This window comes from Gobius niger (genome assembly GCF_951799975.1).
Source record: "Gobius niger genome assembly, chromosome: 3".
NCBI classification, from domain to species: Eukaryota; Metazoa; Chordata; class Actinopteri; order Gobiiformes; family Gobiidae; genus Gobius; species Gobius niger.
In genome coordinates this window covers 8643713-8715801 of record NC_136854.1, presented here as the reverse complement: position 1 = coordinate 8715801, position 72089 = coordinate 8643713, and the positions used below count along the sequence as shown (strand labels likewise).

The 72089-nt window shown below is 45.1% G+C and overlaps 3 protein-coding genes across 4 annotated transcripts; all 3 read left to right on the top strand.

The window, feature by feature from the left end:
• Nucleotides 1-27617: 27617 nt before the first annotated feature.
• Nucleotides 27618-35564, top strand: LOC306960461 (voltage-dependent T-type calcium channel subunit alpha-1I-like; the record flags this gene model as incomplete). Its single annotated transcript, XM_079552891.1, has 6 exons — nucleotides 27618-27625; nucleotides 28760-28904; nucleotides 28973-30722; nucleotides 30762-30907; nucleotides 35144-35421; nucleotides 35534-35564. The coding sequence occupies 6 exons, from the start codon at nucleotides 27618-27620 to the stop codon at nucleotides 35562-35564; spliced, it is 2358 nt and encodes a 785-aa protein (XP_079409017.1).
• Nucleotides 35565-46024: 10460 nt separating this feature from the next.
• On the top strand, nucleotides 46025-65376 carry parn (poly(A)-specific ribonuclease (deadenylation nuclease)). 2 transcript variants are annotated; one of them, XM_079552629.1, is made up of 26 exons: nucleotides 46025-46146; nucleotides 47067-47144; nucleotides 48492-48571; nucleotides 48966-49033; nucleotides 49113-49194; nucleotides 49280-49340; nucleotides 50040-50202; nucleotides 52351-52413; nucleotides 52498-52536; nucleotides 52614-52656; nucleotides 52840-52920; nucleotides 54638-54694; nucleotides 54773-54850; nucleotides 55345-55388; nucleotides 55464-55506; nucleotides 56624-56699; nucleotides 56778-56888; nucleotides 57517-57586; nucleotides 57873-57928; nucleotides 58295-58381; nucleotides 58620-58694; nucleotides 58948-59122; nucleotides 60971-61086; nucleotides 63749-63806; nucleotides 63933-64081; nucleotides 64625-65376. In XM_079552629.1, exons 1-26 carry the CDS (start codon nucleotides 46128-46130, stop codon nucleotides 64666-64668), a joined length of 2016 nt encoding a protein of 671 aa, XP_079408755.1. In that variant the 5' UTR covers nucleotides 46025-46127; the 3' UTR covers nucleotides 64669-65376. The 2 variants fall into 2 exon arrangements, with proteins under 2 accessions (XP_079408755.1, XP_079408754.1); XM_079552628.1 differs by having other exon boundaries at nucleotides 64622-65375.
• A 607-nt stretch (nucleotides 65377-65983) lies between these two features.
• On the top strand, nucleotides 65984-70496 carry LOC306961011 (uncharacterized protein; the record flags this gene model as incomplete). The annotated part of the gene is made up of 3 exons (XM_079553620.1): nucleotides 65984-66230; nucleotides 68516-69609; nucleotides 70000-70496. Exons 1-3 carry the CDS (start codon nucleotides 66181-66183, stop codon nucleotides 70494-70496), a joined length of 1641 nt encoding a protein of 546 aa, XP_079409746.1. The 5' UTR covers nucleotides 65984-66180.
• Between the last annotated feature and the right edge of the window lie 1593 nt (nucleotides 70497-72089).

Here is a 72089-nt window from a genome sequence, read left to right as displayed (position 1 = left end):
CCTGTGACTTTTTTACAAGAGGCATTAAGCAAATGTGGGAAACAGAGCTCATTTTCGTCTACTGTCTCCATGTCGGCACATGTTTGCACCACACAGAGACGAGTCCTCTTTCTCAATCCTCCCTCTGTCTGTCCTTTTATACACGTCTCCCTGCTCATCTCCCCTCCCACCTGGCTCTGAGCTGAGGAGGAGACAGAGTTCAACATTATAGACTATGGTTGTATGAGAAAAAAGATCAATAAAACAAATGTATGAAAATCAAAGAGATCGTGTATAAGATGTGCACGTATGCTACGAACATACGTAAGTAATACTAATTAAAGCCGCAAGCGGCATCGAACGGCGCTGTAACCCTCACTACATTTTATTGCCCTGATGTGTGTGTTCACTATATTTCACTACATGTTATAAACTACGTGATTTAACATTAAGCGTGACAAATATATGATCTATCTAATATGTGTCAGAAAACATCAAAACTACATTTTAGAGTCTCCATGTGAATAATACCTCTACCTGCAAGGGGTGCTAACACGCCTAAAATCTTCATGCTGTTTTCATGTGCTCCTTGCACCTAGGTACACTGCGCTGTGATTTCAATAGACCCTTCCCTCCCATATTTATTTTTTTGACTGGGCACCGATTGGGAAGAACATAAACTTGCGCCTATGATCCATAGTGCATTAAAAGTGTGAGTGTAAGGTGGAGACGTTGCAGAGATGATGCCTCGGGGAGGGCAAGGGTACTTCAACCTCAAGGATATGTTTTTTTGTCTTAATTTAAATGTGAACAGTTATTTCTGCTCTGGCTCATGTTTTTAATGCTTCTGCAAATTTTTTGTGCTCTGGTGCAAGTCCAGATGGATGCCAGAAAACAGCAGAAGAAGAACGTTTTATTGTGCGCTGCCACCTAGTGGCGAACTAGAGATTGCACTTTAAGGCCTATTCATACTCCACAAGACTTTTTCTTGAGGCAAAAAGAACGAGAACAAAGTACGTCTGGGCTCTGACATTTCATACTCCACAAGACGTGTTGCTGCCGAACTGACACGCCCCCTTTTTCCACAGCCAAAACAAACAAGGAATGACCGAAATAAAATGAGCCATTTGCGTTCAAACTATTATAAAATGTATCAGTCACGGTATTGCAAACATTTTCAAGATTGACTTTAGTGCACGTCCCACGCTGGAAAACGTTAGCGTTAACATTAAAAGCTTACCTCCGTGTCACTCTGTAAATCCTGTTGTTTGACGTGTGTGTAGCTCAGTACGGGTTTTGTCCATCCAAGAACCTTGATTGAACATGTTGGTTGACGTTTCCCGGTGTTTGATGAAGGGTCTATGGTGTACAAGCCTGGTATCCCTCCGTCCACGAGCCTGACCACTTTTTTATCGCTCGCCTCTTTCACGCAGGTGGCGCCAGGCTCTTCTGTTTCCTCTTCGTCCTTGCCCGAAACGTCCATGTGTTTCTCCCCAAGACTTTCTTGCCATTTGTGTGTCCTTGTCTTGGCCTTCAGCGAAGTATTTCACTGCCGTGAGCGGTGCCTCAAAACTATCCATGTTGTCTCCCGTTGTCCGCACCGGTGTTAGGACACGTAAACATTGGATTCTCGCTTCCCGCTTCCGCAGAAATAACGCCGCCCACTAAAAATCCAGCCAATCACAGCCAGAGTTCTCGCAGCTCAGCCGAACAAAGTTCTGCTAGGTGGAAGTGTCAGCAAGAGCTGCTGAACAGGAGCTGTGAGTCTCGCAGCTCTTGTGGAGTATGAATAGGCCACTCAAGATATAGGTGGTTGCAATAGAGGTAATTTCAGGACTTTATCCCGGCAAGAATTGGACACAGACTATTGACCCCTTTTTTCCTATTTTTTCCTCAATTCTTTGCCTACTTTTCCCTCGTTTCTTTGTATCTTGTTGACCATATGTTCAAACTATTTTTTTTTGCCTTTTTTTTGGATAGGAGGCAGGTTTACCATGGGGAACGAGCCTACTGCAGAAAGGAGAGAGGTCATGTCAGGTCATTTTTCCCCTCCATTTTCTCGATTCTTTTTGACATTTCCGCCAATTTTGCCTCAATTCTTATACTGTAAAGGGGTGGAACACAGTAGGTGCCCAGTCCAAAAAAAATCTGTCAGGTTTGATCTTGCAGTGTCATGGTTGAGAGTCCAGTGCTCTACCTATGGAGCTAAACAAGCTGAGTAAAATAGCACTGCTATTTGGTTGTATTTATTGCATCATTTTGTAATTGGGGAATATTCCCCTGGGTGTCCAAAGATTTGAGAGGGAGCTCCAGCCCCACAGCACCCTTGATGAATGAAACAATATTTTGGTCAGACCCATGTAGTCGGTGGAACACAGAGACAGACAGAAACAGCCAATCAGAACTTCCTGTGATTGTACAGTCCAAAAAAGCTGAATTTAGAGACAAAAACATCTAAATTAAAGCTTCTTTCTGTGACAGAGGGGTAGTATTAAGGCATAGGAGTCTAAATGTGTGGCTTATGTGAATGAAAGTGAAAATGCATGTTTTTGAGGAGAAACTCTGACAGAGACCAGCGTGCTGCAAGGCATAGAACTCTAGCTATTTTCACAGTGGATGGGTTGGCCACTTACAAGCCATTTACAAGCCATTTAAAGCCATTTTTGGCAATAATGGACACTATTAGGTCCAGCTCGGGAATGTGCACGAGCGCTGAATTGGGTCCGTTCCAATCCAACAAAGCCTGTGAAAGATATGAGGTTTTGAAATTTGTAGAAAATGGCCTCTGACTTGTGGGCTTGTCATGGCCACGCCCAATATTTCAAAAATGTAAATGATGATTTTGAAAGTCACATGGGTCTGGGACCTTTCGGACAAAACTTGAGCCTTTATATTGAATACTCGGGGATCGGGTCAGAAGTTCAGGAGGTACAATTTTGAAGGTTTGAGGTTTGGGCCAAGATGGTTGACTTCCTGTAGTGTTTAGGTCGGGGTCATAATATGATTTTTTACATGCCCTGAAGTTGTCTATGTCCCTGGCCAGTGTCACCTTCCATCCATCCATTTTCTTCCACTTGCCGGGTCGTGGGGGCAGCTGTTGGAGCTTTCCCAAATCACATTGCACCAGCCCCTTATGGCTCCTCCTGCAGGTGGTGGGTCCACGGAAGGACGGCCTCACGATTCAACCCGGGCCTGTTGGTCTCTCATAAGGGGCTTGTGAACCGCTCTTTGTCTGACCTGTCACCTAGGACCTGCTTGCCATGGGAGACCCTACCAGGGGCACAACGCCCCCGACGACAGAGCCCCCAGGATCATTCGGGTGCTCAAACCCCTCCACCACGTTAAGGTGGCGGTTCCAAGAAGGGCCAGTGTCACCTTGGTACGATAAAAAAAATTGCAACCGGCCACCATTGACGCCATGTAAACTGCCTATTTGAGGGGGCACCACTGAGCCATCGTTCATAATTTTCTTTTGCGGACCCCACCCAAAATTAGAGCTTGCAAGGTACTAACCCCTGGTTTCTGACCCCTGTGACTTGCATATCGGTGCACGTTTGCTACGTGAATTCTTGTGAATTCTTGTGTTTTCTGTCTTCGGTATTGATTTTAATTAGTCCCTCGCGGACACTGCGTGTCCATTGCTTAGGCCTAATAATAATACATTGATTGATTGCCTTTATTGTCCCCAGTGGGGAAATTTTCTTGGGCTCATTGCTTGCAGCCGCTACACATATAGGTGAAACTTGGAAAATTCAAATATTGTTAAAAAGTGCATTAATTTCTGTTATTGAGCTTATATTGTGAAACTAATATATGATAGATTCATTACATGCAAAGTGAGATATGTATAGCCTTTATTTGTTATCATTTTGATTATTATGGCTCAGCTTCTAAAAACCCCAAATTAAAAATCTCTGAAAATTGACTGTAAGCCCATCCATCCATCCATCCATTTTCTTCCGCTTTATCTGGGGCCGGGTCGCGGGGGCAGCAGTCTCAGCAGAGATGCCCAAACTTCCCGATCCACACACACCTCCTCCAGCTGTTCTGGGGGGACCCCGAGGCGACACCAGGCCAGCTCGGAGACATAGTCCCACCACCATGTCCTGGGTCTTCCACGAGGCCTTGTCCCACTAGGACATGCCCGGAACACCTTCCGCGGGAGGCGACCAGGAGGCATCCGGAACAGATGCCCGAGCCACCTCAGCTGGCTCCTTTCGACGTGAAGGAGCAGCGACTCTACTCCGAGCTCCTCCCGGGTAACTGAGCTCCTCACCCGATCTCGAAGGGTGCCCAGCCACCCTGCGAAGGAAACTCATTTCGGCCGCTTGTATTCGTGATCTTGTCCTTTCGGTCATGACCCAAGTCTCATGACCGTAGGTGAGGGTGGGAACGTAGATCGATCGGTAAATCGAGAGCTTTGCCCTCCGACTCAGCTCCCTCTTCACCACGACAGACCGATACAGCGACCGCATCACTGCTGACGCCGCACCGATCCGTCTGTCGATCTCACGCTCCATCCGTCCCTCACTCGTGAACAAGATCCCGAGATACTTGAACTCCTCCACGTGAGGTAAGGACTCCCCACCGACCTGTAGAGGGGAAGCCACCTTTTTCCGGTGGAGAACCATGGCCTCGGATTTGGAGGTGCTGATCCCCATCCCGCGCCGCTACACACTGTACTGACTGTAAGCCATAATCATCAAAATTATAACAAATAAAAGTTTGACATACAGTATGTCACTTTGCATGTAGTGAGTCTATATCACATATATTAAGTTTAATTACAAATAAAATGAACTTTTGAACGATATTCTAGTTTTCCGAATTTCATCTGTACAACCATTCATATAAAATTCAAAACAATATAACGGTCTCAAAACATGCACAACCCAACCGCCAAGCCAATTACAGTATGACAGTATGAATGAAACAGAGCAGAGGAGAAGATCAAATCTTACATCTGCCCCTGCAAAAATATATAAAAGTACCTCGGAATCCCTCAAGCGAATGGCTACCTCGAAGAGGTGACAAGGAAAGCGTCTACGGCCAAATACCTCCAACGAGTAAGGCAGGTCCTATAAGAAGCAGTGCAATGGCAAGAACAAGTCCCCGGCAATAAACAGCTACGCCCTGCCAGTAATCAGATACCCTGCAGGAATAATAAGCTGGCCAAAGGATGAGATACAGATCACAGATATTAAGACACGAAAGCTCCCAACCATGTACGGAGGGTTCCACCCCAAATCCAGCACTCTGAGACTGTAGTCTAGCCGGAAGGAAGGAGGCCAAGCATGAGAACCTCTATCCAGGATGAAACATTCAAGATCCATACATCCAAATACATCAAGGACAAGGCTCCAACAGATGACGTGCTCAGTGAATGGTCTCAGACAATGGGGAACAGAAGATGAGGTGCTGGAGGTCCCGTCATGGGAGGACAAGCCCCTACATGGGATGTACCACCAAAACATAACTGAAGAAATCCTACCAATGGCTAGACAGAGCCGGACAAAGGACAGCTCAGAGGCTCATCATGGCTGCACAGAAGCAGGCCTTGAGCACCAGAGCAATAGAGGCCCAGATCTATCACACCAGACCCCAGGTGTAGACCGTGCAAAGAGGCCAATGAGACAATCCAGCACATAACTGCAGGGTGTAAGATGCTGCAGGGAAAGCTTACATGGAGCGCCAAAACCAAGTGGCTGATATAGTGTACAGGAACATCTGTGCAAAGTATGGGCTGGAAACCCCAAGGTCAAAGTGGGAAACAACTCCAAAGGTGGTAGAGAATGACCGAGCCAAGATCCTGTGGGACTTCCCACAAAATAACAGATCATCTTACATTTAAGAGAAAACGATATTAAATAATGTCAGATTGATATATTATAACATTTGTGAATTTCTGTAATGTAATGACCAGCCAATATACCGTTATCACTTTATCGGCTGTTATTACATTTTTGGCCTTTACTACATTATCAGCCACTAAATTGTTATTACGTTATTGGCCGTTATTATGTCATAAGAAAGTAAATTGTTATTATGTTATTGGTCATTATTACGTTTTTGCCCGTTAATGCCCGTTATTACGTTATTGGCTGATATTCTATCCCAACTATTGTTCTGGCTAATGCAAGTTCACTGGAGAATAAGATGAATGAATTATGTTTGTCTGCTACCCTCTTCTCAGAAGACGGTGAAAGACAGCTGTGTTTTTGTATTCATTGACACTTGGCTCAACTGTAATATACAGGACAATGGAATCCAGCTTTGATTAAAGTGATCTGCGAGGGAGAAAAGACGCACAGCGGTGGACTCTGTGTCTACACCAATGACACACATTGACTTTCCAACAAGAGAAGACAACATCCTGGATCTGGTTTACACCACCAAAAAAGGAGCATACAAGGCACTCCCCCATCTCGGTGCCTCAGACCACAACTGTTCTGTTACTGCCAGCATACAGGCCACTGGTTAGAGTCACTAACCAGTTTGGAAACAGATTCAAATATGGCGTAAAGACTCCTCAAAGAAACTCAGGGACTGCTCTCACACAATGGATTGAAAAATGTTCAAGCAGGCTGACACTCAAAACAATATCACGGATCTCCAGGAGCATCCAAGTGCACTGATGATGTTACAGACAGAAGTTGTCTCAGAGGTGCAGATGTTGAGGAAAATCTTAATAAATAAAAAAACAGCATCACACACTCACGTAGCCGATCACCTTCTCTCGAGGAGGGAGCACTATTGGATTCACCATTTACAGACTTTGACTCCTCATGGACTAAATATTGACTTTGATCTGAAATGCTTCTTGTAATACTGTAGACTTTATGTTTTATGTATTACAGACCTTTATATATATATATATAAAGTATTTTTGTTGAAACTAGCTGCTCTACACTTGGTGTAGCCTCCAGATTGATGGACACCACCCACTCTTTGGAGAAGATCTAAGTCACCTCGTCTGGTCCAATCCACAAGCACTGTGGTTAAAAAAATTAAAAAAGAAAGATCTGAAGAAGGCAATACCGAAACGTTTTCCTTGATTAATAAAAAATTGGACATCGGCTACCTCAGTATGCAATGTTTTTGTATTTATGTCACAGACTCTAAGATCATCAATATCATGTCTAACCAGAAACCTTGGATTACAGGGTCCAGGATGCTGCTGGTAACAAGCAGAAACTGCTCACAGCTCGGGCCAACCTGTCCCGCTGCATTCAAAAAGCCAAGAAGCAGTACTCCAAAAAGCTAACGGATCACTTCAGAGACAGACACTCGGAGTCTGTGGGAGGGGATAAAGACCATCACAGACTATAAACCTCCTCCACAAACCTGTGACAGTGACACCTCTCTGTTGAACGCAGGACTTTATTCTGCTGAGCTAGTGGTATGAGCAAAATATCTCCATATTCCACAGGCTGGTGGTCAGAAACACCTGGCTGGAGGATTAACCTATTGCACATGTTTTTACCACTAACCTACGAAGACTGTGAGGCACAAGCGCTAACTGCTGCAACGCAGCATGCAGTGCCTTCTCACGTTCATTTAATGGAATGTACGATTTTACTTTGGTCCCAACATGCCTCAAAGCAACGACCATCATGCCGGTGCCGAAGAAGTCACCACCCTCCTGCTTTACCGACTACTGCCCAGTAGCACTCACTCCAATTCTTATGAAGTGCTTCGAGCGGCTCGTCATGGTCCACATCAAGTCTGTTCTCCCTCCCACACTGGACCCATACCAGTTTGCTTATCGGTCTAATCGCTCAACTGAAGATGCCATTTCCACTGCACTTCATACAGCCCTCACTCACCTTCAAACAAAGGACTCCTACGATAGAATGGAGGGACTATAGAGAGCAACCTGACCAGCTCCATCACTGTGTGTTTTTTCTACAGAGGGACTAAAGAGAGCATCCTGACCAGCTCCATCACTGTGTGGTTCTTCTACAGAGGGACTATAGAGAGCATCCTGACCAGCTCCATCACTGTGTGGTTCTTCTACAGAGGGACTATAGAGAGCATCCTGACCAGCTCCATCACTGTGTGGTTCTTCTACATAGGGACTATAGAGAGCATCCTGACCAGCTCCGTCACTGTGTGGTTCTTCTACAGAGGGACTATAGAGAGCATCCTGACCAGCTCCGTCACTGTGTGGTTCTTCTACAGAGGGACTATAGAGAGCATCCTGACCAGCTCCATCACTGTGTGGTTCTTCTACAGAGGGACTATAGAGATCATCCTGACCAGCTCCATCACTGTGTGGCACAGCGCCACCACTGCCGAAGGAGCCTCCAGCGCATCGTGAGACCAGCGGAGAAGGTCTGTGGAGCCCCTCTCCCCTCCATTAAGGACATGTACTCCACCCGTCTCACCCGCAAAGGGGACCCTACACACCCATCACACAGTCAGTAAATCGCTTATGTTATTGGCCGTTATTACAGTTCCTAAAACATAATTTTTGTGCAACCGCAGTGGTATAAGATGCACACTGACACTCTATAGCTGTTTCCATGATTTGAATAAAACATAATATGAAACATAATGATATATCGTGGCTTTGACATTTTTCAGTGATAATTCAAATTGGAATAAAAGTTGATAGCATGAGTGCATACTCTTTGAACTTGTTTGACCTGGATCCCCCAGCGGACACCGTTTACACCTTTAATTAGCCCCTGGCTCGGTGCAGCTCGGGGTGGAGCTGTGTGTGGCACAGAGGCTTCAGAGCAATCAGAGCTATGGAAAAGCAACAGGCAATAACCCACCGGGATTTTCAACATGTCTACACAACAACATGGCAAACGTGCCAACAACCAGAGGAAATATACTTCTGAAGAATTAGAAACATACTTGCAATAATAGTAAAATAATAATAATAATTAAAGCTGCAAGCGGCATCCAAGGCCCCATCCAGGCCGTGCCTCCATTGCCACGCCTCCAATGCCGCGACTTTGTAACCCTACCAAGGGTGCTATCGTGGCCACTACAATACACTACATAAACTTTTTCACCTGACTTTTGGGCAAAGTTTGGTTAGTTTTCGACTATTTTCAGGGGCTCAAATTCCTGTTTAAAGAGCAGATGAAAGAAGATGAAAAACAATATTGTCGCTTTCGCGACAACAACATGTTATACATTTTTGGAAAGCTTTCAACGACGTTGAGATCCACCATCCACCTCTGTATGACAGTTGACCCCCCCCCATTCATTTTCATACAATAACAACTATAAAGGGCCCACTTCATACGATGAGTTTACGGGTTGACTGGGGGACAGCGCTTCGTGCCGTTTTTGTGCGCTCCGCTCACCTAGGTGCAGTGCACTTCACGCACTGTGTTGCTATTACAATAGGCCCTTGCGACGGTAGGCCGCTCGGGCCTAATAATAATAATATGAAGCTAAATATTCAGTGTCTTAACTCAAATTTAACTTAAACTTAACTTGAATATATAAGAGAACTGTTGAGTGATAGAAGTTATTTGATTTTGCCACTTAGTTTATAATGAAAATAACCCTGTTTAACGGCGGTCCTAAACCTTTTGGAGCAGCAACCCCCATAAATAAATAAATAGATAAATATCATGAAAAGAACAAAGCGTAGCTCCTAATACGTTAGTATGGATGCCGGGCCTATTCTTACTCATTTGTTTGAAGTCTGTTTGAGTTTATTCACCGTCTCCGCCTCTGGTTTCCGCGGTGCCACAGGCTTCATGCTGATTGGTAGATTCAGCACTGGGAGTCTGTTTGTGATTGGCAGGTTCAGTTCCGTCAGCTTCGCTGTGATTGGTGGATTTGGGGGCGGAGTCTTGGCTGTGGATTGAAGCTCACAAAAGAGCACTTGGATGCTTGGATGAAACCAAAGTTGAATTGTTTGGGCAGAACACACAACGTCATTTGTGGAGGTAAAATGGAACAGCACACCAACATCAAAACCCTCCGGAGTTGCATGCGGCCCTTCAGCCTCCATGTCGTGGCTCTTTGTCCCACTGGCGAAGCCACGAGTATATCTACAAGCAGAATCGATTCTGATGAGTTATCCATCAGAACCGCGTGTCTGCTTCATTAACGAAGTTTCTTATTGATGCCACTTTGCGCCGCAGTCTCTTTATATTAGAAACGTACAGGCAGATACACGCCCCACTTTCACTTCATCACAAACTCAAGTCTGCGTTCTGTGTTTTAGGATCCGCCTTACACGTTGTATTTAATCCATCTGAATCTGTCCTCTTTAAATAGGCTTATCTGAGCAGCTGCATACTTTTTTAAGAACCAAAACAAAGTGCACGTGCTGAAACATTCTACGGACTCGCTCGTATCATTCAGAAACTCCGCTGCTGAGGGCCTGACGAGGATATTCTTCCACCCTCGTTCATAAAAACAGAGGAAGGGAGAGAAAGGCCATGGTTAACTGTTACAGCTGGATTAGTTTGAGAGAAACTAGTTTCTCTGAAATAGCTTTAAATCCTAAATGTACAATAGCTTTTCTTAAACGCTTTGTATGAGGAAGTTTATGTCAAAATATGCAAATTTAAGATCGCTCCTGTTTAAATAAAAACATAAGAAGCATGAACATATTATAATGTATAGCCTATTTTTGAATTAATTGGAATCGAAATCAATGGCACTGATATCGATATAAACGTATCAATTCAGATCCCTACAACTAAGTTTTACATAAAAACAAACAATTAATAATTTGAATCAATAATGTAAATTAATATGTTTTTTTTTGTATTGGCCTGGAGCAGGGTGTAGGTCTGTTTGGGGGTCTGGGTTTAGGTGTGTTTTATTCACCTTATTCCGCCCCGCCCACTTTTGCCACTTTTTGCCTTGTCTCGGCACTTCCGTTGTCCTGACACTTCCGGTCGAGCGTGAAGCCCATTGATTCAGTGGAGAACAAGGAGAAAATGTTCTCCGCTCAAATCGGATGTTTAGTGGATTGATTTGTGTAAAATGTCCAATGTTCATTTGCACCGACATGTCAACACTGCACCGTTTCTCTGCACGGCCTGAAAACGGCTTTGTTTCCGTGTAGTAACTGATTTGATCTGGAATTCTCCAGCCCCATGTTAACTGATAGGGGGAGAAAAGGGGCGGGCATAATTCATGGCGGAGCCCACGCAAAGTCTGTGAACAAAAACACCTGACAACTACCCCCACCATGGACAACCACCCCCAACTCACAAACCCTCCAACACCCCCAGCACCTCCCCACACACCTCCCCCAACGTATAAGCTCCTCCCCCATGAGCCTCAGAACAGAGAAACAGCCTCACTGTGATATTAGGTTTTTCCCATAGAAATGCATTGGAAATGCATATTTTGCCCGAAATTCAGTTTGAGCTAGCCTGGCTAACACCAGACTAAAATCACTAGTGATATTTAGTCTGGGGACCACCAATTCATTTTCTCGTAGGAGAGGTGTGGTTTACGATCGTCCATACTCGTTTATTGGGCGATACGAAAAAAAAAAAAAAGTCTCATGCGTCTGCACGTAGCCATGGCCAATCGTATCATCGTATGAGATGACGTCTGACGTACCCGCTGTAAACTTTTGAGCTAAATTATTTAGAACAAGGTATAAAGCTTGATCAAAAAATACCATCGTGTCTGCTGCTGTCATGTTGGATCCGTAAATAAACTTTTTTTTTATTATCCGTAAATAAACTACAAGCTTCCATATATCGAATAGCGCGTCATCGTCTTGCCGTCCCTCCTCGCTCTGTGATTGGTTCCCAAATCCACCGGAAAATTTGGGCCATGGTCCCCAGGCTGTTGTGCAGTTAGCCAGGTTAAGTTTGAGCTGTAAAAATCACAAATGTTCAGTCCCGAAACCCACTTAGCGGGTTACATATCAATTGCAGCTTATCAAAAACACAAAAAATAGTGGACTTTGCTGGAAAGATTTCCTGACAGAACTAACACTGCCAAGCGCAGTTTGTTTTTAATCCACTAGGTGGAGTAGGTGCACCAGTTTATTTCAATGCTGCTCTTCAGTATAGTAATGTGCTACATTGCTCATTAACTGCGTTTCCATCACTGGACTAAAATTCGCATTTCGAAGTTGCGCATAATTTACGAGTGATGGAAACACCAAATTTCGCATTTAAACTCTTAATTCGCATTAAAAGTTTATCCGCTCGCTTGAGGTGTTTTTTGATTTGTGCGCATAACTGTTGATGCGTATTTTGCGAGATGGAAACGCAGTTTGTCGAACAAATGTCATGAAGCAAATAAACAGACGCTGGTGTTAGCGTCGTTTCCATGGTAACATGGCTGCTAAGAAGGACAGGTTTGTGTGGACGGAGGATGAGATCAAAACCTTCCTTAAAATCATCCACGAAAAAAACATCACATCTATTCTGGATGGTAAACAGCAGCGTAATGCTAAGGTGTACCAGGAAATCCGCGAAATGATGGCTGAAAAGGGCTATGACAAGCCGTGGACCATTTTGAGGAACAAATGGAAAAGCTTGAAGCAACGTTACACGGAGGTGAAACGGCTGCTCGCCCGTAGCGGCTTTCATGGCAAAAAAATGATTACCTTCAAATATTTCAACGAGATGGATGAGATTCTAGGCCACCGACCAATTGTGACCTCACTCACATCCGTGATCAATAGCTCTGGTAAGCTTTATGTCTATACAGTAAAATGTTAAACATCCCTACCTTTTTGGTTAGAATTCCGATTATGTAGCAAATTAGCAATGTAAACTGCTTTTGTCTGTTTATGTGTCGTTTAAACTAAATTATAGATATCAAATTATTATGAAATTGTGGCTGCATGATGAGCTAAATTAACGCTAGCCATTTACGCATGGGGCTCGCTGCGTATTTACGCGTGACAAAAGGACACGGGGTGTCCCGATATAGATTAATTGCTCTATTTGTAGCTAAAACCATAAATAGGGCAATTCTCCAGGGAGGATAGGTGAGACACTCACTTCCTCCCATTGTCCAACTTAAAGGTTTGCCTGATAATCGAGTTTTTCGGAGTCCATCTCCAAGCTCCGTTTGCGCATCAGCATACCCGGGGATCAGCGCCCAGACAGAAATAATTAATTAATTTAATTTGTTGAACTTGTTAGATCTATTTTTCCATTTTATTACGTTAGCTACTTACTAAGATATTTTTTACTTCACTAATCGAATCCATGTTTGTGCGTTCAGATATAAATGAAGAAGAAGACATGCCAGACTCAGAAAGTGCCGAATCAGAAGGTATCTTGTTTAGCCTTTAGCGTATTAAAAAAAAAAAAAAAAAAGAAACATGCCGATTAATAATATTTGTTTGAACAGAATTGGATGTTTCAGCGGCTGGAGGCGATCCTCCAGTCGAGTCCCCAACACCAGTATCAAGTGGTACTACACAGAGTTTCTGGTCCCGCTCCTCAAACTCCAGGCGTGGTGGAGAGATCCAGCCGTTATTTGAGGCGATTCTAAGGCAGCAGCAGGAGCAGGCAGAAAAGGACAAAGAAAACATTGATAATATCGCCTCTGTCCTGGGAAAAGCAATAGAGTGTTTTTCGAGCGCTGTGCAACCGCTGCAGAAAGGCAGGCCCGTGCGATGGAGACCATGGCTAATCAGCCAGCAAACAGGGTACCTGATCATTTTTGGCCCTCTCCCTCCACACCCCAACCACCTCACCGCTTCAACCCATAATCAAACAGCAATGTTTTCCCCCCATCGTATTTTAATTTATAAGAAAGTGCATACAAAATCCATTGTCCAACAATCTATTTACTTTATTAATGATAAAGCTAAATATTGTGTAATTATAATTGTTTAAAATAACAAATGTGTGCAGTGTTAATCATTATAATTATAATTAAAGCCGCGCGCGGCGATAAAGGCCCTCGCCCCTGGCGCACTCCCCCCTTGCGACCACCCCGCTTGCTCTCGTCCCTTGCGACCACCCCGTTCGCTCTCGTCTCTTGCGACCACCCCGCTCGCTCTCGTCCCTTGCGACTACCTCCGCTCGCTCTCGTCTCTTGCGACCAACCCGCTCGCTCTCGTCCCTTGCGACTACCTCCGCTCGCTCTCGTCTCTTGCGACCACCCCGCTCGCTCTCGTCCCTTGCGACTACCTCCGCTCGCTCTCGTCCCTTGCGACCACCCCGCTCGCTCTCGTCCCTTGCGACTACCTCCGCTCGCTCTCGTCCCTTGCGACCACCCCGCTCGCTCTCGTCCCTTGCGACCACCCCGCTCGCTCTCGTCTCTTGCGACCACCCCGCTCGCTCTCGTCCCTTGCGACTACCTCCGCTCGCTCTCGTCACTTGCGACCACCCCGCTCGCTCTCGTCCCTTGCGACCACCCCGCTCGCTCTCGTCTCTTGCGACCACCCCGCTCGCTCTCGTCCCTTGCGACCACCCCGCTCGCTCTCGTCTCTTGCGACCACCCTGCTCGCTCTCGTCCCTTGCGACTACCTCCGCTCGCTCTCGTCCCTTGCGACTACCTCCGCTCGCTCTCGTCCCTTGCGACCACCCCGCTCGCTCTCGTCCCTTGCGACCATCCCGCTCGCTCTAGTCTTTTGCGACCACCCCGCTCGCTCTCGTCCCTTGCGACTACCTCCGCTCGCTCTCGTCTCTTGCGACCAACCCGCTCGCTCTCGTCCCTTGCGACTACCTCCGCTCGCTCTCGTCCCTTGCGACCACCTCCGCTCACTCTCGTCCCTTGCGACCACCCCGCCCGCTCTCGTCCCTTGCGACCACCCCGCTCGCTCTCGTCCCTTGCGACTACCTCCGCTCGCTCTCGTCTCTTGCGACCACCCCGCTCGCTCTCGTCCCTTGCGACTACCTCCGCTCGCTCTCGTCCCTTGCGACCACCCCGCTCGCTCTCGTCCCTTGCGACTACCTCCGCTCGCTCTCGTCCCTTGCGACCACCCCGCTCGCTCTCGTCCCTTGCGACCACCCCGCTCGCTCTCGTCTCTTGCGACCACCCCGCTCGCTCTCGTCCCTTGCGACTACCTCCGCTCGCTCTCGTCACTTGCGACCACCCCGCTCGCTCTCGTCCCTTGCGACCACCCCGCTCGCTCTCGTCTCTTGCGACCACCCCGCTCGCTCTCGTCCCTTGCGACCACCCCGCTCGCTCTCGTCTCTTGCGACCACCCTGCTCGCTCTCGTCCCTTGCGACTACCTCCGCTCGCTCTCGTCCCTTGCGACTACCTCCGCTCGCTCTCGTCCCTTGCGACCACCCCGCTCGCTCTCGTCCCTTGCGACCATCCCGCTCGCTCTCGTCCTTTGCGACCACCCCGCTCGCTCTCGTCCCTTGCGACCCCCTCCGCTCGCTCTCATGCCTTACGACCACCTCTGTTTGCTTTGGTCCCTTGCGACCACTCCTCATCACACTGGGTCCTTGCGAGCCCCCCTGACCACTCTACGCCCTTGCGAGCCCCATGATCGAACTCGCTCATTTTGACCGCCCCTGATCGCTCTCGTCCCTTGTGACCACCTCTGCTCGCTCTGGTCCCTTTTAACCACAATGCTTGATCTTGTCCCTTGGGACCACCTCCACTTGCTTTGTCACTTGCAACCACACTCTCTCCCTCTTCCCCAAACCTGTGCCTCACACCCAACCTGGTGTCTCTCTTGCTTGTTTGTTTGTTTGTTTGTTTGTTTGTTTGTTTATTTATCTATCAGGACAGTGTACAATTACATAATGCTCTAGAGCAAAGATGACCGTACCAGACTGTAGCTTCACAAGCTAATTTCATAACATAACTAGAACATTTTGCAATTGCTATGCAATTGTGATTGATTGCGGAATCGTAGGCTACTAATGCAGAAATTGCAAAAATTGCAAAACATTGTGAAAAAAATCATAATTGCATAATAGTGCTTTTATTATGAAAATCTCCATTTAGTTGCATTATACTGCTTTATATGCGAAAATCCCTATTAAGTTGCATTACTGTGCATTATATGCGAAAGTCCCTTTAAGTTGCAGTACAGTTTATTATATGCGAAAGTCCCTATTAAGTTGCATTACAGTTTATTATATGCGAAAGTCCCTTTAAGTTGCATTACAGTGCTTTATATGCGAAAGTCCCTTTAAGTTGCATTATAGTGCATTATATGCGAAAGTCCCTTTAAGTTGCATTACAGTGCATTATATGCGAAAGTCCCTTTAAGTTGCATTACAGTGCATTATATGCGAAAGTCCCTTTAAGTTGCATTACAGTGCTTTATATGCGAACGTCCCTTTAAGTTGCATTACAGTTTATTATATGCGAAAGTCCCTTTAAATTGCATTACAGCGCATTATCTGCGAAGGTCCCTATGAAGTTGCATTATAGTGCTATTGTGAAAATCCCTATGTAGTGGCATAATTGTGTTGTAATTGCAAAAAAAACTATTTTTTTGCAGAAACTGTAAAAACTGTTGAAATTGCAGAAACTCTTGAAACTGTATAAACTGTTAAAATCACTGCCAGACTTCAATGTATCAGAAATTCTATTAAAATGCCAGCAAGAAAAGAGAAAACATTAGAAAAGTGTCACAGCCTTATTTGAACTGGCAACCTCCTACACCAAAGACAAGCACACTATCACTGAGCTGTAGCTCCATGGTAATTGTACCCTGATGTGGACTAATTTTTGTCTAAATTATCGAGCAGAAGTTAGTTCCCAGCATACCACTGGAGGAGAGAGGTAATTTCCCCGTTTTTTTAGTGAGTGTGGGACCATAGGCAATGATTCATGTACTTCCCGGAAGGTGCTGACAATGTGTGCAGTGGCCCATGGAAAAGGTGAAGGCAATGTGAAAGTGTCAAGGTTGTGTTTGGACTGGCAACCTCCTTCACTTGAGACGACCATGCTATCACTGAGCTGAATTCCATGCAAACATGGGCCTGATGACTGTTTGGGTTTTCTAAATTCACAGGCTGAAATTTGATGCCAGCAACACACTGGAGGGGTCATTTCCCTGTTTTTAATGAGTGTGGAACCATTGGCGACGAGACATGTTCTTCCCAGAAAGTGCTGAGTCCAAAAGAAAAAAATATTAAAAAGAGTCAAAGTTGGGATTTGATCCAGCAACCTCCTGTACACTAATCCAGCACTCTACCAATGGAGCTACTAAGGCTAGAAAAATTCAGCGGATGTGAAAACAATGTCATTAAAGACCCCGCACTTGTGTATTTGCAGGAAACGGATTAACAGTTTAGAAAATAATATATCCTATCATTTTGTAATTAGGGTAAATTCCTGGCTGCCCAAAGAATCGTTGAGAGGGTGCTCCAGCCCTGCAGCACCCTCAATATTGAAGCAATATTTTGGTAAGACCCATATAGTACGAGGAACACACAGAGAGACGGACAGGAAACAGTCAAATGGAACTTCCTGTGATAGTACAGTTGAGAAAAACGTGAATTTGGAGGCAAAAACGTCCAAATTAAAGCTTCTGTCCGTGACAAAGGGGTAGTATAAGTATATATGAGTCCAAAAGTGTAGTTTTTGTGAAGAAAGGGGGAAATTTGGAAAACTGGCGAATTTCAGGAGAAACCTCTGACAGAGGCCAGCATGCTGCCAGGCTAAGACCTCTGGCGATTTTCACGGAGGATGGGCGGGCCTTGTCATGACCACGCCCAATAATGTAAAAAAAATTGAATTGATGATTTTGAAAGCCACATGGGTTTGGGACATGTTGGCCAAAATTGGAGGCGTTCCATTGAAAACTCGGGGATCAGGGGCCAGAAGTTTGAGGTACGATTTTGAAGGTTTGAGGTTCGGGCCAAGATGGCCGACTTCCTGTAGCATTTAGGGCGGGGTCATAATATGATTTTTGACATGTCCTGACGTGGTCTATGTCCCTGGCTAATGTCACTTTTGCACGATGATTTTTTTTGTGACCACTCCTCCATTGGGTCAATGTAAACCACCTGTTTGAGGGGGCGCCACAGAGTCAACTTTTATTATTTGCTCTCGCGAACCCCACCCAAAATTAGAGCTTGCGGAGCACTACGTTTTGACCCCTGTTACTTGCGAATCGGTTCACGTTTGCTACGTGAATTCTTGCGTTTTCGTCCCCCGTTAACGGTTTTAATTAGTCCCTCGCGGGACACTGCGTGTCCGTTGCTCGGGCCTAATTATACAAAAAATTAAGCAAGATAGAGGCATGTTGTAATAGACTTTTTTGATTGGTTTGACAAGGAGAATCAGGATATAACCTTTGTTTTCATTTTCGTGAAAGTGTAATTTTGCAGGTATAGGTAGGGGGCGCTATTTTTGTGAAAATTGTCCAATTATCAAGGGTAATCAGTACGAGCCATAGAGGGGCTTATGTGATCCAGTTATGACTGCGATTGGAACTTGCATGCCCTTGTCAGGTGTCATCAAAGAGGCGGACGGGGAAAAAAAGCATGTTTTTTTGCAGAGCGGTAGAGACAAACCGTAACAGATATCCAAACAAAAGAGCTTGATTCTTGTAGCTCTACGCCTCTAGATTGCACTCACCAAGTTGGATGTCATTTGGTCCAAAACCCTGGGAGTGACTTGACAAAATATCTGGTGAAGAATTTCGGGTTACAATTTTCAATCCAATAGGGCGGGGTCATAATATGATTTTTGACATGTCCTGACGTGGTCTATGTCCCTGGCCAATGTCACTTTTGTACGATGATTTTTTTTGCGACCACTCCTCCATTGGGTCAATGTAAACTGCCTGTTTGAGGGGGCGCCACAGAGTCAACTTTTATTATTTTCTCTCGCGAACCCCACCCAAAATTAGAGCTTGCGGAGCACTACGTTTTGACCCGTTACTTGCGAATCGGTTCACGTTTGCTACGTGAATTCTTGCGTTTTCGGCCCCCGTTAACAGTTTTAATTAGTCCCTCGCGGGACACTGCCTGTCCGTTGCTCGGGCCTAATTATAATTGAATAAAGACGTTTAAATGAAAAAGGGCTCATTCTTATATTCCACGTAAAAAATGTTACAATGTAATTCTGTATCAACTGCTACAACTACTAAATATAAAAAACAGGAGGACTACAAGCTGGCGGACACATAGCGGACAAGAGCAGCCCTGATTTCATGTGCTCCGACATTGGGCGGCTCATGGTGGTGCTGATCAGCCTGAGGTTGAACATCAGGAGCATCTTGGTAGGCTGGTGGACGTGGCTGTTTTTCTTTCTCACACATATTGTGCAAGACGCAGCAAGCGGCTACCACAGTTGGCATGAAAGAGTGGTGCACATCAGAACGTTTTGCCAGTATGCGCCACCTCGCCTTAAGGTGCCCAAATGCGTGTTCTACCCTAACCCTTATGGCACTGAGGTGCGCGTTAAAAGCCTCTTCCACTCGGGTAAGGTTCGGGCCAGAGAAACCTTTCATGAGCCAGGGTAGCAACGGGTAGGCTGGGTCTCCAGCAACAACAAGGGGCACCTGGACACCATTCACATCCATGTTGTCCTGGGGATGTCGCTCTGGAAATCTGTTGAAAAATTAGTCCTATTGTCAAATTTATTGTAGGCTATAGCTTTTAATGCAGCTGGCGCTACAGCTATAAATTAATAACATAATGATTTTATTTTTTAACTTTAACGAAATATGACGTTTGCAACGATTTCATCATTTTAAAACAAGCCTACCTGTACATATTTGAAGTTATGAACACAGCTGCATCGTGCGCACTGCCAGGAGTTCCAGCACAAATGTCCCTTATTTGATACGTATCATCCACCAGCGCCTGGAGGACAATAGATGGCCATCCTTTACGGTTTACGTAGTCTCTGTATCCATTTGAGGGGGGCAGAACTGGGATGTGGGTCCCATCAATTGAGCCATACACTTGTGGGACAACGTGCGCCTGTGCGTTTCGGTGCGCAATTTCTCTTGCCTCCGCAACATCTGGCAGCTTGATGAAATTTGTAAGCATTGTTTGCTGTATGGCCTTGCAAACAGCGTAGACACAACGATGGACGGTGGTCTTGCTGACACCAAAAGTCTCACCGATGATCCGGTATTCTGCGCAGGAGGCCAACTTGTACAACGCGATGGCAGTACGTTTCCTCGTTGGGACAGGAGGGCGTTTGGTTTGTACCGGACCCACGTATGGCCCAATGATGTCGCACAGCATGTTAAATGTCGGCTCCATCATCCGAAAGTGTTGCAGCCACAGGTTTGGAGTAAAATTTCTCGCCACGACAACTTCGAAAAACTGTCGTTGCCTCTCCCTTTCCCAAGTATACGGCGACAATCGGCGCCTCAGCAGGTGCGCAATCATCGCTTGCATCAAAATATTTCTCTGGCGTCTCCTCCTTGCAGCGTTCACTTTGGCCAAGGCAAGCTGCGCTGAAAGTAGGTTTACTATTTGTCCCAGGACAATTGCCGTGCATTGTGGCCCGGTCTCCATCTTTGGCTCTGGTTGCTACAGTTACAACAGTGCCGTTATTCGCTAGAACAGCTTGATGGAAACACGTAAAATTTGCATCTGTTACACGCTTTGCTTTAGCGCATTTTGAAAAGATTCACATTTTGTTTGATGGAAACGCAGTTTGTGTTGATGAATAGTCTGCAATAAACCACAAATGTGTGAAGCCCGGCTCAGTGTGTGATCATCGTAAAGGCTGCTTCAAGTAGTTGCCTGTTTTATTGACGTTATTTGTGCTTATACCATGGTCTGGGTGAATACTCGATTCTGATTGGCTGGTGGGGGCTAACAAGCGTGCATTATTTTGGTATAACCGCACACGTAGTCCGGTAGTTAAATCACTGGGATATCACTCCGCTGCAGGCATCGCCATAGCAACGCATGACACAACTGAATCAGATAAACGCTTAATTAGTGACTGACAGGAACGTATGAGATGGATTTTGTTTGATAAATAGGAAGTAGAGGAGAGTGAGCAGCTAGGTTAGCTACTGTTAATAAAATATGAGCTTTCCATTTCTATTGAAAACGGTTAAGGCACTATTCATGATTTTCAGGCGTACATAAAATGATCCTGCATTTAAGCATATTTGTCTGGATTAGTAAAGTCAAACATAAAAGTTTCAGTTCGTGGGGCCCAGGTGTGAGCGACTCCACCGCAGCTGTTTCCATAAACAGTTGAGTTCGTTGAGCTAGCTCGCTAGCTTCAGGTTAAACAGCGTAAAAGTGAAATAACTCCTGCCCACGAGGGCCGCATATTGGCGTTTACTTCCACGGAAAAGTGCCGGGTTAGTCCTGTCGTGTTGTGATTCTGTGCTGATGTTGTGTCGTTGAGCCTGACTGAGATCCTCGTAATATCTGCGGAGAATGACTCGCTCTGAGACGAGCCTTCAGTCAGGATCAGCTCATTTCTTTGAAATGTCTCGTTTTTAAGTCGTGTTGTTAAGTCATATTAGCTTTGTTTTCTCATTCATTCCCAGGGTTCAGTGGTTCGCCTTCACTGTATTACTGTCCCATGTTCAATAAATATTGGTCATGTGGTGTTAAAAAGTACAGAAATACTGTTTTAAATTAGGAAACAAATGTTGTATTTGATATATACATTGCTCACAAAAACTTAGGGCACACTCAAAAAACACAATGTAACTCCAAGTCAGTCAAATTTCTGGGATATCAGACTGTCCAGTTAGGAAGCCACACTTATTGTGAATCAGTTTCACTTGGTGTTGTGGAAAATAAACAGGCAACAGTTGGAAATGAGAGGCAATTAGCAAGATCACTCCAAAAGAGGAATGGTTTTGCAGGTGGTGACCACAGACCATTTCCCTGTCTTCATCCTTTGTACCGTATTTTTGGAACACTTTTGCATTTGTCCAGTGTTCTCACCACTAGAGGTATCATGAGGAGGCATCTACAACCCACAGAAGTCGCTCAGGGAGTGATGCTCATCCAAAATGGTCTCCCAGCGCAGTGTCCAGAGCATGGAGGAGATACCAGGAGACAGGCCAGTACACCAGGAGACCGGGGGGGGGCCGACCGAGGTCAATAACCCAGCAGCAGGACCGCTATCGGAGAAACAGGAGAAGCACTGCCCGAGCCCTACAAAATGACCTCCAGAGGGCCCCAAATGTGCATGTTGGTCCTCAAACGGTCAGAAACCGACTCCATGAGGGTGGTATGAGGGCCCGACGTCCACAAGTTGGGCCGGTGCTTACTGCCCAACACCGTGCAGCACGATTGGCATTTGCCCGAGAACACAGCGATTGGCAGATTGGCCAATGGTGCCTGTGCTCTTCACGGATGAGAGCAGGATCACCCTGAGCACATGTGACAGACGTGACAGAGTCTGGAGACACCCTGGAGAACGTTCTGCTGCTGCAACATCATCCAACATGACCGGTTTGGTGGTGGGTCAGTGATGGTCTGGGGAGGCATTTCACTGGAGGGCCACACAGCCCTCCATGTGCTAGCCAGAGGTTCCCTGACTGGCATTGGGTACCGGGATGAGATCCTCAGACCTATTGTAAGACCATATGCTGGTGTTGTGGGCCCTGGGTTCCTTCTGATGCCTGATAATGCCAGGCCACATGTGGCAAGAGTGTGTCAGCAGTTCCTGCATGATGAAGGTATTGATGTTATGGACTGGCCTGCCCGTTCCCCAGACTTAAATCCAATAGAGCACATCTGGGACATCATGTCTCGGTCCATCCATCAATGCCACGTCGCACCACAGACTGTCCAGGAGCTGACTGATGCTCTAATCCAGGTCTGGGAGGAGATCCCTCAGGAGGACATCCGTGGTCTCATCAGGAGTATGCCCAGGCGTTGTAGGGAGTGCATTCAGGCACGTGGATGCCACACACACTACTGAGGATGATACAGACTCGTTTTGAGGAATTTCTACAGAATTTGGATCAACCAGTGACCTGATTTGTCTGATTTTGACTATAATTTTGGATCCAGACCTCCAGGGGCTGAGAATTTGATTTCCATTTATCATTCTTATGTTATTTTGTTCTCAACACATTGCCCTACACTATGAATAAAGATTTTCATCCGCAAAATCGAATTGATTGACATCTAGGATGTGTTTTTTGAGTGTGCCCTAAGTTTTTGTGAGCAGTGTATATTCGTGAATGATTTGAAGTGTTTGACAGAAGAAAATCCATGAATAAATGGAGCTTATGTAGAAGTTAGAGCAAGCCCAAAAGATTGAACCCGACCCAGGCCCACGGGCATGTAGCCCACGGGCATGTAGCTCAACCCGAATTGTCGGCCCGAGCACAGTGTGTGAGAGCAGCGTTGCGCACACAGTGACAGGAACCAAACTGCCTATTACACCAATGTAAATGAAACACTGTCCTGAGAGAAAGAGTGTATAGCGTTGTTCTCTGTGTTGCGCCAGTATCAAAGCGCTCATCTACCCATGCTTCTGAACAGTGTGCGAAATACCCGTCAATATTCGGGGGTCCCATCACCAAATTGTTCCGCTCTGTTATTTTCACTGTAGAGTTGGTCCAATCCACTCAGTCGTTCCTGACCCATGGCACTCCTAGGTCTTTATCAATTTCGGCTTTGAAATGACCGCTCTGCCGTGGCTATAGTGACTGATAACAGGGGCAAAATAAGGTCGTTTCCCGGCCAAAATGGGACACTTGACAGCTATGACAGGGCATCAGTTGCATCGTTCAGAACTCATGGATAGCCTGGAAAAGTTCACTGGTTTCACGCAGAAAAACAAATCTCTGCATTAGCTGATTGATGATAATGTCTGGTTTGGCACCGCGATGAAGTTGGATATTCCAGCTCACATATACCGCCGGCAAGAGTGCAGAGTGTGGTTGTGTCTGCGCCTTTGCTCTAGTCTACCACGTTTGCCTTCGCCTTCAAGATCGGGCCCCAGGGGTCAGATGGGTTAATTAGGGGGGTCGGACATCAAACATATAACACAGAATCTAGAAAAAAAATGAGCTATAAAACTTAAAACTATAAGGCTATAGGCATGCATAAAAATATTAAATAAATAAGATACATAATAAAAGGTTAAATATGGTAATACGTCACCAACAATTGACATAGAACAACAGCAGGATTGTATTACAGATGTGTAGGTGTATAAGTGACAAGGTGATATAAAGTCATAAAGTGATTGCAGTGGATCTCAGTGTGGACACGCCACACAGTGCAACAGGGCAGATTACATCCATAAGTCTGTGGGTCTTGTTTTTTGTTCATGAGTCTGACGGCGGAGGGGAAAAAAACTGTTCAAGTGGCGGGATCTTTGTGGACTGTAGCCTCTTGCCTGAGGGCAGAGGGGTGAATAGTCCTTGTCCAGGTTGAGAAGGGTTAGCTGTGATCTGACCACACACCTCCGGGTCCTGGAGGTGAACAGGTCCTGGTGAGATGGGAGTTCACAGCCAATCACCTTCTCAGCAGCAGCACAATGCACTGCAGTCGGTGCTTGTCCCGGTCTGTAGCGCCGGGGAACCACACAGTGATGGAGGAGGTGAGGATGGACTTGATGATGGCCGTGTAGAACTGCACCAGCATCTTGGTCGGCAGCTTAAGTTTCCTCAGCTGCTGCAGGAAGAACATCTTCTGCTGGGCCTTCTTGATGAGGGAGCTGATGGTTGGCTCCCATTTGAGGTCTTGGGTGATGGTAGTGCCCAGGAAACAGAAGGAGTCCCCAATGGAGATGGGGGTGGGAGAGTCTGTCAGGGCGAGGGGGGACGGTGGGGCTGTGTCTTTCCTGAAGTCCACGATCATCTCCACTGTCTTCTGGGCGTTCGGCTCCAGGTTGTTGAGGCTGCACCAGGACGCCAGCCGGTCCACCTCTCTCCTGTAGGCGGACTCATCACTGTCCGAGATGAGCCTGATGAGGGTGGTGTTGCCCGCCATCTTGATCAGTGTATCGGACTGGTGACTGTAGGTGCAGCAGTTTGTGTACAGGGGGCGGTGATGTCCTTGAGGTGTGGCAGGACCACTCAAAAGACTTCATGACCACAGACGTCAGCGGCACCGGCCTGTAGTCATTATGTCCTGTGATCTGTGGTTTCTTAGAAACAGGCTCTGAAATCGTTCAGAGCCCGGGCCGCCTTGGGTTTGTTGTTGGTGATGTTTCGGAGACCACGCCAAACTGTTGCAGAGTCGTTGGAACTGAACTGCTGCTGGAGACGGTTTGAGTACACAGATTTAGATTTCCCCACTTCCCTGCTAACTATACTTTGCCTCTCTGTAGTGGGTCCTGTCCCTACTCTTCCACACGCCGGTCTTCTCCTTGCTCAGCTGTCGGAGTTTAGGTGTGAACCAAGGCTTGTTATTATTGTAACAGACCCTGGTGCGTGTTGGAATGATGCGCTCCTCATTGAACTGAATGTATGAGGCCACAGTGTATAACCATCCAGGTTGTTGGTACCAGCCTCTAGTGCAGGGGTCGGCAACCTTTAACACCGAAAGAGCCATTTGATCCGGTTTCCACGGAAAAGAAAACACTGGGAGCCGCAAATACTTTTTGACATCTAATGCTGGGTTTACACATAACGACGACAAGTCACGAATGCCACGAATCCACATTTGTGGCCGAGGATCACGAATGTGAGTGATTCGGGGTAGAGGTTTCACACGCCGCCACGAACTGTTGCGACCTGTTACTGCGTGTTACGATTAATGGCATGAATTATTACGCACAGTCACGAATATGCGTCCCGCACTGCTGCGCGCTGTTGCGTGCTGTTGCGAGCTGCTGCGTGCTGGTGCTGCGGGTTATTGGGAATTGACGCATTCTGTCAAAAATCTGTCAAGAATTGGGCGAATGTGGATAAGATCACCTGCCGCGCACACCGGGTTGGAGGCGAAGCAGGGACGTCTCGCTCCGCCGTGCTCTCCCTGACTCGTTGGGCTCTCGCCAAATCGGGTTAAACAAAAAGCAAATAGGCCAGCTCAGGCCTGTCCATATACTGAAGAATAGCAATAGTTTTTTCAGTCTATGGGACAGTCACACCAGTTCAACCCCACTCCTGTCAATGTGTAACACGGGCAAACGCAGACTGAATCTATCAGGACAAACACATCAACAAACGCACGTGCTTCATGTCAGATAAGTCCGTGCAATAGCCCACAATTTGGGCTGACTTTACTCCACAGAATAAACATAAAAACACTACACTCTCTGTGCACTCTATCATCTGGGGATCCTTCGTAGAACTTGCTGCTCTTAAACCTCTCATGATTCTCACTCGTCTGGTCAGTCATCAGCTCCAGTTGGAAATAACTTTATAATCCACAAAAACAGGCCTGTCTTCACCTGCCCCGCGCCCACCGCCGCTTGCTTTACGTGTCTAAGGTTGTAAATAAGCCTTAACTTATTCATGGTGTAGCTGCTGTAGCCATGCGCTGTTGTTTTGGTCAGTGGAGGCAGCGTGGGAGATGCATTCAGGGACAGCGCGAAAGGCGCACTTCTTACTGTCCCTTTTTTTCCCCACAAACGCATGGAAAATCTGGACAAATTTATAACAGTGGGGTTCTCCAGCGGTGTGGCAATAGGGTCGGCAGGGACTGGCTCCCAAACATCAGGAGGAACGACCGCAGGAGGAGGAAAAGACAGCGTTTTGGCGGGTATACCGGCTTTCGCGAGTATGACGTTTATTTTGAGCGACGAAAAACAATAAAATATATTTATTCTAACATGTCAAGATCACAATAATCTTCCAATTTAGAACTAAAATATTAAAGAACTAACACAAATAAAACACACCTCAATTAAATACTTTTTTTTTTTTTTGTAATTTATTTCCTAAGCCACTCAGAGCCGCAGTATAAGGATGAAAGAGCCGCATGCGGCTCCGGAGCCGCGGGTTGCCGACCCCTGCTCTAGTGCCTCCCAGTCTGTTCTCTCCAAACACAAGCTCAGCTCCTCCACAGCCTCAGTGGTGTATTTCTTTATTGTGCTCACTACAGGTTCAGCGAGTTTCTGTCATATTCTGCTTATTTAGTCATTGTTTACCTCCTGATTCACTCCCTGCTCCTGAATTGTGCCTGCTCCTGTTCATGTTTTCCTGCCTGCCCTGTTTCCTGCTCTCCACAGCTGCTCCCCATGTCCTCGTCAATTCGGGGAAGAGTATATGTATATACTCCCTCAGTTCAGTCAGTCTCTTGCTAGATTGTGACCTGTCAAGAGAGACACACAAGCTTTTCCTGTCTTCTAAATAAAGAAGTCCTGTTTGGGAGAATTTAAGTTACCCGTCTTTGTTTTGGTTTGGTGCCTGTTAGTTAGTCTGTTAAAGATATTTTCAGTTTAACCTTACTCCATACTGCGTTGCATTTGAGTTCTAGCATATCTGTGATAGTTTCAGTCTGTCTGTATGAGGGGATTAAAACCCTTGTGTGGCTTTCGGTTAATTTTGTGATCCGAAAGCCACTGAAGATTTTTGTTGAAAGAAGCAGAAAAAATATATGAATGTATGGTTATTTTAAGGCTCTTTTTAGGAGTGTACATTTTTTTTTTAATTAGAGTCTTGAAAGAAAATTGAAGGATCAGGTTTTTAAGTGAATCATCACGTGATCTGAAAGTCCGGGTGGAGCGCGGGGGACAGCGTGGTGTAACAGTGATCCAGTGCGTTCTCCTCTCTGGTAGGAGACGTGCAAAGTGACATTATGTCAAGCCTTTGTTTAATTCTGATGATGATAATGCAGCAAAAAACAATACAAAAGTGACAAAACGTGAGGAAAAGCATTATTTATTCATTACAAACTTGGCGATGGTAAGGTAACTAGAACAGCTGGCCTGGTGTACAATCATGTTAACTTAGGTGTCTGTGTAATATGACACTATACTACAGTACAGTTACCTAGTCTTCACTTATAACTTTTGAGTAATTCAAGGTGTCTGACTGCTTCATGAGCTCGACCAGGTTTGGATGGTGCTTGGTGACTTCCTGACCATGACAAGGGCAGCAGAAAACTACTGTGGCACTCAAGATTATTTCTTCCATTTTTGGAAGGGTTGCACTGCAGGCGAGCAGTCCAAATATATGCATTGCAAATTTGAAATGTATGGGTGTGCTGCAAGTAATATTTTGACATTTTAGGAATGTACTGACAGGTATCTATCCAGTCCCCTATGATAATTACATTTTCTTACAAAGATCCTTGGCATTTTTCATAATATGGTTTAAACACCGATGGATAATGGGAAAATCAAATATTTTGTCAAAATACTGTCCGGTCACAACTCTATAGTGCAGCATTAGCAGATTTCCCAGAGAAAATCGACAAAAAGTTAAAGAAATGGACTGGGGCAGTACCAAGGAACCATCACAAAGAACCATCACAGGTCTCTTGGTTACTTTCTTTCTGAAGCAGCTCATAGCATCTGTGAAAAACGCTTGCAAAACATATGTTACAGATGCTGTGGTGTGGTCACATGTCAGGTAAGTTGCGACGGGCAAAGGTGACGCCCCCTTTGACGGGTTTCTCATTATCATCTCTTAAACCTTTCTCTTTGGATCAGGCTCCCAGTTGCATCGAGATAAGTTATGTTGACTTTGCACCTTTGGGTGAAGACAGACAATGTTTGTTTTGACCACATTATGAGCCCTTTTGGATATAGGAGGACTTTCTGGAGGACATCACTTTCATCGCCTTTTTGGTTTACTATCAGCTTCTGAATAATGAGTTCATTTGGATGTGGTTGACTTTTTTTCCTTTCAGTACTTGAAATATTTTTCAGCACTTTCGGTCCAGGGGCTTCATCCCAGTATCCAGATTGAAATAACTCTTCTGAAATATTAAAAAATATTCTTTTGTGAATTTAACATCAGACTTCAGGGTGACCTCACTGCACACTGTCACAGTAACTCCAACAGTATCTCTAAATGTGTAGTATCCTGTACATGTGAAGATGGGTGTATCTCGTCAGCATTGTGGTCCAAGGCTACAAACTCAAGGAGTCGGTACTCGCTAACGCCGGCACTGACGAGGCACCGGCAGACAACCGGGGCAGGGCAGCAAAGCGTCTTGGTTCCAAAGAGTTGAACTCGCCTGGTGTAAACGATATGAAGACTGGTCTTTTTTCTTGTTCTCCCCAAACAATAAGTTTCGTCGCTTTTGTCAGCGTGTCATTTCCCACGTGTGGTTCGAGCGCTGCATCCTGTTCTTCCTGGCTGTGACCTGCATGTCCATCGCTGCCGAGAGGCCCAACCTCAAGCCCCTGAGCGTTGAGCGATTCTTATTGGATTGGTCAGGTTACCTGTTTTCCTGTGTCTTCTTGGTGGAGATGATTTTGAAGATGGTGTCCCACGGGGTTCTGTTGGGCAGCAGCTCGTACTGCCGATCCCCCTGGAACATCATGGACGGGGTGCTGGTGGTCCTGTTTGTCGCGCACACCGCCGCCGAGATCGCCAGCTCCGAGGAAAACGACCTGGAGGAAATCCTCAAACCTCTGCGGCTGCTACGCACACTCTGCCCGCTCAGGCTGCTCCAGCGTGTTCCCCGGCTGAAGGAGGCAGTGGATGGCGTGATTTCCTCGATGAAGCCCATTTTCAGCGTCTTCGTCATCAGCCTGGCCTTCTTCGTCTTCTATGGCCTCCTGGGGGTGCAGTTGTTTAAAGGCAAGTTTTACAACTGTCTGGACGACCATCTGCAGGACATCCGCGGCGTCTGCAACAAAACAGAGTGCCTGGCCTCCAACCACCGCTGGGACCGGAGGAGGTTCAACTTCGACAATCTGCTACAGGCACTGATGACCCTGTTCGTGATGTACGGCCAAGACGGCTGGGTGAACATCATGCTCGACGGCATTGACGCGGTGGCAGAAGACACGGAGCCTATCACTAACTACGCCCAGTGGCGCCTGCTCTACTTCCTGTCCTTCATGATGGTGAGCTTCCTGCTGCTGGACATGTTCATCAGCATCCTGGTGGAGAAGCATGCCGAGGTGCAGAGGAGGCAGACGCTGAGCACCCAGAAGAGGAAGAGGTCGCGGGCTCCAGAGCCTATGAAGGTCCCGTACTATGCACACAACTCCCCTCTGCGCCGCGCCTTGCACACTCTCTGCTCCAACCCAAAGCTGGACTACTGTATGATGATCATAATCGTCCTCAGCGTCATGTTGATGGGGCTGGAGCACTACCGCATGCCCATGTACGTGGAGATGATCATCGAGGTCACCTTCTACGTGGCCACTGCCCTGTTGGTGTTGGAGGTCACCCTGAAGATGGTGGCGTTCAGGCTCAGGCGTTACCTCCAGAGCAGGTGGAACATCCTTGACACCGTGGTCATGCTGGTGTCCGTCGTCAGTATCTTAGTCTCCAAGCTGGACACGGTGCACTCTTTCCCCATAAACCCTAGCATTCTTAGGGTGTCCCGCGTGCTCAGGCTAGCGCAGGTGTTGAAAACCTCAAAGATCCGTGTGCTGGTGAAGACCATAGTCAAGACGCTGTTACATGTTGGGAATCTGTGCCTGCTCTTCACCTTCTTCTTCTACATCTACTCTGTGTTGGGCGTGGAGCTGTTTGGAGACCTCGAATGTTCGAAGCAGTTCCCCTGCCAGGGCCTCCACAGACACTCCGACTTCAAGAACTTTGGGATCGCGCTCCTCACACTCTACAAAGTGACCACCGGCGACAACTGGAACGGGATTCTCAAGGACGCCCTGAGGAAGTGTCATCCGGACGACGAGGACTCTGCCGGGTACCTGTTCTGGGCGGCTCCGCTGGTTTTCATCACCTTTGTCATCATGGTCCAGTTCCTGCTGGTCAACCTGGTCGTGTCCTCCATCATACAGGCCCTGGGTGACAGCGAGCAGAAGAAGGCAACGGACCTTGAACCAACAACAGTCCAACCATCAGAGTCCGAAGCACTAGGTGTGGCAGCAGTCGATATACCAGAGTCCGAACCACTAGACGTTCCAACAATCACCCGACCAGAGTCCGAAGCACCAGACGTGGAAACAGTCGACCCACCAGAGTCTGAAGCACCAGACATGGAAACAGTCGATCTTCCAGAGTCCGAATCACAGGACGTTGCCACAGATGCCACCCACGACTGTGTAATAAGATGATGAAATTTTGGATAGAGATGTTTTTTTTTATTGAGACATGCCAGCTTGGAGACATAATCCCACCAGCGTTTACTGGGCCTTCCACGAGACCTTGTCCCACTAGGACATGCCTGGAACACCTCCTGCTGGAGGCGACCAGGAGGCATCCGAAACAGATGCCCTAGCCACCTCAGCTGGCTCCTTTTGACGTGAAGGAGCAGCGACTCTACTCCGAGCTCCTCCCGGGTAACTGAGCTCCTCACCCAATCTCGAAGGGTGCGCCCAGCCACCCTGCGAAGGAAACTCATTTCTTGCTATGGCGCCGGCCCCTACTGGCTGCTAATTATTTAATTAATCAAGAGGAGAAGATGGCTACCCTCAGTGATCCTGGGTAATGTACGCTCCATCTCGAACAAGACCGAGGAGCTGGCCGCACTAACCCGACATCAGAGCTCTTATCGGGAATGCGGACTGATGTGCTTTACGGAGACGTTTTTTAAATTTTTTATTTTATTTAAAGTGCAACTCAACGGGCGTGGCAGAGCCTTTCCCCACCCACAAACACAAGTCAAAAAGTGCTGAGAAAGGGGTGGTCTCGGAGGCTTTCGGGGAGACGAGGGGGGTGAGTGTGTGGGCGGGGTCTGCTCTGTTGACAGTCTCAGACCAAGCCCCTCGATCTGACAGGACTGACAGACTGCTGTTACCGCTGTCACCACTGTGCGCAAGGTTGATTTTTTTCGTAGGAGAGTTGGTACATTCTCATGACTTGTGATTGCTTGATGTAGCAACTAGTGATGCGCGGGTCAGGGGTTTTTTCAACCCGCGGGTCCCGCATTTGGAGCAGGTTCTAACCCGACCCAGCCCGCCCCGCAACGTTGTTCTATTTTTACAACCTGCCCCGCCCCGCCCCCGCAACCATTAAATATTACGCGTTACAAATATGATCCGTATGAACAGTACCGGCATGTCATCGCGCGCGCTCTCTCTCTCTCCCTCCGAAGAGCGCTGGGCAAGAGGGAGAGAGAAAGAGAGAAAGAGAGCAGAGGTCGGCCTAACCGAAGTCACACACAGCCGCACATACGGTGGAAAACAGGAGACACGAGCTCCACAAAAGCGTTCTCTGGATCACAAGCTGCAAAACGCTGCTTGTTTTATGAAAATCCGACGTATATTTACGCCAAAAACCTGCTGTAAAGACGACGGTGGAACCCGCAACCCGCGCATCACTAGTAGCAACTATCCTACGAAAGAAAAAAAAAATCTACTCGCTCGCTGTCAGTGACTGCGAACAGAGAGAGAGCATCGCACAGTAGCTTTTCTAAGGGATTTATTCCTCTACACCACCTCAGCCGAAGTGTGAGCATCGCAGGGGCGCCATCTACTGGTTTGACTCATGAGCTCAGGCGGTGTGTGCGCGACGCGTGTCCTGGTTGCTGCGTGACGGAGGCGTGTGTGGGCGGGGCCACAGAGGCGTGTGTGGGCGGGGCCACAGAGGCACAGAGGCAGAACCACGGGCAGAACTGATGACGTTTTCTGGACGCCGTGGACACACTCTCCTCCAACCACAAAATATCAAATGTAGTTGCTGCTTGAAACCAGTAGGGGGCGCGAACCATGCGGTTTTAGACACAAAAGTGAGATTTTGAACAAGTTTGCACCAAATGTCAACATATTGACTGGGACATGTAGCTAACTCTATTCAACAACCATTTAGACCGTTTATCAGCAAAAAAAAGTGGATTTGGTGTTACTCTTTAAGGTTTACATAGAGTGAGCGACAACTAAGATAGCCAGGGGTACAGGGTAACGACATGAAATCATACAAAAGGGCAGAAAAGAAGAACAACAACAGAAAATAAAAAATAAAGATAAATAAAAAAGAGTAAAGAGTAAATTAAACGCAGCTCACAGCTTTCTGCCGTCAACATATGGTCAAAGAATAGGCTAGATTTTGCACTAAATGCAAAATCGTCTCTTCCAGCTCATATGGACTATGGTCCAACCATTTCCTCACAAAGGCATCCAAAAGTGGCGACAACATTCAATACCATGAGTGCCATGCCGGTCAGCAGAAAGGACTTTCAGCCATGAAAACAATGTGGCAGGCTCGTGAGTTCAATCACCATTAGATAATCACTGAAATACGTTTGCCTCGAATACATCAAATCTCTCACAAATATCATACGTTTTAACAGCTTTGTGATTATCCAATGACGAAATGGAGCAACCATACAGTTGTAAGCTTTTTTGAAAGACAGAAAAGATTGGCTTTTTCCCAGAGAACTTGCATTTATGGATAAAAAAACAGGTTTATGATAAAGGTTTTCTCACAGTTTGTGTTTTCAAAGAAGCCAAATATCACATGGTCATAGTGCAGATCATATTTCATCTTAAGCTCAACAAAGATAAATCTGGGCAGGTCTTTCCACAGTTTTTGTGTGTACACAGTGCCAAAAAATGTGGGGCACTGTTTCGGTTCTCAGAGAACATAACGAACAGGATACATCGATGTCTTTTTGTAAACTTAACCATATACTGCTTCACAGGGTAAATTTTGTGTAGGATTTTAAAATAAATTTCTCTAACTTTGTTTGTAATAATATATTTAGAAGGCAACAGCCAGACCTCTTCCCAGGGAATTATGCTACAAAACTGGGCCCAGTAGGCTGTGACATATGGTTTTGTTGCAGTTTGTTTTTGAAATAAGTTACAAATGGCCCTGTTGTTTTTTCTCCGAGATCCGAAGCATATCTTTCCGCAATAGGTGTTGAGGGGGCAAACTGTTTCGCCAGTCAAATCGAGACCTCAACAGAGACTGACTGCCCCGATTGGGATAGCTTTCATTACAAAACAAAATTCTTTATACGAGACCGGAAATTCAAATTTTTTAATAAACTGTACATGATTCATCAAGTGTCTTTCACTGTCAATTAACTGTGCAACCAAGTTAATTTTCCTGTCCATCCATGTTTTTAAATAAAGGCTCCTTTTGTTATGAAGTATATCCCCGTTGTTCCAAATGTAATATCTATCTGTAGACCATTTTCCATGCCAATAAAACCTGTTGATGAAAATCAGACAGTCTGAGGGGTATGCGGTTAATCTGGTAGTTACATACCAACAGGAAAGGTAGACCACCAATTTGGTTGAACACAAATTTAGGTATAAAGTTCCATAAGGAAGAATCATTTTGTAAAAAGTACTTATACTTGTACTTATACTTATTAAGCCAGTTAATTTTGAATACATTATTTAGAGTAGAAAAGTCAAAAAACATTTTGGCACGTATTGACCACTACTGATTTTCTGATGTAATGTATTCTATTTTTCCAAAGAAATTTAAATAGTAATTGGTCAATTTTCTTGGCTGTTCTACTGTCCAAGGCCAAAGAGGACGCTATGTAAATAAGTCTGGAAATGCCTTCTGCCTTGGACAGCAAAACCCGCCCCTTTAAGGACAAGTTCCTCTGTAGCCATTGATTAAATCTATTTTCAGCTTTTTTAATTCTTGGCTCAAAGTTTAGAGAGCATCTCTCCTGCTGATTCCTTGTCACCGTAACACCTAAATAAGTTATTTTGCTCCTTACATCAATATCATCAATGGAGATGTCAGTGCTTTTCAGAGAAAATAACTCACACTTCCCTAGATTCAAACATAATCCTGACGCTTTGGAGAATGTTTTTATCATTTGGATTGCTGGTTTTACCTGCAAGGCATCTCTGAGAAACAATGCAGTATCGTCAGCCAACTGACTGATCAGAATACATCTATCAGCAATTGATATGCCCTCCAAATTCCGAGATTTGAGATATGCACAAAAGATCTGTGCCACCACGAGGAAGAGATAAACCGAAACGGGACAGCCCTGCCTTATCCCTCTCTCTTGAATATTCAATTTTACAGAACTATTGGCATTTTTATAAAGGATTTTCATAGCTTTACAGAAGTAGTCTCCGAAGCCACATATTTCAAGGCAGTGAAAAATGAAGGGATGCTCAACTGTATCGAACGCCTTTTGGAAGTCCAGAAACTCGTAATACCAACACTACTGCTGGTATTACGAGCATAGTCGTGCCCACCTGCGGCGCCAGCTTGAGCCCATTTGTTGACCAAGGTTCCTTTGGGCACTGGTGCTCACTGGTGCTCACTCTTTGACTACCGCGACTCATTTCAGACGTTAGCTCAGTTAAATTTCGGCCAAAGAAAGTTCCTTTTGAGTGTATTTATTATCACTTTTGGTGCAGGTGTCCTCTCACGAGGTTACTCACGCCGCCATCTTGGCCAGCCTGGGGGGGAGCTTTATGGAGACGTGGCTGAACGGGAATATACCGTACTCTGTGGTTTCTCTGGACGGATTTAAACTCACGCGCGCAGACCGGTGTGTGGAGGGGAGCGGGAAGAAGAAAGGCAGGGGAGTAGCTGTGTTTGTGAATGAGAGATGGTGCCACCCCGGCCACGCGCACGTGAAAGAACAGATATGCACCCGGGACCTGGAGATGATCGTCGTCAGCATGAGGCCTAGGTATCTACCGAGGGAGTTTTCACACATGGTCGTGTTGTGCTTGTATATCCCCCCCTCGGCTGACGCCGCCGCAACCTGTGAGCGCATCCACAGTACCGTGACCCAGACCCAGATGCGTCATCCCCGCTGCTCATCACCGGTGACTTTAATCACGCCTCTCTTTCCGCCACTATCCCCACACTCATGCAGTATGTTAAGTGCCACACAAGGAACAATAAGACCCTGGACCTTCTGTATGCTAACGTGAAGGGCGCCGCTTACACCTCTGCCCCCCTCCCCCCGCTCGGACGCTCAGACCACAATCTCGTCCTACTGCGGCCGGAATACACACTTACCCCGGGATTCCACATCATCCGCCTGTGCGCTCAGCTCCACTCCGCTCCGCCCCGACTCCGAACGGCTGCGACATCAACGCCCACTGTCGCCGCTTCAGTCCGCCCCGCTCCTCTCCGCCAGTGCTCCAGCTCCACGAGGAGCATGCGCACAAAGCAACGACTTTGAGAAATAAAACTCCCAATAAAATAATAAACAACTATTTATGAGCATGCGAGCTATACCGCGTTGAAGCATGAAGCCTGTGCCTCCCTCATGCGCGAGGGAGAGAGAGGCAGGAAAAAAAGAGGGAATTATCGAGGTCACTTTGTGTGAAATAGTGACATTTTCGTTAAAATAAAGTCCGCTCGGAGGAAATTTACTTTGAAAATACGGATATTGTTGTCGTTCTCTTTCCTGTTTGGTGCGGGCTGAACTGTGGAGCTTGATCCGGCCGGAGCCGACGCGGCGCAGACGGACCTGAAAATAGGGTTGATCCGTATTTTTATCGTGGCGAGGCGGAGAGGCGGAGTAGGCCCCTCGGAGCGGAGTGGACGATGTGGAATGTTTCTGAACGTTCAACATGGCAACGCATTTGCTGCGGAGGTCGGGGAGGAGTGGAACGGAGCAGAGCGGGGCGAGCACGGAGAATGTGGAATCTGGGGGTAAGGGTGCGAAGGGAGCCAGCACAGAAGAGGTCTGTGAAAGTGTGGAGTGAAGAGGCTGAAGAGAGACTAAGGACCACAGACTGGAACATGCTCTGCAGCTCTCATGGAGATGACATCGACGGTCTGACCCACTGCATCACAGACTACATCAACTTCTGTGTGGAAAACACTGTACCAACCCGGAAGGTACGGTGTTTCTCCAACAACCACCCCTGGGTGACCCCTGAACTTAAAGCCCTCCTGAACCAAAAGAAAAGGTCTTTCAACTCAGGGGACAGAGAGGAGCTAAGGAGAGTCCAGCATGAACTCCAGTGGAGGATCAGGAAGGCCAAGAAGGACTATGGCAAGAAGCTGGAGCAGAAGCTGGCGCAGGGCAACGCACGGGACAGGAAGAACATCTCTGGTTTTGGACAGAGTGCCAGAGGGACAGCTGATGGAGACCAGCGCGGGGCGGATGAATTCAACGAACATTTCAACCGGTTTGATTCGCCCCCCACTCCCTCCTCTTCACACGTCTCCAGCCCAGTGGACACTGCCCCCCGACCACCTGCACCTGCCTCCAGCCCTCCTGCACCCACGTCTCCAGCCCCCACCATACGGACTTCCTCTAGCACCTGCCCCACCCCCACACCAGTCCCCCCCTCACTCTCCCCTCTCAATCACACCGGACCAGGTGAGGAGAGAGCTGAGGCGACTGAAGCGGAGGAAAGCTGCAGGACCAGATGGCATCAGTCCCAGGCTGCTGAGGGCCTGTGCAGACCAGCTCTCCGAGGTCCTCTGCCGCATCTACAACCTGAGCCTCAGCCTGGAGAAGGTCCCCGTCCTGTGGAAGACCTCCTGTCTGATCCCGGTTCCTAAAACAGCGCACACCAGGGAACCGGCCCACTACAGACCAGTCGCCCTGACCTCCCACCGGATGAAGACGATGGAGCGGCTCATCCTCACCCACCTCCGCTCTGTGGTGAGCCCCACCCTCGACCCGCTGCAGTTCGCCTACAGACCCAACATTGGAGTAGAGGACGCTGTCATCTACCTGTTGGAGCGGGCGCTCACGCACCTGGAGCACGCCGGGAACGCTGTGAGGGTCATGTTCTTTGACTTCTCCAGTGCCTTCAACACCTTGAGTCATCTCCAGAAGTTCTCCGACGACTCCGCCATCGTGGGCTGTGTGTCTAAGGGGAACGACCTAGAGTACCGGTCAGTCATCCTAGACTTTGTGGACTGGTGTGAGCGCAACCACCTGTGCTTGAACACCAGTAAGATGAAGGAGATGATGATCGACTTCACGAGGAAGCCACTACCGCACACACCGCTGAACATCCAGGGGGAGGACATTGAGGAGGTGGACAGTTTCACGTACCTGGGTGTTCACCTCAACAATAAACTGGACTGGTCCCACAACACCAACTCCCTGTACAAGAAGGGCCAAAGTCGCCTCCACCTTCTGAGGAGACAGAGGTCCTTCGGAGTGAGCAGGCCTCTGCTCAGGACTTTTTATGACTCTGTGGTAGCCTCTGCTCTCCACTACGCTGCCGTGTGCTGGGCCCCGAGCAGCACAGAGCGGGACAAGAACAGACTGAACAAGCTGGTCAGGAGGGCCAGCTCCGTCCTGGGCTGCCCCCTGGACTCTGTAGAGGAGGTGAGGGACAGGAGGGTGTTAGCCAAGCTCACCTCCATCATGGACAACACCTCCCATCCACTGCACGGGACTGTAGAAGAGCTGTGCAGCTCTCTCAGTGGCAGACTGAGACACCCTCAGTGCAGGACGGAGCGCTACCGCAAAGCCTTCATCCCCACTGCTGTCAGACTGTACAATAAGACTGTAAAGTAACATGTGCAATAATCTCTGTATCAGCTGCACTTTATTAACTCTGAGTGTAACAAGTGAATTTCTCCTTTGTGAGATCAATAAAGGTTTATCTTATCTTATCTTATCTGGTTTTGATGTTGTTAACTTCAAAGTATGCCTTTTAAAGGCAAAACTGCAATACGCGCATATTTGCAGACCAGATGATATCAAATTGGTCTCATTACGGGATTGCATAAGTGCTTGCCGTTCTTTTGGATAGATAAAATAAAACAAAGGTCCCTGTGGGAGACTGCATGTAAAAACCTTTTCCCCCTAAAAAGAAAAGGACAATATATAACTTTAGTAGGTGATTAGATGTACAAAATTATGAAGTCAAGTCCTAACAGCAATAGTTACAATGAGACAATGAAGTGGTATTGTGCTTTTCAAACTTGATCAGCCTGAAAACGCTTTTCATCCTTGATGAAGGAGAAGAACTCTGATTCATCAAAAGAATCTCTTACATACAAAATGACTCATGTAATGTCAATTTTACCTCACTTTCTTTTGATTCTCCTCAAGAATAATATGGGGTGTCATTTTCTGAGTGTTGAGGAGAGCTAAGTACATCAGTTTGAAATGAAATAGTAATTAAGAAGAATTCAAAGTGATAAATTAATACATTAGAATATGTCTGCTTGCAGTCAGTATTTTCAAAACAGCATCACACACTCAAGTAGCCGATGTCCAATTTTGAGACCATAGTGTACACTGTAGTTTAAAGATGAAAAAAGAATGCTCTGTTGAAGGCTATGCCGAAACGTTATTCCCATCCTTGATTCAAAATTGGACATTGGCTACTTGAGTGTGCGATGCTGTTTTTTTATCCATCCATTTTCTTCCACTTTATCCGGGGCCGGGTCGCGGGGGCAGCAGTCTCAGCAGAGATGCCCAAACTTCCCGATCCACACACACCTCCTCCAGCTGTTCTGGGGGGACCCCGAGGCGACACCAGGCCAGCTCGGAGACATAGTCCCACCACCGTGTCCTGGGTCTTCCACGAGGCCTTGTCCCACTAGGACAAGGCCTCGTGGCCTTGTCCCTTGTCCTACTGCTACGGCCTCGTGGCCTTGTCCTAGCTGGCTGCTTTCGATGTGAAGGAGCAGCGACTCTACTCCGAGCTCCTCCCGGGTAACTGAGCTCCTCACCCGATCTCGAAGGGTGCGCCCAGCCACCCTGCTCATTTCGGCCGCTTGTATTCGTGATCTTGTCCTTTCGGTCATTACCCAAATCTCATGACCATAGGTGAGGGTGGGAATGTAGATCCATCGGTAAATCGAGAGCTTTCCCCCCCCGACTCAGCTCCCTCTTCACCACGACAGACCGATACAGCGACCGCATCGCTGCTGACGCCGCACTGATCCATCTATCGATCTCACGCTCCATCCGCCCCTCACTCGTGAACAAGACCCTGAGATACTTTAACCCCTCCACTTGAGGTAAGGACTCCCCACCGACCTGTAGAGGGGAAGCCACCTTTTTCCGGTGGAGAACCATGGCCTCAGATTTGGAGGTGCTGATCCTCATCCCGGCCGCTACACACTCGGCTGCAAACTGCCCCAGAGCGTGCTGAAGGTCCTGGTTTGTTGAAGTCAACATAACAACATCATCCGCAAACAGCAGAGATGAGATCCTGAGGCTCCCAAACCGGACACCCTCCGGCCCCTGGCTGCGCCTAGAAATGCTGTCCATAAAAGTAATGAACAGAACCGGGCAAAGGGCAGCCCTGGCGGAGACCAACACTTACCGGGAACAGGTCTGACTTATTACCGGCAATGCGAACCAAGCTCCTGCTGCGGTCATACAGGGAACGGACAGCCCTTAGCAGAGGGCCCCGGACCCCATACTCCCGGAGCACCCCCCACAGGGCACCAAGAGGGACACGGTCGAACGCTTTCTCCAGGTCCACAAAACACATGTGGACTGGTTGGGCGAACTCCCACGAACCCTCGAGCACCCGATGGAGAGTATAGAGCTGGTCCAGTGTGCCACGACCAGGACGAAAACCGCATTGTTCCTCCTGGATCCAAGGTTCAACTATCGGCCGGATCCTCCTCTCCAGCACCCTGGAGTAGACCTTACCGGGCTGAGTAAGGTGATCCCTCTATAATTGGAACACACCCTCCGGTCCCCCTTCTTAAAGAGAGGGACCACCACCCCGGTCTGCCAATCCAGGGGTACTGTCCCCGACCGCCACGCAATGTTGCAGAGACGTGTCAGCCAAGACAGTCCTACAACATCCAGAGACTTAAGGTACTCAGGACGAATCTCATCCACCCCCGGAGCCTTGCCACCGAGGAGCCTTCTCACCACCTCGGTGACTTCAGCCCCGGTGATGGGCGAGCCCACCTCCGAGTCCCCAGCCTCTGCTTCCCCATAGGAAGACGTGACGTCGGGATTGAGGAGGTCCTCGAAGTACTCCTTCCAACTTCCATGGTTTGCCTGAATCTCCTCGAGGCCAACTGATAGTCCTCCTCCATGGCTTCTCTGAACTCCTCCCACACCCGAGTTTTTGCCTCTGCGGGTGGGAGTTGAAGACCCCGCTGACAGAGGGATCCGCCAGACGTTCCCAGCAGACCCTCACGACACGCTTGGGCCTGCCAGGTCTGACCGGCATCCTCCCCTGCCAGCGGATCCAGCTCACCACCAGGTGGTGATCGGTTGACAGCTCAGCCCCTCTCTTTACCCGAGTGTCCGAGACACACGGCCGGAGGTCAGACGACACAACTACAAAGTCGATCATCGACCTCCTGCCTAGGGTGTCCTGGTGCCACGTGCACTTATGGACACCCTTGTGCTCGAACATGGTGTTCGTTATGGACAAACTGCGACTAGCACAGAAGTCCAATAACAGAACACCACTCGGGTTCAGATCGCGGAGGCCGTTCTTCCCAATCACTCCCACCCAGGTCTCACTGTCGTTACCCACGTGAGCGTTGAAGTCCCCCAGCAGAACAATGGAGTCCCCAGTCGGAGCACTATCTGACCTGTCCCCAACCCGAAGGCATAGGGACCCTCTCGTCCACCGGGGTGAACTCCAACACGTGACGGCTGAGCTGGGGGGATATGAGCAAACCCACCCCAGCCCGCCGCCTCTCCCCGTGGGCAACTCCAGAAAAATGGAGAGTCCAGCCTCTCTCCAGGAGTTGGGATCCGGAACCCAAGCTGTGCGTGGAGGTGAGCCCAACTATATCTAGCCGGTATCTCTCAACCTCCCGCACAAGCTCGGGCTCCTTCCCCCCCAGCGAAGAGATGTTCCAAGTCCCGAACGCCAGAAGCTGCGCATGTGGACCAGGTCGTCGAGCCTGCCTCCGACTGCCACCCAGTCTCCTTCGCACCCGACCCCTACGGATCCCTCTGCGGGTGGTGGGTCCACAGGAGGGAGGGCCCACGTCGTCCCTTCGGGCTGTGCCCGGCCGGGCCCCGTGGGCAGAGGCCCGGCCAACAGACGCTCGCGTTCGGGCCCCAACCCCAGGTCTGGCTCCAGGGTGGGGCCCCGGCTGTGCCATGCCGGGCGATGTCACGGTCCTTGCATGTCGTACGTCCATAAGGGTCTTCTGAACTGCTCTTCGTCTGTTTTTTATCTATGAGTATTTTCTTCTGTTTTTTTAATCAAGTTTGCTGGGAAGTTCCCCAAATAAGTCTACATTTAAATGGTTATTAACATGCACACATGTTATATTCTATCATTAAGTTTGTGAATGTTAACCTCTTTTTCAGGTTTTTCCAATTCCAAATCATCAGTGTGCAGGAGAGTGCCCCAACATCAGACTGAAATCTATTTTTTATGAAATTGCTATTAGTGTTTATAAATCAGTAGATCAATACATAGAACATTTTACATTGTTTTATGTATTTTCACTATAAGAATAAGTCAAATTTGCATCAGGGTAAACTAGAACAAACACTGTGTTGCAGATGTCAACTCCTTATAACTGCATCGTGAAGTAACTTCACTTATTGCTGTTTATTTATATTATGGTGAAGTTGTATGTGCGGAGAGAGGGGGCGGAGTTAACTGAATCGAAGTGTTGTGTCTTACGGGTTTGAAAAATACCTCCAGAAAAAACTTATATTTATCACAAAAATGAGTACTCCATAATGGTAGAGGTACAATATATGATATAAATGACTATACTTAACTTTGGAACGGCTAAAATAGCATGATACAGATCATTTAAAAATTGACTTATAAGTCTTTTTTTTTTTTAAATGGACTTATCAGTTATAAGGAGTTGACATCTGCAACACAGCTTTATAAATGGCTAACACACAAGCTAACACACAAGCTAGCACGCGTTTGGATTGACTCACCACTTTGGTCCAGTTCATCAAAGTTAATCCACTTTGATTCTGGGGAAGGTTCACCAACATCCATCATACAGTCACAGAAAAACACTCTTATGGTGAAAGTCGCCGAATCCCGGAGAGAAAAAACAACTTCTGATGAGTGGCCTCTTCTTTAGGAAGGTTGAATAAAGTCCTTGCAGACAAATGCGCTTCTTTTTCTCCGTGACATTATCGTTAGGTAAGAAATCTGTTCAGACACTCAGGGGATGTGTTTGTTTTGGCCCCAGCTGACCTGGAAGCACCTCAGGCACAACCTTTTTTTTTCTCTCTCTCTCTTTGTTTCTCTCTTACAACTGAAATAATGAAAAAGCTGTTTTACAAATTAAAATCAGGCCGTAAGCATAGAATTAAGACATTACATTAGTATTTTTTGTTTTACTTTTACGCTGTTGAACCTGAAGCTAGCTAGCAAGCTAGCAACCTGTAGCTCAACAAGCTGATGGAAACAGCTGCAGTGGAGTCCGCTTACACCTTAGCCCCACGAACTGAAACTTTTTGTTTGACTTTACTTAAGTGCAGGGATCTTTTTACGTCTGAAAATAATGAATAGTGCCTTTAAAGTAGAAATGGAAAGCTCATATTTTATTAACGGTAGGCGAACCTAGCAGCTTACTCTCCTCTATTTCTTAAAAAACATTTCCAGCAAATTTGCTACTTTTTTCAGGCACGTCACTAGATGGCTCCAAAACGCAGTCATACTAGACACCTTCACCAAACATACTTTCCAATTGTCTTCCTGGCACTCATTGGCCCATTAGCCACTAGATCCTTTCTTGATGAGATCTTGTCATACAGGTGGACTGGACGAAGGGGTTTTGTTGAACACCCTCCGTGTTGTGTTTTAAGAAACACATTGTTTCCAATTCTTTAAAGAGTATACATTTTGTTGGGACAAACACCCTGTATTTTATTTTAATTTTCCATGAAACAATGCCCCCTGTATATTACCCCAACTGAAAATTCTATGACGGTAACTATGGTAACTGCGGTCATTGACAAAATGAATATTGTCACAAAGTTCATTGTCTTCTCAGTCAGCACATTTGAACTAATGTCCAATAATTTTCTCCAAAAAACATCAAAAAGTGTTTTGATGCATAGTGTGGTGACAATATGCGAAAACATGAGTGTGATGTTGTCCAATAGAAAGGACTTTCAGACATAAAAATAATATCACAGGTTTGTGAATCCATCCATCCATCCATACATCCATCCATACATACATACATAGAGTTCTATTTGCCCTGCCCTCCACCTGACATTATGACATCATCACATTTTAAATCGTGAATGCCACCTACTGGACTGGAGAGTGGATCTATGAAAACACAGTCCTGGAAGTAAGAAGAAAGGCACTGTGTGAATACTGTAGGATAGGATGATCTTTAGACGGAATCTTGTGGTTAAAGTACCTTTCCATGTGTCATATGCCCGTCCTCTTCAGAACTTCTCAAAGATAGAGCAATGTCTCTGTCTGACTTAAAGGAATAGGCCACCGTTTTTACATACTAAGATATGTTCTTACCTCACTTTAGACGTGTTAATATATCCCCGTCTGGTCTTTGTCCGTGCGCTCTGCCAGGCAAACGGAGCACATACGCAGCCTCTCCCATATGTCACATAGCTCCGAAAAAGCTCACGATAGAAGCTACCAAGCTCTTCCACGTGTTCCCTATTTAAATAAAGTTACGTGAAGTGTTTTCATGCGAAGTATATTTACACAGAAATGTAGCATGTCGATTTTATAAGCAGATAAAAAGGGGGACTATATTGTGAGGCGTAATGATACGAGGAGTAAAACGTCCGCGCAGTAACTCCTAAAGGTTATTGACGGAAGTGAGCGGGGGAAGTCTTTAGGTGTTACTACGCGGACGCTGTGCTCCTCGTATCATTACGCCTCACAATATAGTCCCCCTTTTTATTTGCTTATAAAATCGACATGTTACATTTCTGTGTAAATATACTTCGCATGAAAACACTTCACGTAACTTTATTTAAATAGGGAATACGTGGAAGAGCTTGGTAGCTTCTATCGTGAGCTTTTTCGGAGCTATGTGACATATGGGAGAGGCTGCGTATGTGCTCCGTTTGCCTGGCAGAGCGCACGGACAAAGACCAGACGGGGATATATTAACACGTCTAAAGTGAGGTAAGAACATATCTTAGTATGTAAAAACGGTGGCCTATTCCTTTAAAGAACATTACAAATCTATCGCTTAAAAACGTAAAAACTGTAGTTGATGCTGTGGATGCAGTATTGGTTTAGAAATCGTGGTATGATAATGGCAAAAAATACACACCTGATACAATCTCCACTCCACCCTCTTTGACACATGAATAGAAATAAATATTCATAATGTGAGATCAATAAAGGCTAATCTTATTTTATCTTATCTTCATAGTTTTTGAAAATACTAAGTGCCCAAGAATATTGTAACATGTTCTGTGCATCTGATAACTTGTAACAGTTGAGTGGGGGGTAGGGTGATCCTTGAAATGTAAATTTAGAAAATGTAAGCTCCAACCCTTGGAATTCATTGCAATAGTAGAGAACACTCTCCTGGTGATTTTTTTTTTCTGAATTGGATTACATTTACCCCTGCCTCATTGAACATGAAGTTTTACCCCAGGACACTCTTAGAGATGCTTTGTCTTTGGGAGTGAATAAAGCAAATAAGAAGAAAGAAAGAAAGAAAAAGTCTTTGTAACTAATCTATCAATGAAATAAAGCCATAAATTAAAACCTGGCTTGGTCCATTATTCAGATTTCGTTGGTGAAAATATGCCCTATTTTTATTATAAAGACGCAGATCATTCCGCCGCTGCATAGCTTATACAACCACGAAGCTGATGCTGCTCAAATATAAGTTATTTTAAATGCAAAATGGTTAAAATTATTTCTATTGACACAAACATTTATATCGTTAGTCTGGCATTGTAAGTGATTTGCCTCAGGTGCACTGTGGAGCGGGTCAGACTGTTTTTAATGCAGGCTAGCTGATATCATAGAAATGCGCTAGCCTTGCACTAGCCTAGCGCCATGTAACACTTCAAACACAAGAACTGCATTAATTACAAAAAAATATCTCCACAAATAAGCAACACTCTGGATAGCTAGGTGTTAAGTCCAATGAGCGCAGAAAACGACTTTTTTGGACTTTTTGATTTAAAATTTGAGAACCCCGCCATCCATAGACACTTCAAACCATAGAAATATATACAAACGGTGGATTGTGGCTCCCTCTAGTGACTTGACTGAAGATTGCATTTTGTAATTTATTTAATTTGTTGTGTTATTTTGCATAAGTTTAAGAAAATGAAGATATCATAATTATTACGTTTATTATTAATAATAATACTAATAATAAAAAGCGTTAACGTAGGTACATAGGCTAAGTGCATTTACTTCGGTCGCAGACCCGGAAGTGTTTGTTAAATCCCAGGTGCTAAGCGGTGCTAAACGGTGCTAAGGTGCTAGCATTAGCCGTGGTGCACCGGGTCCAGTCAGAGTTCTGTCACCGAGCGGGATGGAGCTCACGCGGAGGAGTGAGTACAGCTGTGCACGTGCCTGGCCTTGCACGCTCATTTTATGCACACATACGGAAATGTCAGGCTTTTCCCCCTAAATGTTCGCACGGCTCGCCATTGTCATTTCTTGTGAGGAGCGGCGCTAGCTGGTTAGCTTTAGCCCGGTGCGCACACCGTGTCTAACCGTGTCCGTTTGTGCCAGAGGGATCTCAGAGGTCCCGGTATCGAGCTCTTTCTAACAGACAGTGTTTCAAAGCGACAGAAATCTGATCCGAGAATCAGGACAAACCCAAGAGCCAAGATGATGAGAGACCAAAGAAAGCAGGAAAAGCGTTGACAATACGATGACAATACCATCTATGAACCGGGTCTAAATTATTTATCTTGGGTGAAAGAACAACTAAACCAGGATTAAGACTAGCATAAACCCAATCTAGTCCAGGATTGTATGTCAGGAAAATGTGATGTGTAAGTATGTATTAGCTAGAACGCATAGTGCCGATGATGGCTCAGAATTATTTTAGTTTAGTCATCAGTTACTAAATACACACCCTGTGATGTTGAGCCATGTAGCCACAGCTGCCCTGGGATGGACTGAAAACAAGCAAATCTACATCAGCAACATTCAACATTTAAGATGGGTTAAGTGTCTTCTTATCCAAAGACATAACCGGTGTATGCAACAGTCGCATCTGGGATTCAAACTGTTGTTGGCCACTGGATCTGCGGGCAAATGCTCTAACCTACTGTGCCACTGATGCCGTCAGAGGAACCAGGGCGAATTTCGGACTGACTATGATGGCTCTCAGTTTACTCTTTGTCTGACCTATGAATATTCCACATTGAAGGTTTTGAGAAATCCCAGGCAGACTGAAACTGTGTGAAGCTGAAGATTGTAAATTCATTAATTGGAGTTAACCAAGCGTTTTTGTTTTTAGATTTTAAAGAGTGCCTGGACACGGTGTATGGAGCCATAGAAGAGGCAGATTTCCTGGCCATCGATGGAGAATTTTCAGGTGTTTATTTATTGAGCTGTATTTATGTGACATCAGAGGACTGTAAAGTTGTCATATATGTGTCAGTGATCGTCCAACAATCCTGGTGTACTAATCGGAGTGAGACAAAAACTATTTTGAGTAAATCTTTTATTGAAAACAACAAATAAACTGAAATAGCCTGTGGACCACATGCCTTAAAAATGCCAAGTCTGTGCAAAAATGTGGATTCAGTGCCATTTTTCACTCTGTTATGACGTCCTAATGGCAAAGGCAAAAAAAACGTTCTTCTAGGTCTCCCCTGGAAATGAGATTCCTAATTTCAGTGGGACTTTCCTGGTTAAATAAAACCAGGAAAAAAAAAACTCTTTCTGCTAAAACAGTGTATTTGCACTTTTCAGACGAGCCATTTATTTTTCACCATATATAAGTAAGTTAATGCTTTAGGTGTGCAATAGGTGAATCTTCCAGCCAGGTGTTTCTGACCATCAGCCTGGCTCCACATCTTGGAGATGGGTCCCCGAGCGCCGGCCCATGCTGGCAGCTCACTGCTCCTACAGGTCGCCCCATGCGATACTGAGGATGGGTCAAATGCAGAGAACTAATTTCTCTACAGAGATTTCTCTACAGAGATTAATACAGTATCAGATTTTATTTGTCATTGTGCAACGAAATTGTGTTCAGGTGTTAGTCCTGAGCCGCTGGGGGCCAATCTGAGCGTCATGTTTTTGGAGGTCAGGGAAACCGTAGTACCTGGAGGAAACCTGGCTACGTTCAGTCTCCTCTGATGTGTCAGAGCGTGGTGTTCTGCACTGGTCAGCTCAAAATCCTCCTTCGCAACTCCCTCCGCTCCACAACAGTCTTTCACCATCTTCTGTGAAGAGTTTAGCAGTTTTATTCTCCAGTAAATGTCCATTAGCCAGAACAATTGTAAGGACAGAAGGCATGTGTGGCTTAGCTGTGAGTCTTGCCTGGATACCTCCTCCTTTGTCCCTTCCTTGTTGCTCCTCTTGTGATGCCTCCACTGTGCTGCAGGTGTGGGGGGCTCTTGGTGCCTCTTCAGTGTTCCAGAAGACATTTGTAGGTCTCAAGTGTCTTTCTCATATGCTTGCTGTTTGAAGCTGCCTTCTTCAGGACCATTCTAGACCCTTTGTAGTAAAAAATCTGCTAAACCTCACAAAAACACGTACAAAGCATCCAGTGAAACAATGTGGAACACACAAACTACAAATGAAGTTCGTAGAAGAAGGCAAAAAAAATGCGGCTGTACCAAGAGAGAGGGTGGCTCCTATTTGTTCAAATGTAGCATTTAAACGGATCAAAAAAAGTTAAATTCCAGACTGATCCACAACCCGTTTTTGTCCCCAGGGATAAGTGATGGTCCTAATGTCAGCGCTCTCACTAACGGGCTGGACACCCCCGAGGAGCGCTACACCAAGCTCAAAAAGGTACGTGATCCGCACAATTCCTCTTTCCCCAACTCAATCCGATAAACTCAAGACCACGTGGCTGCTCAAATCTGCCTCCACTCTAAAAGGCCAAGTGAAGGCACCAAAGAAGTAACATGAACACTTTTGATGATATTATTAGAGTTTTTGGAGCCTGCAACGCCTCCACTGCCAGTGTTTAAGATGCTCTGGCTGCTGGTTGTAGCATTAGTCAAACAGAATACAATAAAAGAATAGAAGTTTATCAATACCTGACAGCCTTTGATATCTGCATCCAATTAAATATCTGTAGTGGTAACCGAACAACCTCGCTTTTGTTTTTACAACCATATACTATCGTAAGTACTTCAGTTACATGATTTTCTTGTGTTTTTTTCACCCCTCTCTCCTCCAGCACTCTATGGACTTCCTCCTCTTTCAGTTTGGATTATGCACGTTCAAGTATGACCTGTCACAGTCCAAGTGAGTCAACCTGTGAAAGAAACACTCAAATGGCTCAACACATTTATTGAGTAACTCTCCTGCCTGTGCTCTTCCCTAGGTACATCACAAAACCTTTTAATTTTTATGTATTCCCCAAGCCCTTCAACAGATCGTCCCCCGACATCAAGTTCATTTGTCAGGTTTGTCGTGGTCACTTTAAAATGGGTTCCAAGGGGGCACAGCTAGGACATAATCAGATTTTTTATTTTATTTGTCTAATTCCAGAGCTCCAGTATAGACTTTCTGGCCAGTCAAGGTTTTGATTTCAACAAAGTCTTCTGCCATGGTAGGTGTTGTTCATTTTGGTAATGATATATTCCTATAGTCTGGCTATGAGAGCTTTTTTGTGTTTTTGTTTTTTAATGTTTTTTAATTGTGTTTTTCTTGTATTTTCATCAAGTTTTTGTGTGTATTTTCGCCGCTTTTTATGTGTTTTATGCTAAATTAATCCTTAAGTCATTAAATTGGATTAAAACTGGCATTAAAACTGCATTTTGTTGAAAATATGATTTTCCTCTAGAGACTGAACTCATCCCATATTATTGCTCAACTAATTTTACTGCATACATTCATCAAAAAGACTAAAACTCTGGACGAAAACAAATTCAGCTGCAGAGATTTTTCATAATTTTGACTCAAAAGTTGCCTGTTACGTCCAATTTGAATATCAAACTTGCCCCTCCAATCCTCCTTACAAATTAAATATAAAATAAAATATGCCAAGACTTTTTGCATTTGTGGCATTAAAAATATAGTATTTAGGCATTAAAAAGCATGAAATTGGACCTCCTGCCACCTGTAGAAACCCTGATATTTGTCCTAAGTAGGGTTGGGTACTGTTACATTTTTAGCGATACTAAAATATTTGTCACCTACATCCAGAAAACAGAATGGTGTTGAGCTGTAACAACCAAGACACTTCTTTAAAACTGTCCCTGGACCAACAGTGCCGGGTCCTATTCCTAAATGTGCGTTTGTCCCACAGGAATCCCCTACTTGAACCAGGACGAGGAGGTGCAGCTGAGGGAGCAGACGGAGGAGCGCAGGAACCAGCACAACGGAGTGGGCACGCCCTCTTTCAACTCCCCCTCATCCAAGAGCCCCGCCCACGTGCCCGAGGAGCACAAGGACTTCATCAACCGGGTGGCGTAAGTGCTGCTCACTACCTCATCAGGGCTATGAAATATTTCGACTCAAACTCAACTTTTTTCACATTTTAAAGTGACCATGATTTTAGATTTTAGTCTGTGATTGCAAAAATGTGGTGAACGGTGTCAAATCTATCCATATGGCAGTAATTTTGCGATATGGATGGTGTTCGAGATGGAATGTTCTAAACTTAAAGGTACAGTTTGTATCCACCATGTCATGGTGTACGAGCTAAGATTGTCCATAGATTGAAATTACCTTAAAGCCCGACAAGAAATTGAAAAAAGAATGGTGGAACAACTGTTAAATACATCAAACACTCTAGTGTCCAGGACTTGACATTTTAAAATCTCCTTTTTTTTTTATTACCATGAAATCTGCCAGAAATCTTAGCGTTTATCCCAAGCTCAATTGCAACACCTGATATTTTGTTACTAGTGTAGCCATGTATGTACATAAAATTCAGTGGTCCCTCACTATAACGCGGTTCACCTTTCGCGGCCTTGCTGTTTTGCAGTTTTTTTAAAATTTAGTACAAGTTTGCATACTTTTTAAAGCATATGAATGCCATACACACATTGGGCTCTGCGTCCTGATTGGATAGTCGTAGAGTGAGCCTCCTCTCGCTGCAGAGAGGATCTCTGTGTGTCCTGTCAACACATCAGGACCCACCACTCACCGCCAGAGTCACAGCAACACAGGCCGGGCATGAGCTGGTCCGACTCCACGTTTTACAGGACCTTCTCAGAACTTTTCTGAGGAAATGAACACCACTAGGATGTGGCGCTCGCCTCAGCTAAACACTCGCCTTCTGAAGCCTAAAACTGCTACGATAAAACTTTGGTCGTAGCTACGATTGTCTCTTAGTTTGAACAAACCCACAGTGGAGACGAGAGCAGCTCACGACGCTTACTGTCCTCATGTCTGTAATGTAAGATCTAAAAATCTTATAAGACAAATAAAATGACTGACACCAGGTAAAAGGGAGAACCTGTGTGAACGAACTGTGAGAAAAGCCCAACAGCTTCTAACAGGGGTCTCGCTCCCCCACAATTACAATTACACAATCATAATCATTTTAGACATTTTTAGATATTTTCTTGATATTTTGAACAGAATCGGCAAAGTCTTAGCTTCATAAAGTAGGGAATAAAGACAAAAGTAATTTTTGTTGAATTAATAATTAATTGAGCATACTGTGAGAAGCCTCTTTGATGCATAAGTAGCTCTCTGCTGCTTTTGTTACTTAAACGTACCTCATTATATGGAGACTCCTGGCTTAGTTAATACAAATGCTTTGTCTTTCATGTGTGGCTTTTCCAGTAGCATTCAGGAGGCTAACTGAAGCTTGTTCATGCTAACACTTTGATTGGGTTTTTGGAGCCAGTTCCTGTATTTAGATGAGGGCAAAAATAAAAAGTTATCTTTTCTCCAGTGTGATAATGACAATAAACTGTAATGGAAAAAGAATGACTGGACTTTTCCCACTACGTATCCTCGGGTATACGACACGCTATTTAGATTACATTAATATAAACAACTGGCATAAATTGATCTGATAATTACAACTTGTTTGTACAAGTTAGATCTTTAACAGTATTAAACGGTGCATTGAGTTGCCTTGTGTACGAAATGCGCGGTATAAATAAAGTTGCCTTGCCTTGCCTAAACCAGGATATCAGATTTTTTGTAGTGTTTGCTCCCATATCAGATACTAGTATCGGATCGGTGCATGATAATGATGGTAATGTTGACTGGCGAAGCACGGCAGGTTAAAGTATTGATTTTTCAAATTGATATCTCTCTAAATGAATTCTTTTTATCCACCTGCAGCGTCTCACTTTAAAAGAGGGCCAAAAAGTTTCAATAGAAACTCCATTAGAGCAAGAAACGTCCTGCCCCAACTTCCTATTAGGCTTCAGCCACTTCTAGTGATCCATATTTTTCACTGTCTATGGTTGAAATGGAAACATTTGAATAAGTTTTCCATCGAATCAAATCCAAATATTACAAAGAAGACTGCACCTACATGACTGATTTCCAAAGCAGTAACATCGCGCATGCTCCATTGCACTCCATGTTTTACTGTATCCTAAAAGTGTCCATAACCTGGTGATTCAATATCAGTATCATGTGTTTTCTTCCAGAGCAAAGGTTGAGGCCCTTTTCAGCCATGCAGACAAGTCTCTGATACTGGATCCATGTACCGGGTAATGTTGACCTTCATTCCTAAATACTGTTCATGAAATAAATGCTTTGTGTTCTTGTTTTATATATAATAATTTCCATGTCAGGTTTCAGAGGAAGCTGATTTACCAGACGCTGAACTGGAAGTGAGTGCACATCTGCTTTGATTTTTTTTCTTTTGAGAATAATTAATTCATGCTTGACAAAATTACTTTTTTTTTAGGTTTCCAAAGGGGCTTCATATAGAAACCTTGGAAACTGAAAAGGTGAGCATTTTTGACATGCTAATGATAACACGTATATGCAAACTCTGCTAGCTGTGAAGTTTTAAACTGAAAGCTTGTTCAAAATCTAAGATTGTAATCTAATCACAATTGGAATGAGTATCCTTGACATTTCATATCCATCCAAAAATGTGCAGCCCTAAGTCTCTTTTTCCGTTTGAGCAGAAGGAGCGCTATATCCAAGTGAGTAAGGTGGACGACGAGGAGCGGAAGAGGCGAGAGCAGAAGAAACTGGAGAAGGAGCAGGTGAGTGGCTGTGTAACCGTAGTAACATCGTACTCGACCCACTCTGAGCTGTTACAAACCGTAGAAATCATAGGAATGCCTTTAGCTATTTGAGCCGTTGAATCCCGGACCCGTTATAAACTATATGGCGAGGTATGTTTTGTCCTCTTTCATGGCTTTTATATTTCATTTCATTTTCATTTATTTATTCATTTGAGCAGAAAAAGTATGCCAACATTTACAGAAAGAAAAAATACAAAACAAGACTTTGTGCTCAAAAGGAGTAGGAAGAAGTTCAAAGAACTTATAGTATATCATTCCTGTTGTTTCTTCATCATTAACATCTTACAAGATGATATTTAGTGACCATTGAATTTGTATCTGACTCACAGCAAAGACTTAAAATTTCAGTTAACATTTAGCTCAGAGGGCACTTTTAGATGCTAATGTGCATCTAAAGTAAAATCTCTGAAGGTCTGTACATTCGTTAATGATTTCTAAATGGGCTTTGATGGTCGATGGTTGACAGCAGCTGAAAACATCAAGATCGTTCATATTAATGTTCGATGGCTAATGCTAGGGGATATAGGACAAAATACATTGAATAGGCTAACGGACTCAGAAATGTTTCCCATACAAGGTGACTTGCTATCTGTCTGCATACATTAGGGTCGTACGTTGTTTTTTTCCTCTTGTAGGTATGAATAGTAGGGCTGGGCGATATGACGATATTAGACCATCTTACGATCTCCAGAGCTGACGATCTGTCATTTTTGTGTCGTTTTATCACGGTTCAAAGCACTTCTGCACAGTTGACTCTTTTCACTGTCAGTGAAGCAAACCCAAACCACGCACTTTCTGCTACACAATGACGGACGCTAATGCGAGCATTTAGCAGCGAGCCGCTCCTCTGCAATCAATCTGGAGCTTTAAACTTAAAATCGGGAGTTTATAATTCAAAAATCGTGATACTATTTTTGTCAATGCCCACCCCTAATATATTGTGAGTTTTCCATCGCAGGGAGATTGTTGGACGTTGTGCCTTTTATCATGTATAACTGCAGTACTTTCAGCTTATTGTTGTTGTAACAGACTGTCACATGAAGCGTTTACAGCACTAAACCCTATGCACAAGTAAAAGTGTTAATTTTGTTCATTGCCCATGATACAGTCTATTATCAAACTTTAGCATAAGAACATTTGGATAAATTAGAGATTCATTACTTCTTAAACCACTTTATATATTTGAAGAGAATTAAAAACAAATTCAGGCAGATGGAATCGCTCATAAACCGTTATTGTGATCAGACAAATGTTGGCTGCTTACCTTTAGCTTGACTAAATGTTCTCATCCACGTATGACTAATATTTATCCACAAATGCTGAATGGTTACTTGAATTTCGTTGACAGTATGGAGTTATTGGGCCCAAATTGTAAATGAGTTGTATAAGAAACAAACTGAACCACTCTGTCCCAATATGAGCTAATTAAGTACATGCTTTAGAAAAAATAACTATCAACTTTTAGTTTTGATTCAATGTTGTATCAACTAAGAGGTTTCAACAAAAAAGACCAAACTGATGTTGACAGTTGGATGACTGTTGAAACATCTTTGTTGATACAACATCGAATCAAAACTAAAAGTCCAGTTGAAATAGTTATTTTTTCCTAAAGTATTTATGTTACCTGGATGAAGAAAAAAAAGGACTAAGTGCATTTTTTGTGTGTTGTTGTTAGGAGGAGTTGAACGATGCTGTGGGCTTCTCCAGAGTGATCCATGCCATCTCTAAATCTGTGAGTGGAAACTGACTGAAATCCTGCGTGTTTGGAAGTGGTTCCTGTGTTTCCTAAATGTCACCTTTTATGTGTCAGGGCAAACTGGTGGTGGGCCACAACATGCTGCTGGACGTCATGCACACCATCCACCAGTTCTACTGCCCCCTACCCGAGGTACGAGCTTTTCATTTACTACACTTTACAGAGACTGAGTGCATTTTTCATAAGTCATAAGTTAACATTTGCAAGTGGGAAAGATACCAAAGCGTTCCAGCTGAACCTGTAAACAAAACGACTAATGCTACAAGAGTTAGCTGATAAGACGGTTTGTTTACTTGTGACCTATTGGTAATGTTTGGCTGTGGAGGCATAAAACAAGTTTAGAAATTGTACCTCTTGATTCATCCAATAAGGAAAGAAACAGAGTTGTAGCAAAATTTGATATATGAATGTGTTGGAGTTAAAATCGTGTGTAAGCTGCCATAATGCTCTGTAACATGTGCGTCTTGTGACACTTCATACTCGCCTCCAGTGTCTGCGTACACTGGTGTATGAATGAGAAAGTGAATGGGTGACCGGTTCCTTCCTGTAAAGCACTTTGTGCCTGATAAAGGTAGAAAAGTGCTATATAAGTTGAGTCCATTTACCATTTTGTGCTGTCATTTCAGGACCTGCAGGATTTTAAGGAGGTCACCATGTGTGTGTTTCCACGGTAATGCCATGTTCCTACTCGAATCCCCTACACCATTGTTCTGCCTTTATCCTGATTGAACCGTTTCTCTCACAGGGTTCTTGATACCAAGTTGATGGCTTCGACTCAGCCTTTCAAGGTAAAGACTTAATCTCAGTCAAAATAAGAGTACTATAAACGGAGACGGCTCGATATATCCTAATTCAGGCAGCCAACGATTCGTGACTAACCAAACGACTTCCTGAGGTTGGTGATGACATCACCAAGTTTCAAATAATGAGGACTTTCAATGTTGCAGCAGTGTTTTAGGCTCACCATGATATAACGCCCAGAGCTAGGCAGCGGAGGGTAGAGAAGCCCAAATGTTATCTCATGAGTAACATTACTTGCTCACGTTGAAGTCAAAAATAGTGACACAAACAAGATTTCTAATAATGTGAATAATGAAGCAAGGGGAAGGCAGCCAAGAGTTTGAGGGATATTATCTTTCTCTCTCACAAAAGTCTGTGCTGTTCTACAGTGGGAGGCAAACGTTTAGGCTTAGCATTAGACAAGCCTCATCCATTTTAGGGACAAAAAAAACGGTTCCAAAAAGAACTTTTAGGCCGAAATAAGCAAGGTCTGTTTGGAGAAGAAGGGGCACAGAATTTCATGATGAAAAGCAGATGAAAAGTCACAGGGAACATTACAGGGGTAGAATGAAGAATGGATTCATATCATTTCCTTCAAATTCTGGAGGTGAACGTAAACATAGCTCAAAAGTTCCGATGGACAATATCAAGAGGTGCAGTTTGAAGGTTTTGCCATAGCCTTCAGTCTCTTGACCTAAACGTCACTGAGGATCTGTGGCTTAACTTCCAAAGAGCAGTGTGTGACAGACCCCCCAGAAATCTCTGTAAAATCCCTCGAACTAGAGCTGACAGACTCTTGGCTGTTTAAATCTGTGACACTTGCCATGTTTCTGGTCTACGACGCTTTAATTTTACAAGCTCATGCCTTTTGGAGATCATTTCAACTTCCTCTCGCTTCATTAAATTTTCGCTACCCGTTGTATCTATTGTCTTGTGTGAGAGTTTAGCTTTGACAGCCTCGACTAAATGGTTCCAAACAACTTTCTGAAAGTTGGACACAAATGTGAATAAAGTTTTGAACAGAAGGACAAAGAGTACCTCCTGATGCAGCCTACATAGTTGCGCTTGATAACCCCTGATTATCGCCGCTTGAGTTTTCCTCAACACTGCTTGTCTGTGTTCCAGGAGCTAATCACCAACACGTCTCTGGCGGAGCTGGAGAAACAGCTGAAGGAGAGCCCCTTCAAATGCCCGCAAGTCGGTGAGTTTGCCAGAAGCGATTCTGACCTCTCTGAAAACGCTTGACCCTCCTCTAAGCCTGTGTCCCGTCTGACTGCAGAAACGGCAGAGGGCTTCCCCAGCTACAACACAGCCCAGGAGCAGCTGCATGAGGCAGGCTACGACGCCTACATCACCGGCCTCTGCTTCATCTCCATGGCCAACTACCTGGGTAGGAGCGAGGCCTGATGGACATGCTTGTTATACAGGGTGGGGAGGGGAATTTAAACCCACAATAGGGCTTTCCCTAAGCCAAAATCCTTGGTCGACCAAAAGCATGTCCTGAGCTGCGATTGTTCGACTAAAACGGGGCGTGTCACGGCACTGACAAAACTAATACACATCTGACCCAAATTGCACTCATAAGACACACAAGGACGGGAGCTCGTGCTGTAGCTACTGTTAATACATAGAAGAATTCATAAACGTCTCCAGCCTGTAGAAGTCTGGCCTAGAAGGCAGCACCTGGCCAAGACGCAGAGCGGCAGACTTCAGCTGCTGCTCATGCACACCCAGATGATGGAGGCATCGTCTTGTCTCTCCTCGATGATTAATTTAACAAAAGCATTTCACAGGAAGAGAAATAAGACTGTCTGTTTTTATAATTAAATATTAGCCTCATGTAAAAGCGACCAACAGTAGACTCAAAAACATCCCTCTAGATCCTGGATTTTAAGATATCTTTCTACACACTTAAAGCTCCTCCATTTAACTCATCACTAGGTTTTTATAGAATCATACACTTGGATGATCCCAGTTACACATGTTTTTTATCAGTGTGTGTTTTCTTCTCTCCTCAGGGTCGTTTCTGACTCCCGCCAAAGCCCACATCTCTGCTCGCTCCAAACTCATCGAGCCATTCTACAATAAGTACGGCCTGTTGAATCTTTGCTTTTATCAATGCCAAAGACTTGCTGACACAAAACTCCTGAAGTTGTCATCTAACAGAGAATTTAGAGATTTTTTTGCAAACACAGCTTTAAATAAAAACAAGATTTAGTTCTGTCTGAGCTTTGTTTTGGTATTTTGTATTTTTAAGACTTGATGAAACAACAAACCACTATATATCTTTGTTTAATAGATTAATATTTCAGATTTTCATTGAATGTTTAAATGTTTTCGACATGGCTCCATTTATTATTGTTTTCATTTGTAGGCTATTCCTGATGAGGATAATCGATATCCCCTACCTCAACATGACAGGACCAGACTGTAAGTAGAAGTACTCCTGGATACCACTATATCTTGCATGTGTAAAGGTGGACTGCTACAGCTTTGGAAGTTTTATAGTGTAGTATTGCAGTTGCTTCTTTTATTTGTGAAACATTTACCTTATGATAAAAGTATTGTTTTTTCTTTGAGTTTCAACTGTGATCAATGCTAATGGTGTAATAAAATACATAATTAAATTGGTTGAACAACTTGAACTGCTGAAATAAGAGTTAGTGGCAGCTTTACTGATCCTGGGCCTAAAGACGTGCAGAGCCAGATGCATAACAAATGACTGTAAATGACTGTAGAGTTTGTTATTGAACCTTCCATGTTCTGAAATGATTCTGTTGTATGGTGTTTGTGCAGTGCAGCCCAAACGAGACCACGTCCTGTACGTCACCTTCCCCAAAGAGTGGAAGACCAGTGACCTGTACCAGCTGTTCAGTGCCTTCGGTAAGAGCCACACATTTACACATTACTTTCATATTCAGAAAATGTTTGGGAAGCTCTAAAGTAAACTCAAATTGTTGAAGCAAGAGCTTGGATTTGTTTCCATTCGACAAGTCTATTGTTTTTATTGAGAAATGTTCAGTCGACAAAAGTATCATAGCTTAGTGTTACCTATTAGTTTTCTGGTTTGGTTTTCCAATCTCTGAATGCATTTGAGTGGACGTACCTTGTGTTTTCCCAGGAAACATCCAGGTGTCATGGATCGACGACACCTCTGCCTTCGTGTCGCTGAGTCAGACCGACCAGGTGCAGATCGGTGAGTTTGCAGCACTGCATCTGTGTGGTCCTAACAATATCTATAGGCTTAACTTCTGTTTTGGTTGAACAATTGGACACGCAGAGACATGATTTTGTGCAACACTGTCCTGGACATGAAAAAGTCCAGGGCAAGGTTCAGCGCCAAGACTACAATAATATGCTAGATAGATATGTGCGTTTTTGGAAATCTGAATCGTCTAAATGAGCAGGAGCACAGCTGTTGGCCTGACTCTGGACTTGTGTTGTTGCAGCGATGAACACCAGCCGCTACGCCGAGAGCTACCGGATCCAGACGTATGCGGAGTACGTGAAGGCCAAGCAGGAACGGGCCAAGCAGAGTCAACAGAGCCAGCCCACCAAGTCCTGGGGAGAGGACAGCTGGGCCAAGTCCCACTACTCCACATCCTCCGCCTTCTCATACACCAGGTTAGGGCTAAAGTACTCCACATCCTCCGCCTTCTCATACACCAGGTTAGGGCTAAAGTACTCCACATCCTCCGCCTTTTCATACGCCAGGTAGGGCTAAAGTACTCCACATCCTCCGCCTTCTCATACACCAGGTAGGGCTAAAGGTCTCCACATCCTCCGCCTTCTCATACACCAGGTAGGGCTAAAGTACTCCACATCCTCTGCCTTCTCATACACCAGGTAGGGCTAAAGTACTCCACATCCTCCGCCTTCTCATACACCAGGTAGGGCTAAAGTACTCCACATCCTCCGCCTTCTCATACACCAGGTAGGGCTAAAGTACTCCACATCCTCTGCCTTCTCATACACCAGGTAGGGCTAAAGTACTCCACATCCTCCGCCTTCTCATACACCAGTTTAAGGCTAAAGTACTCCACATCCTCTGCCTTCTCATACACCAGTTTAAGGCTAAAGTACTCCACATCCTCTGCCTTCTCATACACCAGTTTAAGGCTAAAGTACTCCACATCCTCAGCCTTCTCTACAACTCTACATCCTCATAGCAATTGTATTGATTTTAGTTTTTTTGTTGCACAATGTAAATGTTCAGATTTACATTTTGGTTCTGGCCAAAGATAATTATCCTTTAGAAAGCGCAGTGAGCCCTACACTTAAGGTTACATCTTCACTTCCACAATCCCAGCTCCTGTCCCCAATAAGGGCCTTATTTGTCCAAGTGCAGTGTAGTTACGACTCAGTGACTGAATTCTGGAGGTTCTTAGCTTTTAAATGATCATGTTCAAAGACGGTGTAGCTTGTAGGGTTGGGCGATATTCCCTTAATTGGCCGTTGACGATGTTTACAGTGAACCATCGTGATGGACGATGATATCGTCCATTTCTCATTATAAGCATTTTTTAAAGACATTTACATTGCCTATATAGAAGCTGCATATTACTATTTATGTTAGGAAAATGTGAGATTGCAGGATAAATGGATCTAAACTAAACATGATCAGAACAGAGTCATGGAACACGACTTTTGCAACAGAAATGTGTTAAAACTCGTGCGTAAAGTCTGAGAGGAGAACGACTTATTTAGAGCATCAACTCCTCAATACCAAGGCTCTTATCACACTAATACAAATGCAAATAATAAGCTCAGATTTACATTTGCTCAATTTTTACGTAATGTTTAAGAAACAGTGGGTGAACGGGACAATATTTAGAAGTTTGCGTCGTAGCTTATGTTTTTGAAGCCGCTCCACGCGCCGCCCGGTCCGTCTGCTCGTAACTTCGTACCTCCTGCACCGCCTCTTTCTCTCCTCTCTCTCCTCTCTCGGTACTTCGTGAGAATAACCTAAACCCATGCGGGCTCAGCTAGCTCCGATGTGAGAGCCATCTCGTCATTTTAAAATGGTTTAAGTTTCCGTATAAAGCAAAGCAAAACCACGCGCTGGTAAACTTTGAGCTGTAGAGAGAAAGAGAGAGAGCTCCGCGCATCAGAACTAGAGCAGCGCTGCGTCTTTACTTTAATAATTACGGCTAACACATCATGGCTTCTGGCAGGCTACTGAAACTAGTGCGCATATTAGTTATATCCGTGATTTAATTTACAGTGCAATCCCAAAGAAAGTTTGTAGGTTTACAAGGCCTACAGAAGATCAGTGCGTGTTTCTGACAGGAGGGGGCGTGGCATCACGATGGTGGCTCTCCATCGTGATGTTGCTCATCCATCAATCGCAACAACCCTAGTAGCTTGTGCTTATATCGGCAGGCAGACAACAAACCAAAGTACAGTCCTAAACACTCCCGAAAGCCGAATTGAATTCCGTCATGTACCCACGGTGTGTGTGTTTGGCTGCAGGGGCTTGAGGAAGCGCAGCATGAGCCCGGCGCAGCCCGATGGAGGGGCGCAGCCTGCAGCTGACGGCTGGAGCCACTACGCAGAGGTCACCAGCAGTAAGAAGATCAAGACTGATGGTAGGTCTACCTGCCTTTCACTGCCATATCTTCTTTCTATTATCACACACACGCTCTAAAATTACTAATCACAAATGTAGTACAACGTCCCTTGAAAATGTTTGTGTTGGTTTAGTGATTCAGAAATTATACATGGGTGTTGGGTGTCGATAGTTGATAGAAGCGAACTCTCCAACTCTATCTGCAGAAGCTTCGCCTTGCTCTTGTTCTCTACAGAAGTATGACTGGCAAAACCAAGCCCCGGATTGGAATCCAAGGTGCAACATTAACACTCGCCAACCCGCCAAATGTGGGTAGATTTTGGCTGTGGCGGGTAAAGCTGTCTCCCTAACTAGTCATGGTGGCGGCTTAAACGTATCCAATGATTTTATATACATTTTTAATTGTAGTTCTCACAAAGACGCTGCTCACATTGATGTAACGTTACTCTGTAAAGCTACAACACTACAACTCCCATGATCACTGCCTGGAGAGCGCGTTTTCTGATTGGTCTTCCTTCAGAGCCCGCCCCCGGAGCCTGCTCGGCTGTAAAGTTTCTTCCTGGAAAGTTTTAACTAAGATTTAGAGACATACAAGTAAAACTCGGAAAATTGGAATATCGATCAAAAGATCATTTATTTCTGTAATTCAACTTAAAATGTGAACCCAATATATGATATAGATTAATTGCAAGCAAAGTGACATATGTCAAGCCTTTATGATCATGTAATATTCTAATTTTCTGAATTTGGAGATTTTACAAGCCAAAATCATCAAAATGAACTCAATAAAATCAAATCATCACAGACTTCGGAAACTTCACACTGGACTTCAAGCATCTTGGATTGTGCTTCTCCATTCTTCTTCCAGACTCTGGGACCTTGGTTTCCAAATGAGATGCAACATTTGCTCTCCTCAGAAAAAAGAACTGTGGACCACTGAGCAACACACCAGGTCAGGGGTGCCCACAGTGGAACAATTAGGTTGGCGTGGCGTCTGGTTGATACTAACGCTCTCCCATTCATTCTCAATGGCAAATATGGATGCAGTACACTTCTTGGCCACCAGCGTCAAGGGGGGCGCTGTTTCACTCCTTTCACAAAGTCACAGAGCGTCGTAGCATCAATTTCCCAACTTTTTTCCAAATTTTATTGAGCTGACACTTTCAAGTTGATCTAATATGGCATTTTCTTTGACTTAAAGAAATGAATGAGGTAAAGTCACTGTAGGTAGTGCAGGTAGGTGGTGTTGTTGCACTATATTGCTACAATAATTGATTTTGTTCTACTAAAACTAGGCTTTTGTTGCATGCTATTTGCATAGATAGAATTAAATGCAAATGTATACCAAAAAAGAAAATAAAGTAACTATTATTATTTGCAGTTACATGTGTCTCACGCTGACATCGCCATGTTTGGCCCACGACCCTTAGGCACTTTTTCATTGGCTTGTGCACCTTTTTCCTCCACACTTTCCCTTCCACTTGACTTTCTGCTTTGATGCAGCACTTTGAGAACATCCAACTTCTTTCCTTTTGAGCCTTTCCCCCCTTGTGCAGAAAACCATCATTAAACCCTCCAGAACTGTCAGGACAGCAGTCTTCCCCATGATGGTGAATTCTACTGAACCACTGAGACCAGTGGTTCTGAGGCCGTTTGCAGGTGTTTTGGATTCATTAGCTGATGAAAGGAGATACAGGAGCTACAGGAGCTACAATACTGTCCTTTTTCACAATATTCAAATTCAAAAGATTTTGAATGTGAGGTTTTTACAAGCTTGTAAGCCAAAATCATCAAAATTATAACTAACAAAAGCTTGACATGTCACTTTGCATGACATGAGTCTATATCATATACTAGTTTCACATTTTAAGTTGAATTACAGAAATAAATGAACATTTTCACAATATTCTAATTTTCCAAGTTTCACCTGTATGGAAGGAGGCACAAAGAAACGTTCAATGAAAAATGTAAACAAATTCAAGAATGGCTGTTCTACAATGATGCTAAGCAAGTAATGTACTGTTCTGACTGACACTTTTGTTGTAGACCTCATTTGCTTTCGTTTTTAGGTTATGTTTTGCTGGTTTAGACCTGGCATTTTCTTGCATTTTTTAAGCTGTGGTTTAGACCTGTTATTCTCTGAGTTTGGACTCTGTTTCTGTTCTATTGCGGAAATACATTATCGGTGGTACTAGGACTAATCAATGAACTTGCTACAGTACGACATAACAGCAATACATTTAAAATAAGCAGTCTTTATTTCAATGTAAATCTATTACGCTTTAGTTTTGGCTTGTGAAATCAGTTGGTGGCTAGTAACTTTTGAAAACCACTAGCCACAGTGGTCACAGTGACTAAAACATGTCAAGCCCTGGTGTCACTTAGTAAGAAGACGGAGCCAAAAACTGCTTAAATCAGCCGACCAAACACTCTCATTTTGCTTTTCAACTTTTTGACCAGTGACACCCCAGACTGTCGACTCTTTATTGTGTTTCAAAGTATTCACAATGTTTGCAGATCGTGTTTCCTTTTTCTATTCATGGGAGCACAAACACCACAGTTTGGAAACAGCTGCTATACGCCATTCCAGAACAGTTTGGATTGAATATAGTGCACCTTTATTTCGATGTTTGTCAGAAATCTCAAATAATTGAGTTAATCCACTGTGGTCGTCTTTTCAGGAGAGACCAACTCTGACGCTGTCGAGAGCACAACAACAGAGGGCTGGCTGAAGACGGGGTACGTGCTGTTGGCTCATTTTTACACACAGGGTCGGACAATATGTGGATTACAGGCTTTTCTCAAATGTCAATGCTCCTGGACGTTTCAAATGCGAACTGACTTCTTACCTGACTGCCCTTTTAGAGACCCCTCCGAGTCGTCAGGATCCAGCCCGGAGCCAGAGCCGGAGCAGGGCAGTCCCAGTCCCAGCGCCGTGGACACTGAGGGGACAGGCGGCTGGCAGCAGGCCCCCTCCACTCAGAAGAAGGGGCACAAGAAGAAAAAGAAAGAAGGTGTGCAGAGTAGAGATGGGCATCAGAGCCAGGTCTATTGATCAGCTCCAGCCTTAAAGAAGCTATCCTTGATTTTTTGTTTTGTTTTCTGTTTTTGGAATAATTTGTCCTTTAGTATATGGTAAAAGCAGACATTTGTCCAAAAAACACTGGTTTTAAAGCCTTTTAAGCAGTCTTAAAATGTCAGGCTAGTAGGCATTTTTTACAGTGAAGTGACAGTTTTCCTCCTTGAAAGTTGTGAAACCTGGTTTAAACTCAGTCTCTGTGACGAATGTTGATGTTGTAAATGCATTAAGATTGAGTTGAGATGAGTTTGGACCAGAAAACAGCAATTTGAAATATGAGTGACCCTGTTTCTTTGTACAATCGGGTATTGCTCCTTTAACAGTCCTCTCAGTGATGCCGAAGAGTGGCACTAGTACAGGCAGTTTTATTTGTCCTTTATTTATCCAGGATGAAAAGTCATTGAGATTGAGTGTGTTTAAGCAAAGCCTTGTTTTGGAAACTCTTCTCCGTTAATCTCATGTGTCCCTCCCACAGAAGCAGCCTCTTCGTCCACGCTGTTCGAGGTGCCTGAGGTGTGGTAGCAGCAGCAGCAGTGGCAGACGACCAAGTGAACTGAGCTCCATCAGCACTTGGCCTTCTCACCCAAACTCCTCCTCCCGTGCAGGAACCGCTGTCTGAGCCCGGACACTCGCAACAGGGGTGGGCCATATGACCTTCTCAAATCAGACCATGCACCCAAACGTGATCTCCCACTTTCTAAAGTCATTTGATGCTTCTGTGTTCAACGCTCTTTACTTTTCCCTCTGACTTTGTGTTCAACGCTCTTTACTTTTCCCTCTGACTTTGTCACAACCACAGACAAGAAATTCCCTTTTTTTTTTGTCATATCGCCCACCCCCAACTCTCAAGCCATAGCAGCCGCCATATTGTGAGGTTCTAGCGAGAGCAGACGCGTAGATGTAGTGAGAGGCGCGAGTCTGTGCATGTGTGGACTGTGTATGTTTCGTGAAGATGCAGCTCGGTAGGTCCTAGTTTACAAGAGTCATTTAGTATTTTAAAGCGGTCTCGTTTCCTTTTTTTAAGACAAAACAAGGTCCCGTCTATTCCAGTTTTATCTGACAAACATGAGCTCAACAGTGACAATTTAATATTTATTGGTGAAATATTGACTTTGAACTTGTTGTTTTTGTACAGAATATGTCCTTTTTTCTCTCTGTTAAGTGTTTTGTAACTTCATCCTGCAGCACTAATGTTCTAATTGAAACTGTGTGGAAAGATGCACATTTTTGTATCAAATGTTTAAAAAAAAAGTTCTTAAGTATATCCTTGGAAAGGGAAGAATTAAAGAATGTTTCTTAGTACTTGTGTTGGACTCGTTTCTTAACCGGAGGTGGGGCCAAAATATTAACTAACGTTGACTTGAATGATTTTACTAGGTAAACTTTAGAAGATGGGATAGATGGCTCTTATATTTCAAAGAACACCACCATTAAATGTAGGAAATTCAATAGATGTTTAAATGTATTTGTTTCTGCCGCCTTACCTGACTTTCACATTTTACTTAAAGGACCTATAACTGTGTTTTATTATAACAATGACGTCTAAATTACAACTATAGTAGTAGAAAATGTATTCATGTGGGGAAATTCATTTGCATTGAGTAAAAATCTCATATTTACTTCAATGGTAAGAAATACACAAGGACAACAAATGGATCCCAAAGAACAGGCCTGAGCTCAAACCACGGAATTTCAGCTGTTTAATTTGGTGCTGTGACCCTGTAGAAGTTTATGTAATTCACCACCTGACCAGTGGGGGCAGTATGCAGGTGTCCAGTCTGCCAGAGACACAGAAGAAGACCCCTCACAGATGTGCACTAGTGTGACTAGTGTGCGCTCAAACACCTCTGGGATGGAGAAGATGGTGAATAAAAACAGGACCACAGACATGTTTAGTTGAGACCTGGATGCAGCGCTGATAAAACTCCAAAGTGATGCTAACTGCAGTGACACATGAAAGATAAATGAATGTGATTAGCCCTGAAGCTAACACTGTGGAACAAACAGCCCTAAAGCGAAGCCAGAGGCAGTAACATGTCACAAGTGAAGCTGAAGGAGGAGACGGAGCACGCGCGCGGCGCAGGGTAAGTCAACTCCCCACAAGTATTAAGATCAAATGTCCATGGACTGCAAGTTTTTTTTATTCTATTTTTTTAGATCTGCACTTTATTTTGGACTTGGATTCCCAACAAAGCTGCTGCAGGGCATTAAAGGTGCATTATGGAACTTCCTGTAGATATTTGACCAGTATGGGCGGTCGCTTCGATCACTTAGTTTTAGTGTTTCTGGTAGGCTTTCACTGCTGGCACCGTCTCCACGGTTACGCATTCCATTCGGAAACCTGCCAGAAACACCTAAAAGACCATTCATCCTGGAGCACCATAGAGGCCACAATAATGGAAAATAAAGGCGCTATGCTATCTGACCACCCCCATACAGTCGATGGGTCACTGAAAGGTCAAATATGCTAATATCAACCTTGTTTTCCCTGACAAAATGTTGCAAAAGTAGCCACGCATGCCATTTAATGTTTTGTGGTGCGGTACAGCTTCCGTCTCTTGGTGCGATGAACTCCCATCTCTCGGCCTGTGAGTGACCGATAATGGTAAACTCGGGAAATGATCGGCTGCAAGCAGCTGCCCAGACGGTGTTCAATGTCAATGTCCGCTTTATTCCTATAGCACATTTACAAGAGCCCAAAGTGCTTTACAAATTGACAAGTAAAACACATTTAAAAAAAGGAAGCATGAGCACAAATGTATATGTACAATAGGCAAATGTCAAAACAATAATGAGTATGGGTGTTCAGCTCAACTCAAATTAAAAAAAAAGCCAGTGAGAAAAGGTACGTCTTAAGGAGAGATGTAAAGTTGTCCAGTGAGTCAGTGACTCCGACCCACAGACTGTACCAAAGCCGGGGCCCAGCCACAGAGAAGCCCCTCTACTCTTCAAATTGGACCTGGGAACATCAAGGAGCAACTGAGAAGACGACCTTGTGGTTCTTACAGGAACATGAACAGACAGTAGTTCAATCAAATAAAAGCCCAGCCCATAAAGACATTTAAAAAGCAGTATTTTATACTGATTTCGGTATGGGACTGGAAGCCCGTGAAGTGATGCCAGGACAGGAGTTATGTGTTTTGTACCCGTCAACAGGCGTGCAGCTGCATTTTGAACTCCCTGCAGTCGAGGATTCTTATGAACAGAAAGGAGAAGCGTCTGGTTGGCCAGGCAAATAATGTCACTGAAGAATTTACTGTTTTGTAGGTTTTCTGGAGAGAGGCTCCGTCAGTGTAAACTTTCCAAACAATTGATCTTGGAGCTTTGTACACCGCGTTCTAAATTATTATGTAAATTGTATTTCAGTGTCATAAATGTAAAAAAATTCAACTCATGGTTGTTTTTGTGTTTTAGGGCTCTTTAAATCACTGACATTAATCTCAGAGACCCGTGATGATTAGTTGTCAGGTTAAGCCCAGTTAAGGAAAAAACTACTGGAACTACAGGATGTTCCACATTATTAAGCAGACCTCCATTTTCAAGCAATTTGGGAAAGAAAAATGATCGCTCTGCTGATGAAAAGCGTGAAATAGTTAAATGCCTTGGACTAGGTATGAAAACCTTTGATATTTTATAAAAGATGAAGCGTAATCATCGTACTGAGATTTGTGGCTGATACAGACACACTCGGGTTTGTGCAGATAGAGGCACAATAAGGATGGTTTCACCCAGACAAATGCATCAGATTAAGAGAACAGCTGCTACAAAGCAGCATACAGGTATTTGAAGCTGCTGGTGCCTCTGGAGTCTCCCGAACATCAAGGTGTAGGACCCTCCAGAGGCTGCAGTTGTGCATAAACCTTCTATCCGGGCCTCCCCTAAACATTGAAAGCTCATAAACGGAAACGGCAGCAGTGGCTCAGAAATACATGAAGACTCATTGTCAAACAGTCTTGTTCACTGATGAGGCCGTGTAACCCTTGATGATCAGATGGATGGAGTAGTGGATGGTTGGTGAATAGTCACCATGTCCCAACAAGACTGTGACGTCAGTTAAGAAGGGGCGGAGTCATGGGTCGGCCCCTGAAGGTGTGAAAATGACCTCTGAGTTTCTGAAGGATAAAACGGCTGGATGGTGGATGGATGTGTTGCCCTCGAACATTATCTCAGTGAAAGGTGAACCTACTGCTTTGAGTTTCCAGCCTGTCTTTACGTCTTTCTGTGATCCCTTATTGCTCTCCCTTGGAGAAGCTTATGATCATGTTTTGAATGAATTTATATGACACTAATTATGACTAAATAAACAGACCGTGATTCTTGTCATTTCATGTAAACCATTTTAATGATACAAACATGCTTCTCTGTCCAGGCACATTAAAGAGGAACCAGAGCCGCACATCAAACAGGAAGACTTTCCCTTTGACATTGTCACTGTCAAGACTGAAGATGAGGTAGATGAGTCACCTGAGTTCCATCGAAGCCCGACTGAGGAGAGTCGAGAGGACGCTAAAGGAGATGATGAAGACGAGTCATCTGAGTTCCATCGAAGCCCGACTGAGGAGAGTCGAGAGGACGCTAAAGGAGCTGATGAAGACGAGTCATCTGTGTTCCATCGAAGCCTGACTGAGAAGAGCCGAGAGGACGAAGGAGATGAGGAGCGTACTGACAGCTCTGACACCGACCGCTCAGAAGACTACAGCCAACAACAGGCTGCGTCCAAGAGAAGCTACGCCATGATCCCCCCTGACTCCTCCGTGATGGACCACCTACCATTCAGCTGCTCCGAGTGCGGGAAGAGGTTCAGGAGGAAATCGGATTTACAAAGGCACATTGTGGTTCACACTGGGGAGAGGCCCCACAAATGCTTGGTTTGTCAGAAAGATTTCAAACAAAAATGCAGGCTCACAGAGCACAAAAAAACCCACACAGTAGATAAACACTACCATTGTTTAGTTTGTGAGAAAAGTTTCTCTGGAAAATTCAATCTTGCTCGACACGTGAGAGCTCAACATTGCACCTGTCCAGTCTGTAAAGAAGAAATCGAAGACCACTTTGACCTAAAGGAACATCTAAGGACTCACGAAGAGGATGAGACCGTACACCCAGACTCCTGTGTGACTGACCACCAACCATACAGCTGCCCGGTGTGCGGGAAAGTCTTCAAATGGAGGTCACGTTTAAAGAGTCACGTCGCGGTTCACTCGGACGAGAGGCCTCACAGATGTTTGGTTTGTGGGAAAGGTTTCAAACACAACTTTAAACTCAACGAACACATGTTGAGCCACTCGCAGGAGAGGCCGCACAAATGCTTGGCTTGTGAGAAGACTTTTAAACACAAAAGTAACCTAAAGGAACACATGAAAGTTCACACAAATGAAGATACAGATGGTGGAAAAGTTTTAGTGGAAAGCTTTGACCTGAAGGAACGTCTACGGACTCATGGCTCAGTGGCTGAATCAGGAGGTAAAGATGGACCATACAGTTGCTCAGATCAACAGCCTCACTCTCTGGATCACACAGGAGAAAAGGAGAGCTGTGTTACGCTTCCAAAAGGCTGCACAGGAGAGCGCTCTTATGTTTGTTCAGTCTGTGAGAAAGCTTTCCTGCATAAATCAACTCTTAACAGGCATATGAAAACTCACAGTGGAGAGAAGCCCTTCAGGTGTTCAGTCTGTGAGAAATGTTTCACACAAAAGGGTAGTCTTAAAATACACATGAGGAACCACACAGGCGAGCGGCCGTACGTCTGCTCCGTTTGTCCCAAAGATTTCAGTAGAAACGCAGATCTCACTCAACATCAGGGTCTTGTCCATCACATTTGTCCCGTTTGTAAGAAACAATGCGCTGACAGAGGTAAACTTAGGACACATCTGAGGACTCACGTCAAGGACGGGACTCTAAACCCATCCGTCCTGAAAAGGGAGTACATGAAGCCGTACAGTTGCCCTGAGTGTGGAAAGAAGTTGAAGTCCAAGTCCCATTTGCAGGCGCATGCGTTGGTCCACTCGGGAGAGAGGCCGCACAAGTGTTCGGTCTGCGAGAAGAGCTTCCGAGAGAAAGGCCACCTGACGGTACACCTGAGGACGCACACTGAAGAACGGCCGTACGCTTGTCCGTTCTGCAACAAACGCTTCAGAGAAAAGGGTCACCTCAAGGGGCATGTGAGGGGCCACACCGGTGAGAGGCCCCACGTCTGTTTTGTTTGCGATAAAGGTTTTACGAAAAAGTACAATCTGTCTCTCCACCTGAGAAGCACGCACCACACCTGTCCGGTCTGTAAGGACGCTTTCAGGAGGAGCTCTGACCTGGAGAAACATCTGAGGACTCATGAAGCTGGAGCCGTGAAATGAACCGAGCAAATCTGGATCCCACGTTCAACCACAAAATATGACTTTCACTTACCATGGGCCTGTACGATATATCGTCTTGGTGAGGAGTTGGACTAAAGTCGCAAATTCATTAGGGTTAATTGTGCTCCTAGGAACAGGTCATACAAGACTTATCGTCCATCTGTTCTGATTTAAATATATGTAAGGCATTTAATACCAAAGTACGAGAACATTTTACATTCATCTCAATAATTTGTTGGACTCTATGGTGTCTGTTTTTAAAAAAAATAAATCCTATTTTTTAAGTAAAGTAAAAATGTACTATTTTTTTTTACCATGTTACAGTGTCGTTCTCTCGTCAGAGACAGACCTGGAGTAGGATTTCACTACATTCATGCAGTTTTTAGTACTTCTCAGGCAAAGTTCTATATACATTTAGCTGTTTCTTCTTCTACAGTTTCAGAGCTTTGGTTTGTATTCAATAGGTAGCGTTCATGTGACATCACAACATTCTCTAGAGCCCATAGTTTAAAATTGAGCTGGAGGGCAACTGATGGTAACTATGGTAACTGCTAGCCTGGCATCCAGACTAATCTCTGATGTTTATTAATTAATAAACAGGAGACTAGTCTGGCGACCCGTCGTAGAAAAGCTACTGCTGGAGGCGGGACTAATGTGGGACAACCGAAGCGCATATCAGCCAATGAGAACATAGCGGATGTGACGACAGAAACAGCAACAAGAAAGTTGTAGTCAGTCGGACATTTACAATGGCGCTCCTGCCACACGGAGTTCAGTAAATGACTTCTGTCGTTTATGTCAGAAAAACCTAAGAATACAAGCATACCGGAGCATTACGTGAAGTGGTTGCTTGTGTTGAAAAACTACAAAACAAAGGCACAACAACGTGACGCCCGTTCAGGGAGCTGCTCTGATTGGTCGATAGGCTCCATATCGCTGCATCACTTCCTTTGAAAGCGCGCAATGGAGTGTTGCCAGACCCTCTTCTGTAAAGAAGCGGAGTCTGGTTGGCGAGACTAGTTAACTGCAGTAACTGACAAAATGCATATTTTTATGTCTTTGTTTTTTAGCTCATATCTCAGTCATTACTGGAGGAGTCCACATGAAACAAAAACTGTCACAAAGTTCATTATCTCCTCTGTCAGCACATAAGAACTAATGTCAAATTATTTTCTCCGTAAAAATGTCAAAAAGTGGTGACAATATGCGAAAACATGAGCGTGATGTTGTCCAATAGAAAGGACTTTCAGACATAAAAATAATTTCACAGGTTTGTGAATCCAATCACGATCAAATACTGAAGAGGAAAAGCTTTGGAGTTTTTTCATTTTGAAGATTTCTTACAAAAACGGCAATTCTCCCATAGAGTTGTATTGGCCCTGCCCTCCATCTGACATTATGACATCATCACATTCTAAATCGTGGACGCCACCTATTGCGTCTGTCCTCATTTTTAAAGCCCATAATCCAACATTTTATTGGTTCTGCGCCGGTCTACTAGCCCATGCTGACACTGTAAACCATCCCGTAAATCGAAACAGGAAGTTAGTCTTTTGAGGAGTTATTTCAACTGCTGCCAACAGGGGGAGCCCC

Excerpts from the sequence above, each read along its gene's own strand:
- parn (XM_079552628.1), top strand. Across the intron at positions 52,414-52,497 it reads ATACTGGATCCATGTACCGG|GTTTCAGAGGAAGCTGATTT; the intron begins GTAATGTTGACC and ends TTTCCATGTCAG. Across the intron at positions 59,123-60,970 it reads TCCGCCTTCTCATACACCAG|GGGCTTGAGGAAGCGCAGCA; the intron begins GTTAGGGCTAAA and ends GTTTGGCTGCAG.